General features: G+C 35.5%; 1 long non-coding RNA gene, 3 other non-coding genes and 2 pseudogenes across 4 annotated transcripts; 1 reads left to right on the forward strand and 5 right to left on the reverse strand.

Annotated features, from left to right (window-relative positions):
• Nucleotides 1-15297: 15297 nt before the first annotated feature.
• On the forward strand, nucleotides 15298-54752 carry LOC120187194. Its single transcript, XR_005522261.1, has 4 exons — nucleotides 15298-15308; nucleotides 32213-32223; nucleotides 37785-37946; nucleotides 54743-54752. It is a non-coding gene; the product is annotated as an uncharacterized LOC120187194 (long non-coding RNA).
• LOC120187199 lies at nucleotides 29355-29445 on the reverse strand. Its single transcript, XR_005522265.1, has one exon. It is a non-coding gene; the product is annotated as a small nucleolar RNA Z101 (small nucleolar RNA).
• Nucleotides 29657-29752, reverse strand: LOC120187200 (annotated as a pseudogene).
• Nucleotides 29829-29913, reverse strand: LOC120187197. The gene has a single exon (XR_005522263.1). It is a non-coding gene; the product is annotated as a small nucleolar RNA snoR14 (small nucleolar RNA).
• On the reverse strand, nucleotides 29989-30068 carry LOC120187201. The gene has a single exon (XR_005522266.1). It is a non-coding gene; the product is annotated as a small nucleolar RNA U61 (small nucleolar RNA).
• On the reverse strand, nucleotides 31056-39464 carry LOC120187192 (annotated as a pseudogene).
• Nucleotides 54753-72089: the final 17337 nt, after the last annotated feature.

The following is a 72089-nucleotide window of genomic DNA, read 5'->3' on the forward strand; positions in this document are numbered from 1 at the left end:
ATATCGTTCTAATTGTATTTTTATTGTTTTATTTGTTTATATATTTAAATATTTTTATTATTATATAGTTATAAATATATATAATACATAATTATTTATATATATTTTTAATAAGTTATTTTAATATTTATTTTTCAATATCGAAGAAAATGACAGTCTTAATACAACTGGATGTCCTATTCTGGTATTTTAAAATTAAAAATTATAAAAAATATTATTTAATTTAAATTAATATTTATCAATATCAAAGAAAAGAGCTGTCTTAAGGCACCTAGAAGTCCTTTTCCGATATTTTTAAATATTTTTTTATATAATTTTGAAATAATAGGATTATAAATTAAATATATTTTGAATTTTTAAATTTTAATAATAGAGACAATTTATAATTAAAAAGTACCAATTTTGGGCGTTGTAGGGGTGCTAATCCTTCCCTAAACGTAACCGACCACGAATCCCTTTTTATTATTAAAAAGAACGAATTTTTGGTTATAAACGCATATCAGTTTATTTTTTTATTGATGTTTTCTTAAAACTCTTTTAAAAAAATAATTTTTAGGTATTCGACCTACCTGACCCAAAAGGCCGATGGCGACTCTCAAATTATTTTCAAAACCATTTATTCATATCAATCTTCCCGCCAAATAAATATTTCGTGCCCGGACAAAAACCGGTTACGACAGCTTGGCGACTCTGCTGGGGACCCGGTCAAACTTTTAAAATCAATTATAAATTGTCTCTATTAATTATAAATTAAAATTTATATATTTAATTTATGATTTTTCCTGTTCAAATTTTTTCATATATATTTATTATTTTCATAGTATGTATATATTTTCTTATTAATATTTCATTTTTATTTGCAAGTATTTTATTACATTATTTATTTTTTTGTCAGAGGTTTGAACATTTATCCTCACACACAATACTTGCATTGCATAACATAAAACTCTATAATTGAGTTTGTCCCTTTTAAGTGGGAGTGAAAGCGTTGTCTTCGTGAGAATTTATTCTCCGTGTCAGACCTAGCAAGTAACTTTCGGGGTTCATATACTCTACGTCTTCGTGAGAATTTATTCTCCGTGTCAGGCATAGAAAAATGTATCCCCTCGAATTGAACTCGATCCATTTTAGTCTGTAATGGACTATGATTGAGGGTTAGCAACCCAAGGGGGCACTAACAAGGACAATTCGGGTACCTTTATTCTTAGATCTGAAACATTACATATAATAAACCCTAGAAACTCTTCCGATCTAAAGTCATGCCGAAATTTTGTCCAAAATAGGTGTACACACAGGAGAAATGAATTATAACTTTCCTGTTAATTTATTTATTTTCTTTACTGATTAAATTACATGTAAATTTAAATTATTTAAATTATGAAAAAGCATGTTTAAATAAAATATTTAGGTAAATGTTATTATTAAATTTCTTTATTATGTAAACTAATTCATTTCTTTTTGTGTGTTCTTTATCTTTTCTGTTTGCATAGCATCATACAGGATAAAAAGGAATTGATCCTCGTGTTAATTGTCTCATTGGAAAGCCTTCATCCATGGATAAAAAGTGTTCAAATCAAGTAATTCTAAACTCAGAAGTAAGACAGTGGGCTGAGGACTTACAAAGACAAGAAGGAGACAGTCTGCAGGATGATTATGTATCCGACTTGGCCAGTTATGCTCCAGTTTCGCTAAAAAGAAATGATATGCAAGATTTGCGAAGTATTTGGGAAAGTTGGGATTCAAACAAAAAATTGCAGTTTTATCAGACTTACGGAGACATCCCATATTTGTTATATGTCGAAGTTGATGATGAATTACTCAGAGCCCTAATTCAATTCTGGAATCCAGGGTACAATTGCTTCACTCTCAATAAAGAGGACTTGGTCCCTACTATTGAAGAATACACAACTTTGTTACATATCGAAGGTGCTTTGGAGAATCGAATCTATTCAAAGTCAATTAAAACTCAACCCTTTCGAGTTAAATTAGCAAAGATTGCCGGGTTACGAGAAGAATGGGTGGCATCCCGTACAAAACAAAAAGGCGAAAGCGAAGGCATTGCTTGGACCAACATTAAAGAACTTATTCAGAGTCATCCAGATACTATAGTACGATTCGATCTATTTGCTCTGGGTATGTATGGTATGGTCATCTTCCCAAAAGTATTGGGATATGTTGAAGTTGCAGTGGTAGATTTGTTTGAACAGCTATCGAAAAAGATTAATCCTGCTTCTGCAATTCTAGCAGAGACCTTCAGATCGTTAAATGCTTGTAGAAAGCTAGGAGGTGGACGATTCTCAGGGTGTACTCAGTTGTTATATGTTTGGATCCGTAGTCATTTCTGGAGGACAGAAAAGGTTTCATACCGACGCTTTAATACGGATTATTCACCATTAAAAGAATTTCTGGAGCAAGAATGGCCGAAAGAAATTAAGAAAGATATGTGGATTAATGCCTTTCGAAATCTGCAAAGTAATGACGTTGTTTGGCGAGCCCCGTGGCAAATCCAAAGGGAATTCTTTTACAAATGTGGTGATTACAATTGGATAATGCTGCTCGGATTATGGGGAGGAATTGGATATGCACCACTTCTGGTCATAAGACAGTATGAAGGTCGTCAATTTGTACCTGTCACTGCTGGATTACAGTCATCTGAGTTCGCATTCCACAGCAAAAATTATAAAAGAAATATCATGGAAGCCGTTACAGCTTGGAAAACAACTTTTTGTATCCGAGCTAAAGCAGCAAAAGAAATGTTAACTCCTGATTATGAAGAATGGAGATATGTCAGGAAAAATGAAAATATTCCTCTACCAGATCAAAATGAGGATATCTCTATGGAAGATCGCATTAAGGTGGTTCCATCAGAGATTGAAATCCTGAGAGCTGAGTTTGAAGCAGAAAAAGAAGGCTGGTCAAGAGAATTAGAGCAAATGAGACGAGATAAAGCTATGTTGGGTGTTGATATTGACTTTCATTCATCACAATGTGCAATGTTGAGAGAAAACAAAGAAAAAATTGATGGTGAATTTAGAGCATTGAAGAAAAATTACCAAGAGTTATATAAATCCCGGAAAGCATCAGGACCAAGCCAATCAACGGTACAGATGACCAGATAATTGAATATCGAGAAAAGTCGAGTTGAAGATCTGAAAGGAAAGAATAGCCGTCTACTCAAAAGCCTTGAGAAAGGAAAGCAAAAAATAGAAGATTTTGAGGTCGACAGAAGAGAGCGAATTATAAAACACAAGGCTGAACACCGCGAGATCATGAATGAAATGCAAAGAGAAAGGGATCGAGCCAAAGATTTAGAAGAAATGAAGAATGATATCTTTGATAAATTTGAAGGTGAGAAAAATATCATGTTCCAGGGATTTGAATCTGAAATGAACCAGCTGATTGCTGAACTTGAAGTCAGGGGCCAAAAGATTGAAGAATTCAATGTTGAAAAAGAAAAATGGGAGTTGGAAAGAAAGAATTTCAACACCAAAAATTGAGGTAGAGCAAGAAGTGGCTAGAAATTGGATGCAAAGATGCAGAAACAAGAATGTTCAAATCCAGAATATTAATCAAAGAACGCAAGAAGCACGAACAAAACTTGAAGAAGATCTGGATCAGTCTAGAAACAAAAACTCAGAGTTTAATGCTTACATTTTGCAACTTGAAGAATCATTATTTCAAGAAAAGGTTTGTCTAGGACCTAATGATCTCAAAGAAAGTAATGAGGAAAGTGCTTCACTGCGAAGACGCATTAGAGATCTTGAAAAAATTCTGCACAATTGTCAAGTCAGAATCACTGAGTTAGAGCAAACTCTTGAAGGAACGAATGAACAATGGCAAAAGTCAACTGATTTCTATGTTGAAAGAAGTGAAGAAAGAAGTAATATGGTGTTCGAGGCCATGGTACAAATGAGCGAAGTTGCTAGATATATTGGGGAACTAGCTGTTGAAGCCAAAATAATTGAGCATCATGTTGATCCAGTTTCTAAGTTTGGAAAGAAGGTGTCATGGTTAATGAAAGAAATTATAGAGCTTAATAGGAAAGCTACACCTTATCTGTAGTTATGAACTATTATAAAGAAACTTTTGTATGCCGATGAAAGTTGTTCTATGATAGTTAACTTTTTGGGATCAATACCTTTTTGCATACATGCATTTTGCATACATTCATTATTCATTTCATGATTTTCTTCATGTATAATTTTTATTATTAAGATAAAATTATGAATTAAAATCTGAAAAAAATAATATTAAAAGATTTTTCAATCGCAGTTATTCTGGCCAAAAGAGAAATACAACATCACTACGGTACTAGACAAGCTACTAAGAGAATTATGGAGGATAAAATACAACGTATTGAGGAACATCATAATAAAGAACAAGCAGAAATGAGAATGAAGCTGGAGAAAATTGAAGACAGTATTGCAAATTCACAAGACAGCATGATGCAGAAAATAGAAGACATGTTTAAAAGGCAGGCTATCATTGGAAAAATGCATGAAAATCCTGTATCTTTCGACCAAGAACCTATGTATTCTCTAGGTTTTCCACCAGAACCAATTTATCACTCTGGTACTACACCTATACAAATCAATGCTCGTACATCAGCATTTCAAGAAGCCAAACCATAGGAAAATCGATAAGAAGAGCCTACATCTTCAAGCAAAAATCCACTTATATCAGATGTGAAAATAGGGGATTTTAATGCTGAGCATCTAATCCCAGATTTGAATGAGCTGAATGAGAAACAAAAAGTAAATGAAGAATTTACCAGACAGATCAAGAGCTTAGAAGAACGAATGAAATCCGTGGAAATAACTGAATCATTCTATGGGTTTGACGCTAGTGAGTTGAGTTTGGTTCCAGACTTAATCCTCCCCATCAAGTTCAAAGCTCCTGAATTTGATAAATATGATGGTACTACATGCCCTTCATCCCACATTACTATGTTTTGTCGAAGAATGGCAGGATATGTGAAAGACGAGAAATTGTTAATTCACTGTTTTCAGGATAGTTTGACAGGACCGGCTTTAAAATGGTATACTCAATTGACCAAAGCCAACATTAGATCCTGGAAAGATTTGGCTAAAGCATTTTTAGAGCAGTATTTCCACGTAACAGACATGGTTCCTGATAGATGGACTCTCCAAAATTTGGAGAAAAAGAATAATGAAACATTCAGACAGTATGCCCAGAGATGGCGTGACACGGCAGCCCAAGTTCAACCACCTTTGTCAGAAAAAGAGGCCACAATAATATTTGTTCATACATTGAAAGCTCCTTATTTAAATCATCTAATGGGGAATGCAACCAGAAATTTTGCAGATTTGGTCATTTCTGGAGAACTCATTGAAAATGTCTTGAAAAGTGGCAAAATTGAATCAAATGAGGGGTCTAGTTCCAAAAGACCTATGTACCGGAAAAAAGAGAATGAAGTCAACAATGCAAATTCTTACAACAAGGATTCATCGAAAAGTGTTACAATAACCCAGCCAAGGGTTAAGAAAGAGGAAACAAACACTAATCGAACAGAATCCAGATGATCTCGAAAGGAAAATGAAAGGTTGTCTTTTACACCTTTACCAGTACCATATGCGGAGATCTATGATTCGCTGCTAAAAGAAGATGTCATACGGCCCTATCCTTTAGTTCCCATGCAACCACCATTCCCTCTTTGGTATGATACAAAGGCACACTGTGTTTACCATGAAGGAATTACGAGTCATTCTATTGAAAACTGTTTGGCATTCAAAAAGGTGGTTCAAAATTTGATCAACACTGGAAAGTTGGAATTTAATACACCATTTGCATCAAATCATCCATTGCCAAATCATGGAGATAAAAACGTGAATGCAATTCAAGAAGAGAACAGAAAGAAAGCAAAAACTAACCTTTCTGAAATTAAATCTCCTTTTGTTTGGGTATTCTAACAACTCTCTTTAGCCGGTATAATTCCACAACAATTCAGGCCAAAGCAGAATGAAGGCAAAAATTATTGTGAATATCATCAGGAGAATGGGCATAAAATTCAACTATGTCCTAAGTTTAGGGATTTGGTGCAAAAATTGATGAACAACAGAGAAATAGAATTCTTTGAAGAAGAACCAGGGAAAAAAGAAGATGATGTTTGCTCATCAGAGAATTCTAAACCTAATCAAAGAATAAATGATCCTGTGATCATTAATGTGAAATCATCTACGGCGATTCCTGCACCAATAAAGCCGAAAGTAGTTATCACCACTCCTCTACCATTTCCATACAAAGATACCTGCAGGGTACCTTGGAATTATACTACCAATGTTTCAATGGTAGGAGGATCTGTTTCTCTAGAAAAAACAGAAGAGAAAATACAGAGTTTGGATACAACATCGACGTCTGAAGCAGTGAGCGAAGTCGGTTTCTTTACAAGAAGTGGGAGATGTTACTCTCCCGAAACATCCAATGCTTCAGAACAAGTGAAAGCAAAAGGAAAAGCTATGGCAATACCTCAGAAGGTATTTGATGATGAATCCCCTCCAGCATTCAATGAGCCTGTGACAGAAAAACAAGCTCAAGAATTTTTGAAATTCCTGAAACATAGTGAGTATAGTGTGGTTGAACAATTACACAAACAACAAGCGAGAATTTCTATTCTTGATCTATTGATGAATTCAGAAGCACATAGAAATGCTTTGATGAAAATTCTCAATCAAACATTTATCCCTGAAGATATATCCCTCAATAAACTTGAAAGAATTGTGGGACATATAGCCGTTGACAATTACATAACGTTCACGGATGATGAAATACCAGAAGGTTTAGGCATCGGAGCTAAAGCTGGGAAAGGTTTAGGAAAGAATCTTCAAGGGATTTCAGTTCCTGTCAGTATAAAGATGAAGAAAGATCGTTTTGGGCTTGGATTTAAGCCCAATTTTCAGCAAAAGAACAAAGAGATGAAAAGAAGATGTGAAGACAGAAAGGCAAGGTCGAAAGGGAAAGAAATCCTTTGGGAACACATGTTTTTTCCCACAGTTGAAGACTACATTCAGATCAGGGGGAACAATTAATATAGAACAACAATTGGCTGAAGCCTTTAAAGAAGAAAAGTTGACGAAAGATCAAGACATAGTTGAAGAAGCTATGAATGGATTATTTATCAACATGATCATGAATGACAACAAGACTGGCAAATACTTGGATAGGATTCACCCATGTTTTCCTGGAGAAACACTCAACAATTGGACCACTGAAGATCTTCCTATAGTTTTTAATATTAACGCAGAGTAATATTCAGAACTAATCTTTATGTTTAGCTCAAAAATATGAAAACTTTTTTGTTATCTTGTAAAGGAAATTATGTTAAATATAAGAAATTTTCTTTAAAATTTTCAGATGGCAATCATTCTTTACATTTTCTTACATTTTTACATTTATTTATTTCATAAATTTACTATATTCTTTCGGAAATATGTCCGACTTAAATTTGCAGGGGTCACCATGTTAATAGCATGTTTATTCCTAAATTTAATCAAGAGATAAATTTAGAGCAACCTATATGTCTGGAAGAAATCAATGGGTGTGAGGATGAACTGGAATGTGATGTTCCTACTGAACTATTAAGATTGGTAGAAAAAGAAGACAAACAAATTCTACCCCACAAAGAAGAGATTGAGACTGTGAATTTGGGAACAGATGAAGAAATAAAAGAGGTGAAAATTGGTACTACTCTGACAATCCAGATAAAACAAGAATTGATAAATCTCCTTCAAGAGTTCAAGGATATCTTTGCCTGGTCTTATCAATATATGCCTAGTTTAAGCACAGATATAGTGATACACAAGCTTCCAATCAATCCAGAATATAAACCGGTCCAACAAAAGCTCAGACGAATGAGGCCAGAAATGTTGTTGCAAATCAAAGAAGAAGTAATGAAACAGATCAATGCAGGTTTCCTACAGGCATCTAAATACCCAGAATGGGTAGCCAACATTGTTCCCGTACCAAAGAAAAATGGGAAAGTTCGAATGTGTGTGGATTACAGAGATCTCAACAAAGCTAGTCCGAAAGATAGCTTTCCATTACCCCACATAGACACATTGGTGGACAATACTGCAGGGCACGCATGGTTTTCATTTATGGATGGCTTTTCAGGATATAATCAGATAAAAATGAATCCTGAAGACATGGAAAAAACAACATTTGTAACCATGTGGGGCACATTTTGTTATAAAGTGATGCCATTTGGATTGAAAAATGCAGGGGCAACGTATCAAAGAGCCATGGTAACTTTGTTTCATGACATGATGCACAAAGAGATTGAAGTATACGTGGATGACATGATTACCAAATCCCGAACTGAAGAAGAACATATTCAAAATTTGAGAAAGCTTTTCCAGAGATTGAGGAAATATCAATTAAAGCTCAACCCTGCCAAATGCACTTTTGGGGTAACTTCCGGGAAACTTTTGGGATTTGTGGTCAGCAAAAAAGGAATCGAGATTGATCCAGATAAAGTAAAAGAAATTCAAGATCTTCCACCACCCAATACAAAAAAAGAAGTTCGAGGCTTTTTGGGAAGATTAAATTATATATCTCGGTTCATTTCTCAATTAACTGACAAATGTGATCCAGTGTTCAAATTACTTCGAAAGAACAATCCTGAAGTCTGGAATGAAGAATGTCAAGAAACTTTGGATATTGTTAAGAAATATTTATCCAATGCCCCAATTTTAGTATCACCAATGCCTGATAGACCATTAATTCTCTACTTGACGGTCTTCGAAAATTCGATGGGATGTGTACTAGGACAGCATGATGAATCTGGAAGAAAAGAAAAAGCTATTTATTATCTGAGCAAGAAATTTACCGATTGTGAAATTCGATATCCACCAATACAAAAATTATGTTGTGCTTTGGTGTGGACTACTCGAAGACTCAGACAATATATGTTATACCATACTACTTGGTTGATATCCAAACTTGATCCTTTGAAATTCTTAATGGAATCACCAGCTTTGACAGGCAGAATGACTAGATGGCAGATGTTATTATCTGAGTTTGATATTGTATATGTCAACCAAAAAGCAATAAAAGGAAGTGTAATAGCTGATTTTCTGGCCAGTCGTGTATCAAATGATTATCAGCCTTTGAGTTTCAATTTTCCTGATGAAGATTTGTTATGTATATCCATGAATGAAAAAGTCAGAACAAATGACACATCTGCATCTTGGAAGCTTTACTTTGACGGAGCATCCAATGCTTTGGGACGAGGAATCGGGGCAGTGTTAATTTCTCCAGAAAATGTTTATTATCCCTTTACAAGTAGACTGGAGTTCTTTTGCACCAATAACATGGCAGAATATGAAGCTTGTGTCATGGGATTGAAAGCAGCTATAGAAAGAAAAATCAAATGTCTCAAAATATATAGAGATTCATCGTTAGTGGTGTATCAATTGCGAGGAGAATGGGAAACAAAAGATCCCAAATTGTTGGAATACCGAAATTTTACCCTCGAATTAGTGAAAGAATTTGAGAGAGTTACCTTCAATTATCTCCCTCGAGAAGAAAATCAAATGACAGATGCTTTGGCTACATTAGCTGCTATGTTTCAGGCAACCAAAAAAGTTGATATGATGCCAATCAAAATGCAAGTATATGAAATTCCTGCACATTGTTATAGTGTGGAAGAAGAAGTAGATGGTAAACCATGGTATCATGATATTCTGCAATATATCAAAAATCAAAGTTATCCACCAAATACATCGGAAATTGATAAAAGAACCTTGAGAAGAATGGCTGCTGGATATTTTCTTGATGGCGAGATTATGTATAGAAGAAGCAATGATCAAATGCTATTGAGATGTTTAAATACCAGCGAAGCTCGAAACGTCATTGAAGAAGTACACAGTGGAATATGTGGAACACATGCAAATGGTCTTTCCATGGCCAGAAAAATAATGAGATATGGATACTATTGGGCTACCATGCACACAGATTGCATTGATTATGCAAGGAAATGTCATAAATGCCAGATATATGCAGACAAGATTCATGTACCCCCATCTCCTTTACATGTAATGACAGCACCCTGGCCATTTTCTATGTGGGGAATAGATGTCATTGGAGCAATCACACCGAAAGCATCGAATGGACATTGTTTCATCCTTGTGGCAATTGATTATTTTACCAAATGGGTTGAAGCTGCTTCATATGCCAATATTAAGAGGTCCACAGTCTGCAAATTCATAAAGAAAGAGATAGTTTGCCGATATGGTCTACCAGAAAGGATCATTATAGATAATGCTCTGAACCTGAACAACAAAATGATGACCGAACTTTGTGCACAGTTTAAGATCAAACATGCAAACTCAGTGGCATATCGTCCAAAGATGAATGGGGCAGTTGAAGCAGCAAACAAGAACATCAAGAGAATCATTACAAAGACCACTGAAACTTACAAAGATTGGCACGAGAAGTTACCTTTTGCTCTATACGCATACCGAACTACTGTTCGAACATCTACTGGGGCAACGCCTTTTTCTTTAGTCTATGGGATGGAAGCAGTCTTACCAATTGAAGTTGAGATTCTATCGCTTCGAATATTGAGAGAAATAAAATTGGATGAATCTGAATGGATCCAAGCTAGATTTGATCAATTGAACCTTATTGAGGAGAAAAGATTGAAAGCTATTTGCCATGGACAGATGTATCAAAAACGGATGATGAAGTCTCATGACAAAAAAGTACATCCAAGAGAATTCCAAGAGGGTGATCTATTACTAAAAAAGATCTTGCCTATATATAAAGATTTTCGTGGGAAATGGATGCCTAATTGGGAAGGGCCATACGTTATAAAAAAGGCCTTTTCCGGAGGAGCATTGATCTTGGCAGAAATAGATGGAAAAATTCTGAGAAATCCAATAAACTCGGATTCTGTCAAGAAATATTATGTTTGAAGAAAAAAAGAAAAAGAAAGAAAAGGAAAAAGAAAAGAAAAAAAAGAAAAAAAAGAAAAAAAAAAGAGAAAAAAGAAGAAAAAGGGGGGGGGTCAAGGTGAAAACCCGCAAAGGGCATCTTGTAACCAAAGGAAGGATTTGAGTTGAAAACCTGAAATGGCGGCTCAAATGCAGGTTGATATTAGGCATCTGGCAATTGAACCCTCTTAAGATTTTGACAGTTTGGAAGAAACTTCACATCTACAAGCATTTCGACAACGTTTGAGATCTTCCAGACAAAAGCTTACATCATTTCTCTAAATTGTGTCAACTTGATTAATTTAGAAATACTTATGTTAATAATTTGTTAAGACATTTGAATTTTTATCATTCTTATGCTTGCCATAACTTTGAATACAATTCTATCTATTTCAAGTTCAATTTATTTGAGATTCAATTTATTTTCGAAAATTCAATTTACTCTTTTATTGAATTAACATAATTTTGAAATAAATTAAAGATTTCTGAATATCACTTTATGTTAATACCTTTTAAAAGCATGGAATATAAAGTAAGCAAATCATCACCATCTTAAAGCCATGAACATCAAGATTGTTACACGGGATGCTACCGACAACAAGGTCGAATTCGCCAAATCTACTCATCAATTGCTCCAACCGATCACCATTCAGTTCTTGCACATCTGTTTTCAAAGATATACTAAGACAGTAGAAGGCGATCTTTGCAGCACTGATTCCAGCAAAAAGAAACAAGACATTGATACCACCATGGAACATGTCTCTATACAGATTATTGTGTATGGTTTTTAGAGAAACCTAGAAGCATTTTCACCTCATCAGATCCAAGTGGAGCAACTTTATTCCTTCCAACCCATACTAGATTCCATTTTCAGCACTCATCAAGAACATACTTCTGGACACTCGAATGTGGCTCTTTGTCATAAGCTTCATGAGCCTTACAGATCCTTTCTATCAATTTGGCACTTCCTGTACATGTTTATAAACAGTTCAACTTTGTTATTGGATCCCAGGAATGCCATCATTTCTTTGTCAATGAAAAAGCATCAACACATGGAGGAAGCAGAATAAGAGAGAATCTGTTCTCAATTGGCAGAATTATGAATATAGCCCTTTTCAGTGTAGTAGCATGAAAATGCTTCGAATCTACAAATTCTGGCTCTACATCGAATAAGTACTGTGATATCCTAGTCCAAACATTAACTGGAACAAATGTAATGTGCTCATAGCATCTTCTGGAAGTGTTCTTTGAGTTATCTGATCTGGTTTGGTAAAAACCAATTATTGAATTTGGAAGAGGAATGTGCTCATAGCATCTTCTGGAAGTGTTCTTTGAGTTATCTGATCTGGTTTGGTAAAACCAGTTATTGAATTTGAAAGATGAATGTGCTCATAGCATCTTCTGGAAGTGTTCTTTGAGTTATCTGATCTGGTTTGGTAAAAACCAATCATTGAATTTGAAAGATGAATGTGCTCATAGCATCTTCTGGAAGTGTTCTTTGAGTTATCTGATCTGGTTTGGTAAAACCAGTTATTGAATTTGAAAGAGGAATGTGCTCATAGCATCTTCTGGAAGTGTTCTTTGAGTTATCTGATCTGGTTTGGTAAAACCAGTCATTGAATTTGAAAGATGAATTTTATAATAGCATCTTCTGGAAGTGTTCTTTGAGTTATCTGATCTGGTTTGGTATGAACCACAGAACCAGTTATTGAATTTGGAAGAGGAATGTGCTCATAGCATCTTCTGGAAGTGTTCTTTGAGTTATCTGATTTGGTTTGATATGAAACCACATAACCAATCATTGGATTTGAAAGATGAATTTGCTCATAGTAGAAATAAGGAGACTCAATAGCATCTTCTGGAAGTGTTCTTTGAGTTATCTGATCTGGTTTGGTAGGAACTACAGAACCAATCATTGGAATTAAAAGATGAACTGTATGATCGTCTTCATTAAGAAGCTTATTTTCAAGCTTCTTCTGTTTATTCCTTTCCCAAAAATCATAGCCCGAATTTTGCCTTTTCTTGTAATGGGGATCATCGCATAATGGCTTCCCATCTTTTACCGGAAGAAATGTGTCAGTAACCTTAGCCATTTGAGCAGTACATATAAAATTTGTCAATTTTGCAATTGATGAATCTGAACCACATCTCTCCATGGTTATTGAAGTTTCAGCCTCTGAGAATCCCATTTTTGTCAAGTATAACAGTTTATTCTCCTCATCAGAATCAGAATTCAAGATTTCACGGTATTAAAAGAACTATCGATATTTGTGAAATCATCTTGAAAGGTCATTTCATAATCAGATGAGTTGTTATCAGAATCAACATGTCACATGCAGGCAAGCTTTTCAGGAGCCTATACTATTGAGTTTTATTCTCAAGAGATTTTGTGACATTATATCTACATTTGTCAAAGATGATAGATTCTCTGATATGAAGAAGAAAGATTTATTGGGTTTCTACAACTGAAGAAATATTCAGTTCACCAATCTGAAATCAAATAACTTAACAGTCATGCATCATATTTAGGCATTTGCAAAAATAGGTGCATTTTCATTCATTCTCATCCATGTTGAATTTTGACAGGAATTTCAAAGATTTTAGCAAAGATTTAAATTCATCACTTGATGGATCAGTTTTTCCAGAGAAGTTCATAATGAGAAGAACTCATCTGAAGAAGGAAGAAGAAGTTCATAATGAGAAGAATTTGTTCAACTTTTTGCTCAAATCCATCACTTGATGGGTCAGCTTTTCCAGAGAAGTTCATAATGAGAAGAACTCATCTGAAGAAGGATGAAGAAGTTCATAATGAGAAGAATTTGTTCAACCTTTTGCTCAAATCTATCACTTGATGGATTAAAATTTCCAGGTAGAGTTCATAATGAGAAGAACTCATTACTTGAAGAAGGATGAAGAAGTTCATAACGAGAAGAATTTGTTCAACCTTTTGTTCAAATCTATCACTTGATGGACTATCTTTTCCAGTTTGAGTTCATAATGAGAAGAACTCATCTGAAGAAAGAAGAAGAAGTTCATAATGAGAAGAATTTGTTCAACTTTTTGCTCAAATCCATCACTTGATGGGTCAGTTTTCCCAGAGAAGTTCATAATGAGAAGAACTCATCAGGAGAAGAAGAAGTTCATAATAAGAAGAGCTTATTCAACCTTTTGAATGACTCTATCACAGAAAGAAAGAGGTCAACATCATCCCCAGCGGAAAGTTCATAATGAGAAGAACTCATCTGAAAGAAAAAGAAGAATTTATTCAACATCTCTATACTAATCAAGTGAAGTCAAATGAAAAAAACTTATTATCTTTTCGTCTTTGCTCTATTCTTATTAAGAATAAGCAAAGAGGGGCAGCTGAAGATATTCATTTTTTTTCATTTTAATGTTATTATTATTATTATAATTATTATTATTATAATTATTATTATTATTATTATTAATATATATTATTTATTAATATTACAAAACCCGGAGCCCAATAATCAGGCCCATATTACAAGCCCAAACCAGATGGAAACCCTAAAACATTTAGGGTTTCAGTTAGGGTTTTCTAACCCTAGCCCCGTGCGCCGCCGCCTCAATGGTTTCCAGCCGCCTCAGAAGTCTTCAGCCACCGCCGTTGGTTCCAGAAGGCCACATGTCCGCTGCCTACACTCCACCAATGCCACGAAGCCACCCCGAAGAAGCCTCCAGAAGCTCTGCTGCCACAACCCTGACCGTCCACGTCGCCTCTATGGTGAGTCACCAGCATAGCTTTGGTGACTCACCGAATTTTTCACCCTTCAGACCGGTCCGATGGCCACACCGGTGATGGCTATAAAGCCATCACCCCATCTGCGAACAAAAAAAAAGGACAGAGACGGAGAGAGAGACATAAACAGAGAACAAAGAAACAAAAACAAATAACAAATAACCCACAACCAGTAGTCAACAACAACGCAGCAACAAAAAAAAAGGAGAGAAGAGAGGAAAGAAACTTACTCTGTCATCGGAGAACCCCAACCGTCGCCGGATACAACGAAAACAGAAGGTACTTTTGTAGATTTGCTCCGATTGGGAGCTTTTTAAGGAAAAAGAACACCGGAAACGGTTTTAGATCGTCCCGATCTATATTTTGGTGTTTTTTTTTGTAATTTCCAGCCACCATTAACGGGCCGGCAGCGGTGGTCGGAGCCCGGCAACGGTGGCTGACCGGGACGGCTTTCTCTCAGTTTAGAGAGAAGCCAGAAAACTCTGCTCTCTCTCTGTTAGAGAGAGAACAGAAATGAAGAAATGAGAAGCTGGCCCGTAGGGCCAGCCGGTTTCGGGTATTAATACCCTCTCCCAAACGACGTCGTTTTGGGGAGGGTATTTATGTAATTTCATAAAGGGTAAACCCCGTCCGAAGCCATTCCAACTTGTAATTTTTACATTTTAGTCACTAAATCAAGTTTATAATCCTTTTAATTCGGTTCTTTAATTTCATTTTTATTTGTTTTAGTCCTTTATATTAAAATAATATATATAGGATAAATAACAGATTTAGTCCTATAATTTTAATAATTAATATTTTAATCTGAATAATATGTTTTAATTTATTTTAATCTAATATCCGAATTTTATATAGTTTTATTTTAGTCATTAAATTAATAAAATAAAAAATAGTATGTTTAATCCCTATAATTTTGATTAATTATAAATTAGTTTTTTAATCTTAATTTTATTATATTTTAGTCACTAATTTTAAATGTTTTCATTTATTTTACTGCTTTTAAATATATCGTTCTAATTGTATTTTTATTGTTTTATTTGTTTATATTTAAATACTTTTATTATTATATAGTTATAAATATATATAATAAATAATTATTTATATATATTTTTAATAAGTTATTTTAATAATTATTTTTCAATATCGAAGAAAAGGACAGTCTTAATACAACTGGATGTCCTATTCTGGTATTTTAAAATTAAAAATTATAAAAAATATTATTTAATTTAAATTAATATTTATCAATATCAAAGAAAAGAGCTGTCTTAAGGCACCTAGAAGTCCTTTTCCGATATTTTTAAATATTTTTTTATATAATTTTGAAATAATAGGATTATAAATTAAATATATTTTGAATTTTTAAATTTTAATAATAGAGACAATTTATAATTAAAAAGTACCAATTTTGGGCGTTGTAGGGGTGCTAATCCTTCCCTAAACGTAACCGACCACGAATCCCTTTTTATTATTAAAAAGAACGAATTTTTGGTTATAAACGCAAATCAGTTTATTTTTTTATTGATGTTTTCTTAAAACTCTTTTAAAAAAAATAATTTTTAGGTATTCGACCTACCTGACCCAAAAGGCCGATGGCGACTTTCAAATTATTTTCAAAACCATTTATTCATATCAATCTTCCCGCCAAATAAATATTTCGTGCCCGGACAAAAACCGGTTACGACAAGGTTCTTGGTGCATCTCCGCACTCTGATGCTAGAGCCTTAACAATATTGCTTCAAGTGAATGAGGTGGAAGGATTACAAATCAAGAAAAATGAGAAATGGGTGCCAGTTAAACCCATCCCGGCGCATTGATCGTCAATATCGGCGACATGATAGAGGTAATATAACAACAATTGAAGCTACATAGACTTAGACATGATTGATTGTATATAATAGTTATAATTATAAATGCAGATTATGAGCAATGGAGAATATAAAAGCATAGACCAGAGCTGTGGTTAATCAGGAGAAATAGAGGCTGTCAATTGCAGCGTTTCACAGCCCGGAAAATGGTACTCAGATTGGTCCATTGCCAGAAATTGTGAAGAGAAACAAAGCACTGTACAAGACTATGCTACTTGAGGAATTACTGACACTGAAGTTAAGCAGGAAAGTAAATGGGAAACTTCTGTTGGATCAAGTGAAGCTCTAGTTCAAAATCTTTGTTTACTTTATCGGTTCTAAACTGATACAAAGAAAGAATTTGGTATAAAAATAAATGCATTAATTTGCCTTCCTATGAGTGTGTGGACCATCCTTGTTATCATATGACATTAATGCAGGGTCCATTATAGATTTCCAAAGATTTGATCCCAGGATGCGTCGAAAAGCTTAGAAAATAATAATAATATGAATACGTAAATTTTTTTTAATTCCTATAAAAGGAAAAAACAACTAAAGGTGCTTTAAGAAATTACCTAACCCATTAACGTGAATATGATGTCCATAGTATATACACAGAAATCCAAATTTCCTCTGATATGAACTTTTGAGAGCTTTACACCAATATAAACAAAGGTGCAAGGAACAGTACAAACGGTTTGTTTTTTTTTTGCCCCAATAGGGCGGCCTGAAAAAAATTTGGGGAATTAGGGTACCTTAATTTTTAATTTGGGATTTACAACATTTGTTACAGTGTATGATGAACTCGTCACCTAGAGGTGTCGAGTTCATTGAGATATATAATATTAATGGAAACGGATGAGTGAGCCCTATGTGGACCATTAATTTATTGTATTTAGGTGATGAGTCTATTAAAATATTATTATTTTTTTAAGTATTGCAAAAAAAATTAATATAAAAATTAAATTAAAAAAAAAACTAGTTGTTGGACAACAGTTACTTGGGCAACGGACACAATGAAACTCGTCACGCCGAGGTGACGAGTTCCTCATGGTTTTTGAAGATGGCCGTTGGAATTAGGGCTATAAATAGGGGTTATGGGGTTTAGGTTTTTAACCATCCTAGCAAAATCCAAACTTCATAAAGAAATCTTGAAAAATGGCTTCCCGAGATTACATGTTACGCCTCGATGATGTTCATATTTCGTCAATCAAACTCCGTCCGGAAGAATAATGGAGCATTCATTAGCGTGGGGTGACATCGAGAGATTCGCATAAGCGGATGATGATATAACTTCAGCAATCCGATCTATATCCAACCATATTTTTTCGTGGCTTTAATGTGTACTCGGCGTTGATTTCGGCTCTGATTGAACATTGGAGACCCGAGATTGTTGAAAACATTTTGATGTTTTGATATAACAAACTAAGTTTAAATGAATTTTAAGATTTTACAAATATTTTTCTAAGTATATTTGATTCAATTAATCGAATATCAAATTATTACTCCAAGTCTTTCAAGATCAATTTTAAACCTTACTAAATGTGTAAAATTGTGTTTTATACTTAAACTATTTTTTAAACAATTTTCACAAAGTATTTTGAACCGAAATCAAGCCTAAAATCAATTTATCAAAGTGATGCACCGATGCACCGATCCATGCATCGATGCACCATGAATTAAATTGAACACCGAATGCATTTCATGCATTGATGCACATACCATGCACCGATGCACTAAGGATTTTATGAAAACATCGAATGCATTTGATGCATCGATGCACCAGCCATGCATCGATGCACTCTGGCTATTTTGAAACATCAAATGCACTTGATGCATCGATGCAGTCTTAGTGCACCGATGCACTAAGGGTTCAACGGTCAAAATATTTGAATTTTACATTGATGCACCGATGCACCAGGGGTATGCATCGATGCACTGACGCTCCCAATTGAATTTATTAATTGTTTTCACACTTAAATGGCTCTATTGACTCCACTAAGCATCCCCAACGTTCAGAATCATTTGAAGGTGTATTTAAACAAGCTTAGAAGCCATTGATCAATAACAAAAAAACAACAAGCAACTAATCAAGAGAGAATCAAAGAGAAAGCATCAAACCTCAAGTTTGAGCATTTCAAGCCTATTTTTCATTCCATATTTATTTTGCTTTCAAGAACACTACTTGTACTCAATTGTATTCATTCTTGAGTGTTATTTTCTTTGTTCTAGAATTCTGCAAACAATCTACCTTGTGAGGATTTCCTTGTAAGTTTGCAAATTTGTAATCTTCTCTTTGGGAGAGAGTGTTCTCAAGAATTTGGGGTATAATTCTTGAGGGATTTGTAAGGTTACTCTTTGTCCTCAAAAGAAAGACAAATTAGTGAATTTGTGGAAAATCTTTAGTGTGGATAGCTAAGGTAGTCGACGTAGACTATTGTTGAGAAAGTCGAACCACTCTAAATCGCTGCACAATTACTTTCAATTTTCTGCAAAAGCTTCCACAAAAATTTCAATTGCCAATTCACCCCCTTCTTGGTCGATTACGTCGATCGATTAACTCAACAATTGGTATCAGAGTCTCACTCATTTGAAGGTTTAACCACCTCTTGAGTCGATTCGGGAAGAGTTAAATCGATAAAGATGGCGTCCACTTCCGGTTCATTCTCCATGGAAGAGTCCAGACCAATTGACGTGCCTCCACACTTCAACGGGACAAATTATCATCGTCGGAAGAGGTTTATTATGATATTTATCCAAGCATTTGATATGAAGAACGGAAGAAAGCTCAACAAAACACAAAGGTTATGCACATGTTATGTTGTGCAATTGATCCTAATGTATATGAAGAAGTTTTTTCTTGTTCAAGTGCCAAGGAAATGTGGGATAAGCTTGAGGAGATCTATGGAGACAAGGAAGAAGAAGAACCAATAAAGGTGATGTCTCTATTAGCTCTCTCAGAGCCAAATGTATCTTCTAACTCAAATAAATTAAATTAAAAATCTTTTAATGAGTTACAAGATGCTTATGATGAATTATTTTCGGTGTTTGAGATCATGAACTCCAAATATAGGAATTTGATTTCTAAACTTATAGCTAAAAATGATCTTCTTTTGAAAGCTAAAACAGACTTGGAAAAACAAAATGAAATGTTGAAAAATGAGTTAGAGCTTTCAAAACTAAAATCTGAAAACTTTGAAAAATAAAATTTCAAATTAAACAAACTTCTTCTAGAAACGAAAATGGATTTTGAAAATCAAAATGAACTCTTGAAGAAGGATTTAGAACTTTCAAAAATGAAATTTGAAAATATTGAAAAAGAAAATTTTAATTTGAAAGTTAAGCTTGAATGCTTAACAAAAGAAAAAGAGATCATTTTAAATAATTCATCTAGTTCAATAATGACAATATGTTCACATTGTCATTATCATGGTCATAAGGAACATATTTGTCCTTTAAAGAAAGGAAAAAGGTTTAAAATTAGACAAGTATGGGTTCCAAAAGGAACAAGGGGCATTGAAACTAACATTCACGGATCCAAAGCAATTTGGATACCAAAATCTACTTAAATGTCTCTTGTAGGTGTGTGGGAGCAATGGTGATGAAGATGATGATATTCAAGATGCTCTTGCCACACATGAAAAAGAAATGGGTAACTCTAAACTTAATGTAATTATTCTATTTGGTTGCTCATTTAGTTTATGCATGCATGAGGTTTTAAATATTGAATAATTATGTTTTATCTCATGTATGTTGAAAAATATTGTATGATTAACATAGTAATTTTTGGAAATGTTTTATAAACTCTAATTCATCATATTAATTTTTGGTCAAAATTGTTTTTAAAATATAATTGATATCTCTTTAACAATTGATATCGATTTTTCAAAAACTTTATGCATGTGCTCTTAATCTCAATAATCAACATTGCATAATGTTTTGTATGTGAATGGATTAAAGCATAATCCGAATAGGTGAATTTGAAAAAAGATACAATGTCTTATTTTTGAATTAAGTGTTTGCAAAATTTATTGACATTGCATCTACTTTGATTATGCTTGTTGGTCATAGAATAGGAAACATTTATATGGTGCATTTAGATTTCATTGATATGACTAATTTATGCCTACTTGCTAAGGATGAGCATTATAGTTGGTTATGGCATATGAGACTATGACATGCTAGTATGAGTGTTTTGCAACGGCTAATTCAAGGAAATTTAGTTCGAGGCTTGCCTAAGCTTAAATTTGATAATGATAAAATCTGTGATGCTTGTACTAAAGGAAAATAGAAGCGAGTTTCTTTTAAATCCATTAACTATGTATCAACTAGTAGAGTATTACAATTGATCCATATAGATCTTTTGGGGCCAACTAGGACTACTAGCTTGGGTGGAAAATAATATGCATTTGTCTTGGTAGATGACTATTCAAGATATACTTGGGTTCTATTCTTAAGTACTAAAGATGAAGCATTAGAAAAATTCATCACGTTTTCAAAAGTAATCCAAAACGAAAAAGGTTACTATATAACTAGTGTTAGGAGTGATCATAGAACTGAATTTGAAAATCTTGGATTTACTGATTTTTGTAATTCTAATGGTATTAGCCATAATTTTTCAGCACCTAGAACCCCTCAACAAAATGGAGTTGTTGAGAGGAAAAATCAAACTTTAGAAGAAATGGCTAGAACCATGCTTTGTGAAAATAATTTGCCAAAATATTTTAGGGCGAAAGCGACAAATACTGTTTGTTATGTTATTAATCAAGTAATGATTAGGCATATTTTAAAGAAAACTCCATATGAACTTTTCAAAAATAAAAAGCCTAACATTAGTTATTTTCATCCTTTTGGATGTAAGTGTTTTGTTTTAAACAACGGTAAAGACAATCTTGGCAAATTTGATGCTAAAAGTGATGAAGGAATTTTTCTGGGTTATTCCTTAAATTCTAAAGCTTATCGAGTATTTAATAATAGAACTTTAGTTGTAGAAGAGTCTATACATGTTGTTTTCGATGATAATCTCATTCCGAGGAAGGATTCTTATGTGAATGATGATGTAGGCATTATAAATGACGTTAGACATGACGTTGGAGAACCATCATCAAAGGAAAAAACAAAAGATGAGGAAACTCATGATCCTCTCGAGAATCCAACCATTGAAGAAATGGAAGTATCTTATACAAGAGAGTACAACTATGTCAAGGATGGTGAGATTATAGGTGATCCATCCAAAGGGGTAATAACTTGATCTTCTCTTAGAAATATTTGTAATCATGTTGCATTTATCTCATACATAGAGCCTAAGAATATTAAAGAAGTATTAAATGATGAACATTGGATTATGGCTATGCAAGAAGAGTTAAATCAATTTGAGAGAAGTAAAGTATAGACATTAGTTGAAATGCCTAGTAATAAATCTACTGTATGTACTAGATGGGTATTTAGGAATAAGCTTGATGAGAGTGGTAATATAGTAAGAAACAAGGCTAGACTTATTGCTCAAGGCTATACTCAAGAAGAAGGCATAGACTATGATGAAACATACGCTCCCGTAGCTAGGATGGAAGCAATTAGAATATTATTAGCATTTGCATGTTTTCATGAATTTAAATTATATCAAATGGATGTTAAAAGTGCATTTTTAAATGGTTTTATAAAGGAAGAAGTGTATGTGGAACAACCTCCTGGTTTTAAAGATTTAAAATTTCCAAATCATGTTCTTAAATTGACAAAAGCGCTTTATGGTTTAAAACAAGCTCCTAGAGCTTGGTATGAAAGATTGTCAAACTTTTTAATTGAAAAAGGTTTTTCAAAAGGGAAGGTTGACACTACATTGTTTTTAAAGCATAAAGGTAAAGATTTATTAATAGTTCAAATTTATGTTTATGATATAATATTTGATTCTACTAATGACGTTCTTTGCCAAGAATTTTATAAGCTAATGCAAAGTGAATTCGAGATGAGCATGATGAGGGAGCTCTCATTTTTCTTGGGACTCCAAATCAAGCAAAGAAAAGATGGCATCTTCATCAATCAAGCTAAGTACGCCAAAGATATGCTCAAGAAGTTTGGACTGGAAAATGGGAAGCCACATAACACTCCAATGAGCTCATCGACAAAGCTTGACATAGATGAAGGAAGTAAATGTGTGGATGTTAAATTATATAGGTCAATGATTGGTTCTTTGCTTTATCTAACTGCAAGTAGATCGGACATTATGTTTAGTGTTTGCTTATGTGCTAGATTTCAATCATGTCCTAAGGAATCACATTTACTAGCTGTTAAGAGGATCTTTAGATACCTTAAGGACATTCCTAGTTTAGGACTTTGGTATCCTAGAGACTCTAGCTTTAGCTTGCATACCTTCTCTGATGCGGATTATAGAGGATGCAAATTAGATAGGAAAAGCACCTCCGGTACTTGCCAATTCCTTGGAAATATGTTGATTTCTTGGTTTTTCAAAGAAACAAAATTGTGTTGCATTATCTACCACTGAAGCAGAATACATTTCAGTCGGTAGTTGTTGTGCACAAGTTTTATAGATGAAACAACAACTTTTTGATTATGGAATTGAAGTAGGTATCATTCCTATCAAGTGTAACAATACTAGTGCTATTTGTCTCACTAAAAATCTCATCCAACACTCTAGAACTAACCATATTGAAATTAGACATCACTTCATTAGAGACCATGTCACTAAGGAAGATGTAGCTCTAGAATTTGTTGATATTTTGCACCAATTAGCGGATATCTTTATAAAACCTTTAGACAAAGAAAGATTTTGGACACTTAGGAGAGAATTAGGTTTAACTTACCTATCTTCACTTAGTGTTTAAAATAATTTTAGCACTTTTAAATATAAATAAAAAATGCGTATAATAATAATTTTTTGTTGCATTCTTTGCTATTAGTTAGGGGGAGTTTATGTTGCTTGATGAAAATTAATTTTATGTTCAAATGAAATTTAAGGATTAATTTGATTGATTGAACATGATTAATTTTCATTATATGAGTTGCCAATACCACTAGAGCTAATTAATTTAGCATTTTAAGTGTTTGAAATAGATTTTTGACATTTTTGTGCTTCATGCATCGATACACTTAACAGTGCATCGATACATCCCTTTGAATGTGCATCGATTCATCATGTTTATGCACCGATGCATGCCTTGAATGTGCATCGATGCACGGGGTCATGCATCGATGCATCCGTCGGGTTTTGGGTTTAAAAGGCTTATTTTTCTCATTTGTTTCAAACCCTAAAATTATGTCCTCATCAATCGTACGCCCCTCTCACTCCTCTAAATCCTCTTTTTGCTCAAAATCAACGTAATTTTGTCAGAATCTTCAAGCTTTTCAACTCCTAATCATGCTTTAATCATCAAATCGTGCAAAACAACATCACATTCCTCTCAAATCTGAAATTTTCAAGGTAATATTTCAAAAACTTCTATTTTATTGATTTTTGATCTTAGGACTAGTTTTAATTAGTTCTAGGATGAATATTATGTTGAGAATTGATTGTTTGATGATTACAAACTAGTTTTTACAACTAATTTCATCAAAAACTCACATATTTTCAATGTATTTGTGAATTTTCGAAATAAAAATAAATAAATCGAAAATCTGAAATCAATTTTAAATTTGATGTTTTTTATTTAATTATGTTGTTTTCATGAAAAACTATACATATTATAATTTTCAAACACTGTTTTCTAAATAGTTTTTCAAAATTATGCCCATTAGGATTGGTTTAGAGAACCTTGAGATATTGAGGACTCAATTGAGTTTTGGTATTGATTATTTTTGCATACATGTGTTTCAATTTGCAGGTTATATTCTCTTTTTCCGATTCCTAAACCATGTCTAATCCCAAACGCCCTAGGACTTCGTCGAGTCTCGTTCAAACCAACCTCATAATCCCAATTTCCTCCTCCGTCTCCCGATCCCTCTATAGACGAGTAGACCTTGTTTTGTTTTAGATTATCTTTGAACTTTTATTGTTAAAACATTTTGAATACTTTGGGGATTATTGTTTTTATTTGGATTATTTGAATTTGTTTTAAGATATAATTTGGATGCTTTGTGGTTTTTAAACTTGATATATATATTGGTTTGATTTGAATTTTCACTTTGAGATTAATATTTATTAATTTTTACATCAATTTCATATTAGTTGCATTATGACCAATTATGACATTTCACATTTGATTATGAATATTGATTATGAAACTAATGGCTAACGTTTCTCTTAATTGTGATCTTAGCAGCTTAAGTTATATTACTAATCAATTGGCTAAAAAAAAAATTACAACCTTGTTTAAATTTTTGAGTCTTTTTGATTTAACAAAAAGGGGGAGAAATGTTAAGTGTTACAATGTTTTAAAGGGTAGAAGTGTTATTGTAAGGGGGAGTAGTAATTTCAAAATTAATTTCAAACTTGATTTTTCAAAGAAAATCTTAAAATTATCCAAGTGTTTTGTTATATCAAAAAGGGGGAGATTGTTGAAAACATTTTGATGTTTCGATATAACAAACTAAGTTTAAATGAATTTTAAGATTTTACAAATATTTTTCTAAGTATATTCGATTCAATTAATCGAATATCAAATTTTTACTCCAAGCCTTTCAAGATCAATTTTAAACCTTACTAAATGTGTAAAATTGTGTTTTATACTTAAACTATTTTTAAGCAATTTTCACAAAGTATTTTGAACCGAAATCAAGCCTAAAATCAATTTATCAAAGTGATGCACCGATGCACCAATCCATGCATCGATGCACCATGAATTAAATTGAACATCGAATGCATTTCATGCATCGATGCACATACCATGCACCGATGCATTGAGGAGTTTATGAAAACATTGAATGCATCGATGCACCAGCCATGCATCGATGCACTCTGGCTAGCTTAAAACATCGAATGCACTTGATGCATCGGTGCAGTCTTAGTGCACCGATGCACTAAGGGTTCAACGATCAAAATATTTGAATTTTACACTGATGCACCATGGGTATGCATCGATACATTGACGCTCCCAACTGAATTTATTAATTGTTTTCACACTTAAACGGCTCTATTGACTCCACTAAGCATCCCCAACGTTCAGAATCATTTGAAGGTGTATTTAAACAAGCTTAGAAGCCATTGATCAATAACAAAAAACAACAAGCAACTAGAATCAAGAGAGAATCAAAGAGAAAGCATCAAACCTCAAGTTTGAGCATTTCAAGCCTATTTTTCATTCAATATTTATTTTGCTTTCAAGAACATTACTTGTACTCAATTGTATTCATTCTTGAGTGTTCTTTTCTTTGTTCTAGAATTGTGCAAACAATCTACCTTGTGAGGATTTCCTTGTAAGTTTGCAAATTTGCAATCTTCTCTTTGGGAGAGAGTGTTCTCAAGAATTTGGGGTATAATTCTTGAGTGATTTGTAAGGTTACTCTTTGTCCTCAAAAGAAAGACAAATTAGTGAATTTGTGGAAAATCCTTAGTGTGGATAGCTAAGGTAGTGGACGTAGACTATTGTTGAGAAAGTCGAACCACTCTAAATCGCTGCGCAATTACTTTCAATTTTCTGCAAAAGCTTCCACAAAAATTTCAATTGCCAATTCACACCTTATTGGTCGATTCCGTCGATAACTCAACAGAGATGTCACACTTTCTATTTCCTGAGTGGTGAAGCGATGATTATTTTGGCAACCTCATCGCTTTGCTCGATGAAGTTTTAGGAATACAACCACCATCCGTGATCATGAACGACTATTGGATACGAATGACGTGGTTGAAGTCTGAATTTCAAGTGACAAACGACTATACCGAGGAGGAGGTTATTTTTAAATCGGAGGGATATTATTACCGGATAAATCCGATAATTTGGTGCACACTTAGTATCCGCAATATTAAATAATTTCCATGGGTGTCGTAATACCAGTTGGGGCTCAATGATTTTAGCCTTTTGTATCGGGAGCTTTGCAAGGCTGCAATCGTCCAGCGAGGTGGAAAAGTCAATGTAGCAGGTTGTCTAATATTGCTACAATCTTGGGGTTGGTATCGGTTGTCTTTTTTTATGTCGATTACAACAGCCCTGGTTGAGTTTTCTCTAGCTGCAAGGTAAATTTTCAACTTCGCTTTTAACAGTTTTTTAAATATATTTTTCTTATGTTTTTAATCGTTTTTCTAGCTGGTGTCATAAAATAACGGAGATGAAGTTATCGGGTGCGACAAAAAACGATATACGAATGAGAATCAACATCGCTGGTTGACATGCGATAAATATTAGTTCTTAATTTATTTTTTTTTTGAAATTGTTTAACTTTATATATACTAACTTTTATAATTAATATGTACAGTTTTGTTGGCTTCCGTATTGCGATAACGAGATCTACCCATTATTGTCACTGGATTTTTTAAGGGTTTCGATTTATAGTGCGTCGTGACGCCTATAATACATTTTTCGATTGTTGAGATTAACGCCACTGACAGAGTGTTGCGACAGTTTGCATCTCATCAACTGATTCCTACTCAAATATGTAATATGGACGGCCTCCATATAATTGATTTGCGTGGAAAACGTAACGATGATTGGCCAACGAAGCAAGCTTTCTACATTGAGAAGTAGAATTAGCGTCAGTTATTGGTCCCCATGCGTTACGAGATTACGTCGATGGACCTATATTTCGACCATTCTCCTTATCTCTAAAATTATTAAAATAATAAGAAACCATATCTCACGACACTGGATGAAAGGGGAGAATGGGAACAACACAAGGCCAGATTCACCAAGTCAAAGAAATCTTCTTCTGCTACTTCAACATCTGCAGTTGAAGATTATTTTTATGCATCTTAGGCTAGTTTATGTTTTTATACTTCATATCATAGTTCAACCGAAACTCAGTCGACTTGGGTTGGACTTCATGGAAGGCAATCCAACGCACTCAAGCATATTCGACAAAACATGTGGGTCAGAGTGAATGGGATCATATCATATATGGTCAACAAGGTTGTCAGGTCGATTCAATAACGTAAATGATGGCGTCAAATACCATAAGCCCATTCTCGTATTTCTAAGGTGGATCTCAGAGTGTGATAAGTACACCCTTTATTCAACAATCCAATATGGAGATGATGACGATGACAATGATCAAGGCCGACGACCCACACGCCATTATCATTTGATCACTCTTAGATATCGTTAAGAACTTAAGAAATATAAATAAATTTTATTAGTTTGTAAACACTTTTATTTTAATAAAATTATTAATTTACATTATAATTAAGTTACCTTTTTTAATTTAATCCGACCAATTTCCCTTGTAACCATTGCCCAAATAACCGTTGACAAACTACTACAAAATGACTATTTTTTCAATTCGAATGAACTCGTCGCCTCAAGATGACGAATTATTATATATTATATTTTTAATTTTAAAATTTAATTATTTTACAGTACTTAAAAAATAATAATTTTTTAACTTGTCATCTAAGAGTGACAAATCTCGATAAATATAATAAATTAATGATATATGTGGGGCTAAATCATCAAGATCCACTAAAAATATCTCAAAAAACTCATCTCAAAGTGACAAGTTTATCATACACTTAAACAAATGTCATAAATCTCAAATTAAAAGCCAATGTGCCAAAAACCCTTATTTTTTTTCAAGCTACCCTATTGGTGCAAAAAACCCCAGTATAAAAAACCCCTTACATCCAAGAACCTAATGAACAGGGATGGACCAAAATGGTGCAATTGTCAACCCTCTAAAATTTTCAAATTCCAATATAAGTTCACCTCCTAAAATTTTATACATTACCCTTTCTAACATAAAATATCGCATACATCCTCACTCATAATCGTTCAATTGAGAGACCAAACAAGAGGTTGAAGTCAATGTCATCTCCATAGCCGAATACCCCCATATTCCTATAATTAACATGAGCAAGCTAGATCATGATAATGAACAGAAAGGTCTCCATTTGGCTTGCAAAGACTGGGTTTTCTTCCACGTACCTAATCTAAGAACACTTAACAATTAACAGTAACTTTAGTTATACCTAAATGAACTTGGTAGTCCATTTTAGTTGAAGGGTAAAACAGTTAATCTTGGGATAGCAGATGAAGTAACTGAGAAAATGATGGGCACAAAAAAGTTCTTCAACCTTGGGAAGAGAAGGTGACTTGTACACAGACACCAAATCACATTGAAGGCTATGGCCAAGCTTCTGTTGGAATTAACACTCTTGCTTCAAGTGAATGAAGTTGAAGGCTTACAATTCAAAAGAAACCAGAAATGGGTACCTGTTAAACGCATCCCAGGGGCATTTTTCATCAATATTGGAGACATGCTTTACGTTATATGTCGAACATAGAATATATAGCTGTACTTAATCGAAAGAAAGGGCGGCGGTCGATTGCAGCAATCCAAAATGAAAAAAATGGGTACCCAGATAGGTCTTTTGGCGGAACTCGTCATCGTTAAGTTCTCATTTATTGGCTTTTGATTTACCCAAAATCTATATTAAGGATCCTTCAAACTCCGACTAAATGTTATTCCTCAATTACAATCACATCTTTATTCGTCCATGCGTTTGTTCGGCTGTTTAAGTCCTCATTCAATGTTACGAGGTAGGGTTGGAGAATAATGATGCTCCATTGGAGTATCCAATTAAGAACTCAGATCTAAGATATAGAATCTGAACACAAATTGACAGCATAATGACAAATCCAAAACGCTATTCAAAAGAAGAGTCAAAGCACCAAAGGTTTTAAAAAAGTAATACGAGAGAAAGGGCATCAGTTCTCCAAGGTGATAGCATCAATATAAATTTTCAGACGCAAATTACCCATTAAATATAGGAATTCATCCGTTGCCCTAAAGGATATACATGAAAGCAAAATGGTTGAATTTAAATTTAAAAAAAACAAATAAGAAACTTCGAACAAATAAGAGCGAAACCATACTTTAAGAATATAATAATAAATAAAATATGCAAAAAAACTTGGGTGATACTGATAATGGATTCCAAAGAACTAACCACGAGATCTGATTCATTTACAAACAAAAATCGTTTCAAAACACACTGAAATAGTGGGCATCAGTTCTCCAAGGTGTTTTAGCATCAAAAAAATACTAATTCAGACGCAAATTACCCATTGCAAAAAGAGATTCATCACAAGCCCAGGATATAGTTTCAGTAAAACGAAATTCAACAAAAAAATTTGATAATAAAACAATTCTTGAAGAGAGGAGAAATTAAAAGCGATCAGAACCTGTCGGAACTTCAATGTAACATCAAATTAAATCAGTGGATTGACAGACCATTGAATTTCTATCATCATATCGCTTTTAATCCTTTCTCCCTAAAAAAACCCAAGAACTTTAATTTTTAACAAATCTAAAAAAAAAATATGACAAAATTAAGCTCAGAACTTCTTAGAGGGATTGTGTGACCGTCACTGGATGCTCCTCTGGTACACATAACAATGTTCATCAACGCTACTTTCAAACGGAAGATGAAAAACTCAGTTCAATTTTCAAGAGGCGGCTTTTTCCAAATCTCAGGAGTGAATGAAGCTGAGCAGCGAAAAGGGTATTTATAGTGAAGGGTGAAACCCTAGTAGCCACTTATCAATAATTTTAAGTATTTCTCTTTTCGGGGAAAATAAGGTCAAATTCTGTCTTTAATCCCTTTCCTATGAGTAAATTTTAAATTTAATTCTTATATTCTAATTTTATTTTTAGTTATGTACTTTTAGAATTTTAAAGTTTCAATCTTGATTTAAATATTATCAGAATAATATAACTAAATTTTAAAATCAGTCAAATTTTCAAATAAAAACTAAATTCATAAATTACACATAATATAAGATTAATAATAAAATTTGACTTAACAAATTTAATAATTATTATTTAAATTAGATTAAAAAATTTAAATTTAAAAAGTAAAAAAATTATGTTAAATTAAAATGATTAAATATATATCTCGCTCATGAGGATTATAAGAAAAACAAAATCAAACAATACGAAACCAATAAGAAATCGGTATCCCAAGGAAAAGAAAAAAAACTCGTATTATAAATAAGTTAAACTACATATATACACTTATAAAATCCAAATCGAGAGAAATCTAGCACAGATTAATCAAATTCAAGGTTCAATACTCATAAAACGTATGAAACGAGAGAGAAATTAGCATGAGAATTAAATGTTCAAAAAAAATGGTCACAAAATCACCTCTAATGGAAGATGTTTCACTTATATATATACACACGTATAATCTGGCTATGTTCAAAAGCATGAGACATGAGAGAATTAAAACACTTTGATGTCTGAACAATGGTTTCAGTGGTTTGTACTTTGTTGACAATAAAACAATTAGCATTAGGTAAAAAAGATCACTCCCAGAAGAGCTCACCTGTATCATAGACAGATTTGAACCTGCCAGAGAGAAAATGACAGAGCTTTTATACTCCAGGAACCATTCAACACATTCAACCCGTACAAGGTAATGAAGAATGAAAATGGAAGATCATTTAGCCAAAAGAAAACTAAGAAGAGACTTAAGTTATGCAATGCAAATGCAGAGAGCAAGAAGCAATGGAATATAGGACCCATCGCGTGTTGATTCCCCATGCCATTTGGACCAAACACCAGATTTTAATCTAAAACCTACTCCTATCTGTGGTCCATTCTCCAGTTTTAAGTCTGGAGCCAAGGCATCTGTCATGGTGGGAGGAGAAGGGCGAGAAAACGAGGAAGAATTAGGGTGAGAACACGAGGAAGAATTGGGGGAAGAAATGCGTATGTTAGGGATTGAGAAAAATAAATTAGGGATTGATGCACGTGAGGAAGGGGTTAATGATTTACCTGAAGTGGAGCAGGCCCAAGAAGAATGAGAGCAGCCCGAGTCCACTAATCCAGTATCTGCAAAAGAAGACAAATTATTAGGAGTTGTTATATTTTGTTAGAAAGGACAGCCAGCTGGCAATCCTTCTGTTATCATTGTAACTAAATAAATTGGTTGAGTTGATATTTTTCAGTATGTTATGAATGAATAAGCAATTTCTTCTCTAAAATCCTCTCTGTTTCCTATTACCTATTTCTCAATTTCTCTTCTCAATCGTCCAATCTATAACAATTGGTATCGAGAGCCTCGGTTTTGGAAAGTAAATCAGTAGCATGACAAAGAAGAATCAGAGTATGGAAGCTGATTTATCGGGGTTGCAAAAACAAATGGAGGAACTAACAACTTTGGTGAAACAAGGCCAAGATGAGTCTAATCCACCTAAATGGTGGGAGACTCAGGAAAACAGGATTGTTGCTCTAGAGGCAAGAATGTCCACTAATCAAGGCTATGTGGAGGAGCTGTTGAAGATTTTAACTGGCAGAAATGGTGAGCAAGAGCAGTCTGCAGGTGATCAGGTAAACACTCCTAATAACTCTAAAAATGGGGAGAAAAATCCTGTTTTGGTGACTGTAGTGAAGGATAAGTCGAGATTCACTTATAAAACTGATGAATCAGGGATTTCGAAAGATAGGCCTGATGCTTGTTTAGCCCTTAAGAACAGTTCTAGGCTTGAGAATCAAATAGGTGAAAACAATAACAATAGACCTATTATGCTGGGACTGGAAGCTGAAAACAGGGGGCCGGGGGGTTCTTTTAACAGTGTAGGGACTATGTGGCATAGACCCAAAATTGAGTTGCCATTTTTTGAAGGTATAAATCCTAGGGGGTGGCTTCAAAAGTGTCTTAAGTATTTTTCCTTATGTAATGTTCCTATAGATCAGAGGGTGGAAGTGGCTACAATTTATCTTACAGGAAAAGCAGAAATATGGTTTGATGGCTATATTATGCAGAAGCATCATGTAACATGGCATGAGTTTGAAGCTGATTTGTGTCAAATTTAGTGATAGGTCTTTTTCTGACATTGTGGAGGAATTCACTAAGCTTACTCAGAAAGGATCTGTTGAAGACTATCAAGAAAGGTTTAAGGAGTTACAACCACACATGCTATTACAAAATCTTACTTTGAGTGAGGATTTCTTTGTGTCACTTTTTATAAGTGGACTTAGAGAAGACATCAAACATAGAGTAAAAGCCTTAGATCCTAAAAATTTATTTGAGGCATGCAAACAAGCTAAGCTCAATGAGTTATCTGTGGAATTTGAAAACAAAAAGTTGAGACCTTCCTTTAAGGTCCCACCCTACCCAAACCCCATTAATACTTCGAAGACAAATTCAATGCCAATACCTATTAAATCCATACCAATTTCCAATCCTAAACAGAATCTCATTGATTACAGAAGGCAAAATAACCTTTGTTTTAAGCGTGGAGAAAAATTTCAACCAGGCCAACAGTGTAAGACAAGAAACTTAAATATGATGATTGAAGAGGAGAATATTATTCCTACAGATTCTGTCCCTACTGACTCAGACCAGCAGATAGTGCAAGAAGAGGAAGGTTTAGAAATATCTATGAATGCTATTACTGGGTGTATTAGCCATAATACTTTGAGGATTCAAGGAACAATTCAAGGCAGACCTTTGAACATTCTGATTGACAGTGGAAGTACACACAGATTTTTGACACCATAATGGGTTGATGCTGGAATTCAAGTTCTAACTCCCAACCCTTTAGCTATTACAGTAGCTAATGGCCAACAGCTCTATAGTTCAGCTAGATGCAATACGGTGGAGTGGCAGATGCAAGGACATTCATTCATACATGACTTTAGACTCCATAAATTGGGAGGAAGTGATATGGTTTTAGGGGTTGATTGGATGAAATTATTTAGCCCAATTTTGATGGACTTCAATAAGATGACAATGAGTTTTGAACATCAAGGTGAAAATATTGTTATACAAGGACAGCAACTCTCACTGCTTTTACAGCAAATTTCATGTGCTACTTTATTGAAAATGACAGCATCTGATGCAGCTATTTTGGGGCATGTGGTTCTGCTGAGTATGATTGAGACTCCTAAGTCGATTCCTGCAGCTCTCAAACCTCTTTTAAAGAGGTATCATTCTGTTTTTGCTGAACCTACAAGGTTACCTCCTACAAGGACTCATGATCATGCTATTCCTCTCAAACCTGGTTCTAGTCCTATTAATCTAAGACCCTACAGATTTCCTCATAACCAGAAGACTAAAGTAGAACAACAGATTGCTAAAATGTTAGCCTCCTCTATTATTCAACCTAGCAAGAGTCCCTTTGCTTCTACATGCCTTTTAATTAAAAAAAAGGATGGCACTTGGAAGTTTGTGTTGATTACAGACAATTAAACAATCTTACAGTGAAGGAAAGTTTCCTATTCCTGTGGTGGAGGATCTATTAGATGAGCTATATGGTGCAGTTTATTTTTCCAAGATTGACTTAAGGTCAGGCTATTGGCAAATCAGAATTAAAGAGGAGGATATCTACAAAACAGCATTTAGAACTCATCAAGGGCATTATGAATTCAAGATAATGCCTTTTGGTCTTACTAATGCCCCTGCTACATTTCAAGCATTAATGAATGATTTGTTTAAATCATTTCTTAGAAAGTTTGTTTTGGTGTTCTTTGATGATATATTAGTCTACAGTAATTCTATGGAAGAACATATTACTCATTTGCAATTGGTTTTGGAGGTTTTGAAAGCCAATCAATTATTTGCAAAACTGTCCAAGTGTTTTTTTGGACAGACCCGAGTACTTGGGACATATTATTTCAGCAGCAGGAGTAGCAACAGATCGTACTAAGATAGAAGCTATGAAGAATTGGCCTCTTCCTAAATCTTTAAAGTCCCTGCGTAGATTTTTGGGTCTAACTGGTTACTATAGGAGGTTTATTAAAAACTATAGTTCTATAAGTAAGCCCTTAACTCAAATGCTTACTAAGGACAGTTTTCACTGGTCTTCTGCAGCTTTGAATGCTTTTGAAAACCTAAAACAGGCTATATGTGTTGCTCCTGTTTTAGCTTTACCTGATTTCACTAAGAGTTTCTATTTAGAAATTGATGCTAGTTCAGGAGGTATTGGTGTTGTGCTATCTCAAGAGGGCAGACCTATTGCTTATCTAAGTAAGGCTCTCAGTCCTAGACATGTTGCCCTCTCCATTTATGAAAGGGAGTATCTTGCTATTTTATTAGCAGTTTCGAAGTGGAGACATTATCTAGAGAGTAAGCCATTTATTATTAAAACTGATCATGAGCCTCTAAAGTATCTATTAGAGCAGAAACTGACCACCACTATTCAAAAGAAAGGGCTGACTAAATTACTGGGGCTTGATTACTCTATTCAATAAAGAAAGGATAAGTCAAATATGGTGGCAGATGCTTTGTTTAGGCAATGGGAAGATCATGGTCAACTGATGGCTATGGGGACTACTTTTATCATTCCTAGTTGGGTGACAGAAGTGGAAGGCAGTTATAAGGATAACAAATTGGTTGTTGATTGGATCAATATATTAATGGTGAATGCTACTGCTGATCCTAATTGGAAATTTTCCAAAGGAATACTAAGATTTAAAGGCAGAGTTTACATTGGTCCTATTGGGTCTCTTAGGCTTCAAATTCTGCAAGCATTACATGATTCCCCTCATGGGGGCCATTCAGGAATTCAAGCTACTTACCAGAGGATAAGATCATATTTTTATTGGCCTGGGCTTAAAACTATGGTAGCTACATATGTCAGATGTTGTACAGTCTGTCAACAAACTAAGGTAAAGCATGTGCCTAAACCAGGCTTGCTACAGCCCTTACCTATTCCTCAACAAGCTTAGGAGGTGGTTACTATGGATTTTATTGATGGCTTACCTACTTCATTCAAGAAAAATTGTACATTGGTTGTGGTGGATAAATTTACAAAATACAGCCATTTTATGGCCTTGTCCCACCCCTACACTGTAGTTGCGGTAGCTAAGTTGTATTTGGATAATGTCTACAAGTTACATGGTCAGCCTAAACTAGCTATTTCAGATAGATATAAAACATTCACTAGTCTCTTTTGGAGAGAACTAATGAAGCAGCTTGGCACTACTACACTATTCAGCACTGCTTACCATCCTGAGAGTGATGGTCAGACAGAAAGGGTGAATCAATGCCTTGAGCAGTATCTTCAACCAAAGCAATGGGCTAAATGGTTGCCACATGCTGAGTGGTGGTACAATACTTCCTATCATACAACCCTAAACCTAACACCCTTTCAAGCTCTATATGGCTATAAGCCTCCTACAATGGTTTGGCAGACAGAAACAGCAGTACAATCTGTGGGAGAACTAATGAGGAGTAAGGAAGAAGTCATGCAGATTGTAAAACAACAATTAGAAAATGTTGCAAACAGAATGAAACAGCAGGCAGATAAAAAGCATTCTGAAAGAATTTTTGCAATAGGGATTGGGTTTACCTGAAACTGCAACCGTATCGTCAAACATCCCTTGCCCTGAGGAAGAATCTAAAGTTAGCAGCCAAGTTTTACGGGCCTTACAAAATTTTAGAAAGAATTGGGGAAGTGGTATATAAACTTGACTTACCAAAAACGTCTCGTTTACACCCTGTCTTCTATGTCAGTCTGTTGAAGAAGCATATTGGCACTACAGCAACAGCTTTGACAGAGCCTCCTGTGGAAGATGAAGAGGGTCAGTTTCACACAGAACCAAGTAAAATATTGGGAAGACGAATTATAAATCGTAATAACCGACCAGTTACTCAGTTGTTGGTAAGATGGACTAACCTCGACGATTCGAACGATACTTGGGAGGATTACTCTGTTCTCCGAGGCCAGTTTCCTTCTTTCGATCCTTGGGGACAAGGATCCTCTCGAGGGGTGGGTATTGTCATGGTGGGAGGAGAAGGGCGAGAAAACGAGGAAGAATTAGGGCGAGAACACGAGGAAGAATTGGGGGAAGAAATGCGTATGTTAGGGATTGAGCAAAAGAAATTAGGGATTGATGCACGTAAGGGGTTAATGATTTACCTGAAGTGGAGCAGGCCGATATAGATCAAACATTGTTGGAGCAGGCCCAAGAAGAATGAGAGCAGCCCGAGTCCACTAATCCAGTATCTGCAAAAGAAGACAAATTATTAGGAGTTGTTATATTTTGTTAGAAAGGACAGCCAGCTGGCAATCCTTCTGTTATCATTGTAACTAAATAAATTGGCTGAGTTGATATTTTTCAGTATGTTATGAATGAACAAGCATTTTCTTCTCTAAAATCCTCTATGTTTCCTATTACCTATTTTTCAATTTCTCTTCTCAATCGTCCAATCTATAACAGCATCATGCAAAAGTATGCAAAAGTCTGAAGAAGAAAACGCCTTTGGGTAATTCCTTTCCTATCCGATTTCAATGAAAAATACTACTCACGGAACAATCATCGTGCACACGCCAAATGGTTTCACCCAACAGATTCGCCACAGAAAGAACTGTAATCTGAGGGAAGTAGTTCTTCTCTGCCACTGGAAGTGTATTTGTAATGATCACTTCTTGGAAAATGCCACTTGATAACCTCTCTCTTGCAGGAGGGCTGCCATGAAAAGCAATACATATATTAGCAAAATGATATCGATTAAAAGGTTGATACAAACGACACTTTTAACATAGTTCAGACAGTTAATTTTAGACCTGAAAACTGCATGAGTACAGCATGCATAAACTTCCTTTGCTCCCTCTTGGTGTAGCAGTTCTGCCACCTTTGCCATCGTTCCTAGCACACACAGAAAGTGTTATTAAACATAAATCGAATTTATAACACAGCCAATGGTCGAAGAGGAACGTTTTCAAGGCATCAAATCAAAACCACAATGAAACTATCATTTCCAAAGATGGGGTAATAGAACTTTGCAGAAAAAAGACGTAATAGACAAACTTTTTTGCCACCATTTAACCATTGTATACATCATGATAAGAAAAATTAATGTGCATATTTGTGATTCAGAAGAGGTTTATGTTTACACTCTTCACATTGTCTTCATTCACCAGCAGTGTCAATCATATCATCCACCATAACAGCAACTTTTCCCTTTACATCACCAATAAGGTTCATTACCTGCAAAATAGAAGCATTCATGGACTCTTAAGACAATAATAATGCAATAGTCATATAACTAAAGCAAGAAATAAAGCACAAACTGAGGATTTTGAAGACCAATTGGCAGCAGACATCAGCCTACTGCCAGGTCTGCAATGTCGATATCAATAACAATAAATATAATTGCACAATCAATTTGAAAAGAAAAAGATAATAAGAGCAGAGATGTGGAGAACACATTACCTCTGCAACATTGTGTCCGTGACGCCTTTATCCACAATGGCCAAAGGTGCATCTGACAGTTTTTTTGCAAAAGCACGTGCTCTTGCTACTCCTCCAACATCAGGTGAAACCACTACCAAGACAGTGGAAGAAATTCTCTTGCTGGCAAGATAATCAAGAATCACAGGCTACAGTCCAGACAGTTAAAGGATATACAAATTAGCAATTGCTTAGCCATCGACAGTGAACAACCATAAGGTTAGAGTTTTATAGCTGAATACCTGGCAGTAAACATGATCCACTGGAATATCAAAGTAGCCCATGGACTGCCCAGAATGAAGGTTACAAGAAAGAACACGATTTGCACCAGCTTCAGTGATAAGATTTGCAACAAGTTTGGCTGCTATTGATTCTCGCCATTGGGTCTGAAAACAAGATTACAGACGGAAAATTAAATTTAGTATCACAAAAATACAATACGATCCAAAACCTTCAGAAGTTATAACTTGGGGGGGGGACTGCAAAGCAAGGGCATTGATTCAGTCAACATGATTCTAACACAATATAGCACAATCTGTTCTGATTATGATAAAAAGGAAAAACACAATGTCATCGAACTAGGCGACTTCGGGTGGTCAGATTTTTAATCAATTTAATTTGCAGCTGGTATCTTAGTTGATACTACAAATTTCATCCCCTGCAGTTTATTATGAAATAGTTACATTTTAACTTACCTTTCTATCAGCTCGGGCATAACCAAAATAAGGAATCACCACAGTGATATTTTTGGCCGACGCTCTCCGGCATGCATCTACAATTATGAGAAGCTCCATCAGATTCTCATTTGCAGGAGGGCATGTTGGTTGCACTATATATACATCACATCCTCTTAACACTTTCTTGCAGCTGAACATAAATTTCCCCATCAGCAAATCGCTTAATGCTGATCTTCCACAGTTCCAGGCCCATGTACCATGCCATTTCCTGCAACAATAGAGCAGGCAAACATAAGTTTCAAGAAATATGAATGTATACTTACATAAGTTCAGATAAGATACAGCAAGTAATCCTAATCCTTAAAGCATTAAAAGTGCGTGAAGCTTGATAAGGTACAACAGCAGTAAAATGAATCTGTAAAATAGACTGTTTATATGACAAATTGGGGGAATGTCATTCAAGCAGGCATATTATGTATAGCATATTGACCGGTTCAAATTAGAAGGGTTATTAGAGATGGTGGACAGCCTGCCTAGCAATCTTATCATTTTGACATGGTAATTAAAAGTAACACCAGTCAAGCACAAAAAAATTGGAAGTAACACCTGGAAAAAATCTCTACCACAGAAGGCAATAAGTAATCAAGACGTAAAACAATGACCTGAGAAAGTGCAGGATTGGCAGTGCCGTAAAACAATTTGATCTTAGCACTATTTCTGTTAACAGTTGTCTCCAGTCGAGCCGATTCAAAGACCTTGGGCAGTGTCCTTTCATTTAGGATAGGAATAACTGGCTTCCCATTCACAATATTCAGTGGTTGATCCATGTCACATTTCTAGTATTTTCATCCATTAAAAAAAAGCATCCATATCAGTAAAACATTACCACTGCTAACGAAACGAAAGAGGGCTTATAGATTTGTCCCTTTTCCAGTCGCCCAGAAAGGCAAAACTTGCCTTTTGTTGAGAAAACTTTCTTTTACTGGCAAATAGTAGTGGACGAATCAAAACGAAGCCAAAATTTTCAAGGAAAATAAGAAAAGTTGCACCGTCGATTTCACCATATACCCACACGTGCGGCACATTACATAAAAATAATACCAACAAAACCAATTATTCAACCCAAACAGAGAAGAAAACCGAATTATATAATAAGAAAAGGAAAGCCAGCATCTAAAAAACCAAAAGTAAACTAAAACTCACTTCAGCATCTTAAAGACACCAAAAACGAAATCAAAATTTATATATAAATAATAAATTTGGCTTACGAAATTGTTCGAAGCGCAAGCACGAGACCCATCGTAACTGACGCTTTTGAGGCCAAGAGAGAAACGGGCGAAGAGTGAAGACGAAGACGACGACGGATTAGACGAAGACGAAGGAAATGGTTAATGAGTAAAGAAAGAAGCGGTGACATTTTTAAGTGACATTTTTAAAAGAGAAAATATTGTTAGTGATCAAAAATGTCTTATAATATAAAATTTTAATCAATTTTTTTTGGATTTGTTAAAATGACCAACTAAATCGCAATGCGAACGATAATTCGCAACGCGATCTCCGGTATCGCAAATCAGTTTCTAGATTCGCAACGCGATTCTGACTATCGCATTGCGATTTCTCAAATTCGCGTTGCGATTTTCCTAATTCGCAATGCGAATACGTAAATCGCAACGCGAATTTGAAAAATCGCAATGCGATTACGTAAATCGCAATGCGAATCTCTAAATCGCAACGAGATTCTGACTATTGCAATACTGAATTTCAAATTCGCAACTCGATTTCTGAATTCGTAACAGGTTTTAATTTCGCAACACAAATGTTTTGGGTATATAACTACGCAGCAGCAGCAACTCATAACCTAAATCCCTAAATCGCAACTCATTACATCTCCATCTATCACTCTCTCCGGCGACATCCGTTCCTATATCCAACGACATCCTTCCCCATCCGGCAACAGGTTTTAGTTTCGCAGCTTGTTTGTTTAGTAAATTAATTTACAATAATAAAATCATCTAATGTTGATCATGTTTGGATAGATTTGTGTTTTGGAGGGTAATGGGAGAATGTTCATGGTGTTTTACAATATATGCCTTTACCCATGAATCTTCAACTAAAACTATCATTAAAAAAGTTAACTTATGAAACTCTAATGTTACATGTTGTAAATAAATTGAATTTAGAGCCCCTAAGTGGATTTAGGTTATCTTATCAGAGAAATGGTAAAGTTTATTTGTTAACCGACAATGAAGATGTTGAACGATTCATTGCTTACATTAGTGTTTCAAGTGATGATGTTATATTGTATGTTGTTGAACCTAGAAGTAGTGAAGTTGGTTCAGTAGCGGGTAGTAATCAACTAAGTTTTTCAACCCCAGTTTATGGTGCTCAAAATTTAATGGTTCCACCACAATTTCATCACCAAGCAAATATTGTTTCACCACATTTCCAATACCAAACACAATCTCAAAACCCACAACCTTTCCCTAATCCAAATCCCAATCAACTTTCAGCACCAAATTCCAATTTTCGTATTGACCAGTTAGACGATGATGAGCCAACAGAAAAAATTGTGAGTACTAGTCAGTATTCGAAATTTGATCTTGGTCAATACCCGGACTTTGATCTTGGTCAATACTCGGATTTTGATGATTTTTCAGAAGAAGAAACAGACCTTGCGTGTAATGATTTTGATATTGGTCAATACCCGAATTTTGATGATGAAACAGCCGTTGCCGAGGAAGATGTTGTTGATGATAATGAGGAGGAAGTTACGACTGTAAATGAACATGTTGAACATCCATTTTGTAATTCATATAACACTGAAGAAGAAAGAGAAGAAGAAGAAATCCCCAAAGAAAAGTCCCCGAAGAAAATGCCACGGGAGTATAACTGGAATATGCCAGAATTACTTCAGATACCGGAAGAAGAGTTGGTAAAGATAGCAGTTGATTGTTACACAAAAATTATTCGTATCAAGAAAGATGATTGTTTTGATACAAAGGAAGACTTTAAGATAGCTTTGTATACGAAATGTGTGGAAGATGGCTATCAACTAAAAGTTAACAAATCAAGCAAAGATCGTTTCGAAACAAGGTGTATGATTGACAAAAACTGTATGTGGCGTATGATTGCAAAGAGGATAAAAGATTGCGAAATGTTTCAAGTTAGGACTTTTATTGATAAACATACATGTTCAAGAACCCAAATTTTTCCTCATCATAGACAGGCAAACAAAAAGGTGTTGGGTGGTTTTCTGGCTGAGTTAATATTTTTGAATGGTAAGGTATATCGGGGACATGAAATTATGATTGACATGAATGCTCGGTTCAAGATTAGTATCTCATATTCTCAAGCTTGGAGAGCCAAATGTTATGCCTTGGAATTGTTGAGGGGGTCGCCAAAAGCATCGTTTGCCCAACTGCCGGCTTATTGTCACAATTTAAAGCTGAAAAATCAGGGGTCGGTAACTCATATCAAAACAGATAGAGATGGACGCTTTGAGTTGCTGTTTATCGCCATTGGTGATGCGGTTAGTAAATCAATATAATTTTGTTGACTCATTTTTGTTAGTTACATGTATTTCACATTTAAATGATTATATTTCTTGTGTATTTGATTTTGTAGATTCGTTCATTTATTAATTGCATGCGCCCAGTTATTATAGTTGACGGAGCACATTTAAAAGGTCGATACCTTGGAGTAAACTTATTAGCAGTAGCCATGGATGCTAACAATGGGATACTGCCAATAGCTTACGGGGTTGGCAAATCTGAAACCTCTGATTCATGGACATGGTTTATGGGGCATCTTAGGGATTGCATAGGTCCTATTAGCAATCTGACAATCATATCCGATAGGGAAAACTCAATTGACAACGATGTTAGAAGGTGTTTCCAGATGCTTTTCATGGACTTTGTGGTGTTCATTTGTATAGAAATCTAAAATCAAGGTCTGCTGGTATAAAAAATCACAAATAGACATACTGGAAGGCTGTAAAAGCTTATCGGGAAGTGGATTTTAATAAGCATATAAACTGTTTAAGACGTGTTTTGCCTCAGTGTGCTCAAACACTAGAAGATGTCGGGTTTGAAAGATGGTCAAGAGTACATCAACTTGGAGCAAGATATGGTTTCATGACGTCTAATAGTGCAGAATCAATCAACGCTCTAAGTCGTCATTCCCGGAAATTACTCATTACTATGTTAATGGAGTTTTTTCGAGCTTCTATTCAACAGTGGTACTACAAGAAAAGAAACCATGCAGATTTCTTTAAATTCGTAACTTATCATATATTTTACTAAGTATTATTTATTTAAATTTACAGGAACATTGGAACATCGTGTTACACCATGGACAGAAAAAAAGATAACGAAACGTGTTGTGAAGTCAACGTCATGGAGAGTTGAACCATGTTCAAACACTTTGTTTGAAGTACTGGATAATAACTTAAATGGTCTTGTCGATCTAAATGCAAAGACGTGTAGTTGTATGAAATGGCAAACATCTGGTTATCCGTGTGGCCATGTTATAAAAGTTTCTCTTCATCTAAACCAAGATGATTCAAGCGCATACGCTATGGATTGCTACACTACAGAAGTATATCGACAGACTTATGGCGAGATTGTCTACCCTATTCCACATCCTTCTGAGTGGGACATACCAGGTGACTTACAAACAGTTTTGCCACCAGCCATGGACATAAGGCTACCTGGCCGACCAAAAAGTCACGATCGTATACCGTCTAAGGGTGAAGAGAAGAAGAGATCGACATATAGTCGGTGCAAGGAAAGTGGTCATACAAGGTTGACATGTGGATCACCAGTGCCATCACAATCATCTTTTCCTCTACCAAAATATGGATCCTCATCAAAATCTCAATCACAACCGGCTTTATCTTTTGGGACTGTTAACTTAGATGATTTTTAAATGCAAACGTTGTATTATGTGTATATTATGTGTGAACTTTTAACATTTTCAGTTAGGCATGTATTAGTAACTTGAGTTTGAACATTGCTATGATATGTTCAGTTGTTATCACTTATTAGACATTCATTTGACTATCGCAACGCGGAAATCGCAACGCGAATATGACTATCGCAACACGGAAATGACTATCGCAATGCGGAATTGACTATCGCAACGCGGAAATGACTATCGTAACGAGAGAATCGCAATGCGAAATGAAAATCGCAATGCGAAATGAAAATCGCAACGAGTGAATCGCAATGCGAAAATAAAAATCGCAACGCGAAATTAGTTTCACGTTGCGATTTTCATTTTCGCATTGCGATTCTCTCGTTGCGATAGTCATTTCCGCGTTGCGATAGTCTGTTTTGCATTCAACATAATGCAGATTGAAATCAATAAATCAACTATTACATTTCAATCAATTAAACAAGCACAAATATTATGTACACATCAATTAAACAAATCAACATTTACAAATCATCTTTTACAAATCAATTAAACAATCAAAAAATAATAATGAAATCAACTTTTACACCCATACATCCATTTCACGCAGCTCACTTCAGGATTAACCTGCAGAAACCAAACATTGAATCAACAACACTTTCTACGCATCTAAAACCTACAAACAACAAATTATTGAATTCTAGCTACTTAACCAAACATTTTCAAACCAAAAAGAGTAAATATGTTTAACAACACTTGCATTTGACTTACAAATTATTTATGGACACTTTCATAATGCGGATGCAGGTAGGCAGCGTCTCGCATATATCGCTCTAGCCATAAAATGCCGAAACCACAAGCCTACTGCACCTCTATCTCTATCGGTGGAAGGTAAAAAATGTGTACTTCCTGTCGTCAAACGCTCCAAGCACATGCATACGAGAGGACCACAATCACCTATGGCTTCCTTCGTTTGTTGTGGCGTGGTCTCGTCTCTGATAACTGTAACATTAAACTTCTTTGGCTTCTTGTTTCCAGACATAGTCCAATAATCAATTATATCCAAGAATTTAGCCAAATGAGAGCTCCATCCCTTAATCATATCTCTCAAATCAGACAATGATATGTAATTTATCATGCTGTCATATACTATTGTCTTTAGGGATGGGAGCTGAAGCTCGACGAGAAGCCAATGAGTACGGTCCAAAACAGGGATAAACACCTGCATCGAAATGTAATAATTCAAATTGCGCACTTATTTATGAACACCTTTAAAATATTTAAACAAATATACTAACCTTATCGACCTCCCACCATGCATGATAAAGTTTAGCTTGTCCATTAGCCAACACATATGATTCCTGTCGTTGATTCTTCAAGTGAACTACGTGAAAAGACGTCGGCATAATTGTATATCGCGTTTTTTTAATATTTTTCTTCAATTTTCTTACAATTAGAAGACGTGTCACCCATGCATCAATATGCTGTTTTACAAAAAAAGACATATATTAGTGAATTACATAAATTTTAAAAAAATTAATCAAACTGAAATATAAGTGTAACACCCCCAACCCGTATCCAACCCGGATACGAGTCAGAGATATTACATTGACTTTTAAAACACAACTCTTACAATTAATAGCAAAATACTTGAACTTATATTAAGAAAAATACAATAATATACATATATTTATACAAGTTTATCAAAATACTCAGAGCATACACAACTTAACCCTTTAGTTACATGCCAACATCCCTTTTCATAACAAAATGACCTATGGATTAAGTTGCTTCTGATCTGATAGTTGCAGGAGTAATGTTGTCCAGCTGCTTAACCTCGATCGTCTACTTTATCGGATCCTACGTGTGAAACACTCACACGCTAAGTCATCGACTTAGTGTGGCAATATAATAATAATATCGATAAATATAAAGTAATTGCCAAAATAAGATGGGTTGCAATGATCAGATGTATGTAAACAATGCAATAACCAGAACCATGTTTCTTACACATATACTTATCAAATTCACATTCATAAGTTCGCCTTAGTAAGTTCATTAGCCCATGGTACCATACAGAGAACCTAAGGTATGTGAGTATTGTGAGGTTGTGTACTATGTTGTTACCACAGCTCATATAATTGCACCTAAGTGCCACGTAGAATTGCACCGGAGTGCCGCGTAGAATTGCACCGTAATGCCATATAATAATGTCCATAAGGACCACATATCATTCCTTAAGAATCATATACATATACCAAGGATCAAGTATGTGTCTCACCAGACCTCACACATGTTCCAAAGAATACATATATGTCCCGAAGGACCACATATCATTCCTTAAAAATCATATACATATGCCAAGGATCAAGTATGTGTCTCACCAGACCTCACACATGTTCCAAAGAATACATATATGTCCCGAAGGACCACATAGACCCTCTACCCTTGGCATGCCAACTATACCTATAGTTCTCATTTACATAACATGGGCTTTCACAATTTATCTTATTTGTATCACGTAGACATATTATTTTCATACCTTTATCACATAACTCATATAACTTTTTCATGCATATTCATGTCCCATAATGCATATGGTATGGATTCATGTCATATATCATAATATGAAATACTATCATGTATCAAAATATTGAATTTAGACTTATCGTAAGTCTAGAACTGAATAAAATACATATTCATGCTATGCATATGCACTCACCTAGATTTCTTTGTCTTTCCCTCGATTGATCCTACTTGTCGATGGTTCCGGAACTCGATTAGGCTCAATATCTAAATAAGCAAAATTTTCAAGATGATTATAGATGCCTAAGTCTTGAAATTAACCTCTAATAGCCTACCAATTTAAGGGATTAATAGTTTAGTCTCTCTTCTTTCTTCTTTTTTTTCATTATAGGGGAATCGATTCCCCCTGGGGGTATCGATTCCCCTCTATCATTCTGGAAATTCATATTCGTTTGAGGGGGGATCGATTCCCCTGGAATGGGTACCGATTCCCCTGGCCCAGAAATCCCATTTTGAGCTCGAAAATCACCTTATTTCAGCTCAAACCTTCCTATTTCACTTCCTTTAATACTCCTAACTTTAATACACATACTTAAACTTATTTCTATTCCATAATCACTTCTTTAACTCCAAATCTAGTCATTCCTATGTAATTGCAAAAATTATACTAGTTTTGCAACATGTTCAAATTCCTATTCTAACACTTCCTATCCCTTAATTAACTTGATGACAAGTCAAATCTCACTTCCAATTCTTATTATGAACTCTAATCTAAGATTTCACTTTTCTACTTCCTTTCTTTAATTCTTTATATACTTCCCATCTTGAGGTTTTAAAACAATTTAAACTTCTTTTAAGCTTAACTATTGCCTAATGGTCATGAATCAACCATAAATTCATCAAGAAATTCACTAACAAGAGAATCTTACCTTAGCTTGGGTCTCACGTATGAAGAATAAAGAAAGAAGAAGAGGACTCTGGAAGCTTGTTTTTAATTTCCTATACTTCCACGTGGTTAATATAATACTAACCCCAATAATTATATTGCTATAAAAAGACCATTTTGTCTTTCTAATATTCCTTCTTTATAATTTAATCCTACACAAAATAACTCAAATAAGTCATTGAACTTTTCCATCATTCTACTTTAAATCACCAAATGCTAAAACTTTACAAATTAATCACTAACCCGGCATGGAGGATGTTACAAATCTCCCTCCCTTAAGAAAATTCGTCCTCGAATTTTCAATAAGAAAAGAGATGGGGATACTGATTCCTCATATCCTCTTTATGCTCCCATGTTGCTTCCTCTACTTTGTGATTCTTCCATAAAACTTTAACCAATGGGATAGTCTTGTTCCTCAATTGCTTAACCTCATGAGCTAAAATTTGAATCGGTTCTTCCTCATAAGTCAAATCCGGTTGTAACTCGATCTCTTCTAGGTTTACGATATGGGAGGGATCCGATCGATATCTTCGAAGCATTGAGACATGGAATACATTGTGAATCTTTTCCATTTCTGGTGGTAAAGTCAATTGGTATGCTACGGGTCCCACTTTTGTTACAATCTCATATGGTCCAATAAACCGGGGACTTAACTTTCTTTTCCGACCAAACCTCAACACATTCTTCCATGGAGATACCTTTAAAAACACTTTATCCCCAACTTCAAATTCAATCTCCTTTCTTTTAAGATCAGAATAGGACTTTTGCCGATCAGAGGCCACTTTGAGGTTATGTTGAATTTCTCGAACTATCTGTTCTACATCTTGAATTAAATCTGGACCAAGAACACTTCGATCTTTGAGTTCATACCAATTTAATGGAGTACGATATTTTCTTCCATATAATGCTTCATATGGGGCCATCTTTATACTAGACTGATAACTATTGTTGTAAGCGAACTCTGCCAGCGGTAAATACTTTTCCCATGATCCTTTGAATTCCATTACGCATGCTCTCAACATATCTTCCAATATCTGAATAGTTCTCTCTGATTGCCCAACAGTCTGAGGATGAAAAGTCATACTAAAGTTTAAACGAGTCGCCAACGCTCCATGCAAAGATTTCCAGAATCTAGAAGTGAATCGAGGGTCTCGATCAGAGACTATGGAAACAGGCAATCCATGCAATCTAATAACTTCTCTAATATACAGCTCTGCATACTTTTCCATAGAGAAATCTGTTCTAACCGGAAGGAAATGCGCTGACTTAGTTAATCGATCAACAATTACCCAGATTGATTCTCTTTTGTTCGGAGTCAAGGGTAACCCCGAAACAAAATCCATCGTAACATTTTCCCATTTCCATTAAGGAATGAAAAGCGGTTGCAATAATCCTGACGGAACTTGATGCTCAGCTTTTACTTGTTGACATATCAAACACTTAGCCACAAATTCGGTGATGCTTCGTTTCATCCCTGACCACCAAAATCGATCCTTCAAATCCATATACATCTTGGTTCCACCCGGGTGCATCGTTAACGGACTGCAATGAGCCTCTGTTAATATTTCTTTCTTCAAGTCGTCATTGTCGGGTATTACAATTCTTCCTTTACAATATAGATTTCCATCTGACTTAACCTCAAAGTCTTTAATCTCTTTGCTCTTTACTTGCTCAATTCTTTTCAAACACATTTCATCTTTACTTTGCAATTCTCCTATTCGTTCTAACCATGCTGGTTTAAGTGTTAACTCTGCACAAAGACCACCGTCTCCCGTTAAAGATAATCTTGCGTCCATAGCTCGTAAAGCTGTAAACGTCTTTCTACTCAAAGCATCTGCTACCACGTTAGCCTTTCTGGGATGATAGTCAATTATCACATCATAATCTTTTAAGAACTCTACCCATCTACGTTGCCTCAAATTCAACTCTTTTTGAGTCATCAGGTACTTCAGGCTCTTATGATCCGTGTATAAGTAACAACGCTCCCCATAAAGATAATGACGCCAAATCTTGAGAACGAATACTACAGTAGCCATTTCTAAATCATGAGTGGGGTAATTCTTTTCATGTGGTTTCAACTGCCTCGATGCATACACTACCACCTTCCCTTCTTGCATTAATACACACCCCAACCCGTTATGGGATGCGTCACTGTATACTACAAAATTCTTGCCAGATTCTGGTTGAACCAATATCGGAGTTTCTGTCAGAATTCTCTTTAAAGCTTCAAAACTTTCTTGACATTCAGAAGTCCAAACAAACGGTACATTCTTTCTCATCATCTTTATTAAAGGCAACACTATTATCGAAAAATTCTTAATGAATCTTCGATAATAACCGGCAAGTCCAAGGAAACTCCGAACTTCAGATACATTTTTTGGAACTTCCCAGTCCATTATAGCTTTAACCTTCTAAGGGTCCACTCTAATCCCAACTGCCGAGATCACATGCCCCAAGAAAATTACTTTGTTTAGCCAGAATTCACATTTGGACAATTTCGCATAGAGATTTTTATCCCTGAGAATTTGCAAAACTAGCCTCAGATATGCGATGTGCTCTTCAATGGACTTCGAGTAAACCAGTATGTCATCAATAAAGACAACAACAAACTGGTCCAAATAGGGCTGAAAAATCCTGTTCACGAGATCCATGAAAGCAACTGGTGCATTCGTTACTCCGAATGACATTACGATGAATTCATAATGACCATATCTCGTTCTGAAAGCCGTCTTCGGAATATCTTTCTCCTGAATCTTCAATTGATGATAACCCGAATGTAGATCAATCTTCAAAAATACCGAAGCTCCTTTTAGTTGATCAAACAAGTCATCAATGCACGGAAGGAGATACTTGTTCTTAATGGTCACCTTATTAAGCTGTCGATAATCAATACAGAGACGCATTGGTCCATCCTTCTTCTTAACAAATAACACCGGAGCTCCCCAAGGTGATACACTTGGTCGAATAAATCCCTTTCCTAACAACTCTTGCAATTGATTCTTTAACTCTTGCAATTCTTTCGGAGCCATCTGATAAGGTGCCATTGCAATTGGAGCGGTTCCTGGCATTACTTCAATTTGAAATTTTACCTCTCTATCTGGAGGTAATCCTGGCAACTCAGCCGGGAAAACTTCAGGGAATTCTTGAACTATTGGAATCTCTTCTAGCCCTTTCTCTATCACTCTTAAATCTATCACATTTGCAAGAAATCCTTGACATCCTTGTAGCAATAGCTTCTTAGTTGACATTACTGACATTACATTTGCTAAGGGATTAAACTTTTAACTGCTCACACTTATCTCTGTTCCTCCTGGACTTTTCAGGGTTACCTTTTTCAATCTGCAATTAATATCTCCATAGTAACGGAACAACCAATCCATTCCCAGAATCACTTCAAACTCGTCAAAGGGTAATTCCATCAGATTAGCAGGGAATTCAATTCCCTGAACCTTTATGGGACACCCCTTACAGACTTTATTCACCCGAGCACAATGGCCTAAAGGATTTGTTACTATAATCTCATTACTCGTAGCTTCTAAGGGAATCCTCAATTCCTTTAATAACTTACTTGTAATATAAGAATAATTAGAACCCGGATCAATCAGTACCAATACTAATTTATCGTACAGCTGAAAAGTACCTGCTATAATATCAGGGTCATCAAGGTCTTCACTTGTCTTTAGATGGTACACCCGTGCGGTTGACCGAACTTCAGGTTGAGCAGAGAATTCAGACGGGTTCCTTCCTCTGCCTCTTTCTCGTCCTCTTTGTGAGGAAGAACTAACTCTTTCAGATGATGCAGGCTCACCAACCATCAATGGATAATCCCGGATAAAATGTTCGGCATCTTCGCATCGATAACAAGTCCCAGCAGCCATCCAACAAGCCCCAAAATGGTTTTTCCCACAATGTTGACACTGTCTCGCTTGACTCGGAGTAGATCTCCCAACACCAGATCCCACTGACTGCGTCTATCTAGGTCTTGCCTGACTTGCTCCCCTAGCAGACGATGCAACTGATTCTGATCTAGCTTGTGATCGAAATCCTGAGTCTCTTCCCCTTTTTGATGGTGCTGAGCTAGAATAAGAACCCGTTCTCTTTGATGTTTGAACTCTAAAATCCCCAAATCTCTCATTCTGAGCTCTTTCAAGAGCCTTGGCATGATTGATCACCTCTTTGAACGAGGACAAATTCAATACTATCAGCATCTCTTTCAATCTAGGGCGCAAACCCTCCACAAATCATTCACAAGCCTCTTTTTCAGTAGGCACAAGCTCGGATGCAAACCTACTCAACTTGTTGAACTCACATTCATACTCATATACAGAGCGGTTCATCTGTTTCAAATTCAAAAACTCCTGCTTCATCTGTCGAATAAATTGATCTCCAATGTACTTGTTTTTAAATTCATCTAAGAATAAAGACCAAGTCAATTGGTCACTGGTTATCCTCATGGTGACGTTCGTCCACCATATTCTCGCCTGACCCCTCAACAACGAGACAGCTCTATCTAACTTCTCCACTTCAGAACATTGGAGACCATCCAACATGATTTTTAAGTCATTTAACCAAAGATCCACCGCAACCGGACCTTCTTCGGTTTCTCCCTTAAATTCGGGAGCTCCTAAACCTCTCAACTCTTTTGCTACATTCATCCTTTGAGTTGGTGGAGCAGGAGGTTGAAGACGCATTAGAATAGCGTCTAACGTTCTGAAGAACATATCTTGATCTTGCACAGGCACTCCTTGAGATGCTTGTTCTTCACCTTGCCTGGCCAGGGCAGGTGAATTACTGCTTTCAGCATGCCTATCTTCTCCCGTTTCACTTCGGGAGCTATTATGTTCGGACATCTAATAAGAATAAACACATTGTTCTATTAGCAAAACAGCATACTCATACTATACCAGATCAGAAGTTCTCACTATTTGTTGGCATGTATTCCATTTAAAGACTCTATAGACTCTGGTTTATGCCTAGAATCGGCTAAACCATAGCTCTGATACCATTAAATGTAACACCCCCAACCCGTATCCAACCCGGATACGAGTCAGAGATATTACATTGACTTTTAAAACACAACTCTTACAATTAATAGCAAAATACTTGAACTTATATTAAGAAAAATACAATAATATACATATATTTATACAAGTTTATCAAAATACTCAGAGCATACACAACTTAACCCTTCAGTTACATGCCAACATCCCTTTTCATAACAAAATGACCTACTGATTAAGTTGCTTCTGATCTGATAGTTGCAGGAGTAATGTTGTCCAGCTGCTTAACCTCGATCGTCTACTTTATCGGATCCTACGTGTGAAACACTCACACGCTAAGTCATCGACTTAGTGAGGCAATATAATAATAATATCGATAAATATAAAGTAATTGCCAAAATAAGATGGGTTGCAATGATAAGATGTATGTAAACAATGCAATAACCAGAACCATGTTTCTTACACATATACTTATCAAATTCACATTCATAAGTTCGCCTTAGTAAGTTCATTAGCCCATGGTACCATACAGAGAACCTAAGGTATGTGAGTATTGTGAGGTTGTGCACTATGCTGTTACCACAGCTCATATAATTGCACCTAAGTGCCACGTAGAATTGCACCGGAGTGCCACGTAGAATTGCACCGTAGTGCCATATAATAATGTCCATAAGGACCACATATCATTCTTTAAGAATCATATACATATGCCAAGGATCAAGTATGTGTCTCACCAGACCTCACACATGTTCCAAAGAATACATATATGTCCCGAAGGACCACATATCATTCCTTAAAAATCATATACATATGCCAAGGATCAAGTATGTGTCTCACCAGACCTCACACATGTTCCAAAGAATACATATATGTCCCGAAGGACCACATAGACCCTCTACCCTTGGCATGCCAACTATACCTATAGTTCTCATTTACATAACATGGGCTTTCACAATTTATCTTATTTGTATCACGTAGACATATTATTTTCATACCTTTATCACATAACTCATATAACTTTTTCTTGCATATTCATGTCCCATAATGCATATGGTATGGATTCATGTCATATATCATAATATGAAATACTATCATGTATCAAAATATTGAATCTAGACTTATCATAAGTCTAGAACTGAATAAAATACATATTCATGCTATGCATATGAACTCACCTAGATTTCTTTGTCTTTCCCTCGATTGATCCTACTTGTCGATGGTTCCGGAACTCGATTAGGCTCAATATCTACATAAGCAAAATTTTCAAGATGATTATCAGATGCCTAAGTCTTGAAATTAACCTCTAATAGCCTACCAATTTAAGGGATTAATAGTTTAGTCTCTCTTCTTTCTTCTTTTTTTTCATTATGGGGGAATCGGTTCCCCCTGGGGTATCGATTCCCCTCTAGCATTCTGGAAATTCATATTCGTTTGAGGGGGGGTTGATTCTCCTTGAATGGGTACCGATTCCCCTAGCCCAGAAATCCCATTTTGAGCTCGAAAATCACCTTATTTCAGCTCAAACCTTCCTATTTCACTTCCTTTAATACTCCTAACTTTAATACACATACTTAAACTTATTTCTATTCCATAATCACTTCTTTAACTCCAAATCTAGTCATTCTTATGTAATTGCAAAAATTATACTAGTTTTGCAACATGTTCAAATTCCTATTCTAACACTTCCTATCCCTTAATTAACTTGATGACAAGTCAAATCTCACTTCCAATTCTTATTATGAACTCTAATCTAAGATTTCATTTTTCTACTTCCTTTCTTTAATTCTTCATATACTTCCCATCTTGAGGTTTTAAAACAATTTAAACTTCTTTTAAGCTTAACTATTACCTAATGGTCATGAATCAACCATAAATTCATCAAGAAATTCACTAACAAGAGAATCTTACCTTAGCTTGGGTCTCACGTATGAAGAAGAAAGAAAGAAGAAGAGGACTCTAGAAGCTTGTTTTTAATTTCCTATACTTCCACGTGGTTAATATAATACTAACCCCAATAATTATATTGCTATAAAAAGACCATTTTGTCCTTCTAATCTTCCTTCTTTATAATTCAATCCTACACAAAATAACTCAAATAAGTCATTGAACTTTTCCATCATTCTACTTTAAATCACCAAATGCTGAAACTTTACAAATTAATCACTAACCCGGCATGGAGGATGTTACAATAAGAAATATAAGACTTACCCCCTCATCGAAATAGCCATTGTCTTCAACCCCTAATAATTAACCCCACGAAGACCGTTCAATCAATAAATGCATATCATTGTTGAGTTTGTATATGTCAGTGTAACACCCTTGGCTCCGCTCATGTAGATAAAAATCAACTGCGGTCTTAGCCTAAAGGGTATTATCCAGAATTGTTTCTGGTAGTTGTTTCCTCTCCACTTCATCTGTCGGAATGGTACTGGCCGGTAACTTATACGAAAGCCAACAGTCATCCATCATGTCCCGCACGTGAGGGGGCTTCTCAATAATTCGATATATTACGCCGTGTGAATCGGGCTCTAGAATGTTGGGAGGGACCTCTTCAACGATGACAGTGGCCTCTTGAACGGTGGGAGGGGACTCTTGAGGGATGATAGGGGCCTCTTGAACGATAGGGGAGGCCTCTTGAACGATGGCAGGTGAGTCGGGCTTTTTCTTACGGATTCTTCGCACTATTGGGGTGAACGGAGACGTAATGGCACGTGCTCGCCATCTGATGCGTGAACTCCATCTTGCAAGAAAAACCCGACGTAGAGCATCCACCTTAGCGGGCCGCTAAAAATAAATTAATACATAAATCAGTAAATAAACATACATGATATTAAACAGTGAGAACAAAGACAAATATATTTCAAACTTGCACGGTATTCACCCAAGTCATTATTATATCATTGTTCACAAAATGCATCAAATAACATTCCAGAAGTAAGCACTTATATAAACATTTAAAATGACAACATATAGGTTTAGTGCAGGTTCAATGACAACATAAAGAGTAGTAGTTTATTCTTGAAACTAAAATTTTCAACACTGTGAAGTTAGTATTTGTCTTTTGGTTGAAGTAATACAATTCATTCAAGTTTCAATTGGCAGAAGAATAATAGAAACTGAAACTTAAAATCGCAACGCGAAAATGACTATCGCAACGCGAAAATGACTATCGCAATGAGAGAATCGCAATGCGAAATGAAAATCGCAACAACAAAATCGCAACGCGAAAATGACTATCGCAATGCGAATTTGACTATCGCAACGAGATAATCGCAATGCGATTTTCATTTCGCATTGTGATTCTTTCGTTGCGATAGTCAAATTCGCATTGCAATAGTCATTTTCGCATTGCGATAGTCATTTTCGCATTGCGATAGTCATTTTCGCATTGCGATTCTCTCGTTGCGATAGTCATTTTCGCGTTGCGATAGTCATTTTCGCGTTGCGATAGTAAACTATTCTTCTTCTGCAAATTGAAACTTGAATGGATTGCATTACTTCAACCAAAAGACAACCAAAAACAAATACTAACTTCACAGGGTTAATGAATAAACAGTTAAATAGTATTGTCAGCAACCGAATGAATTTACTAAGCAATCTAAGTGAAATTACGAGTAAATTTATCATCAAGTTAAATATGAAAAATACTAAACTTACCTCGTTGCGTAGAGTATGAACCTCGTTCTGCAATAATGCTACAATCTCACGTAGAGCTGCTACCTCACCACGTAAAGTAGACACCTCAACACGCCATGCACCACTGTTATCGCGTAAAGTACCGACCTCCTCACGCAAGGCATTGACCTCATTACGTAACTCCCCTAACTCATCCCGTGGAGGTGGAGGTGGAGGTGGAGAACAGGGAGATAAACGTCGTGGCATCTTTGTCGGTCGCCTATCATGAGGTGATGGTGGAGAAGAGGCTCGATGATGTGACAGAATAGGTGATGACTCTCGTTGTGGAGGTGTATATTCGGGTCGATCAGGTGATGGCTCTGGGTGAGGTGATGGCTCTCGAAGTGGTGGTTGCACATCATCTGTGCCATAAAAAAAAGCTTACTAGCTTGCCACCAATCAGTGGCAAGCTCAGCTTCCGTGGGCGTCAGCCTCTGTAATGGAGTGTTGGCCTCCTAACAATATAAAAGCTCAAACAAAGTTAAACGTGTACTAGTAATAACTTGTTTATAAACATATGGTAGTATTTGTGTTAACTTACATTATTTATTGTAGTATACGGTAGTAAATCTTCCCATTGCTGCAAGGACCGTTTCCTCTTCCAGGAAATAGCCCTAGGAATATCATTAGAAGTTTTTAATGCATATGTCTGCATGGCGGGAAAGGCCTCAAATATCCAAATCTACAAACAATATAATAACAAACATTAGTAATTGTTAAAGAATTAATTATAATTTTGGAAACATTATATAAAAATTATTACCTTAAAGGCCCAAATAAAGCCTGACAAAGTGTATTTGGAACCATCGCCACGCAAACTTTTCCGATCATTAAAGGCAGACGACAACTTATTCCATGTAGCTCTTCATAGATACGAACCCCACGGAAACAAGTTCCATGCATTTAGGTCCTCTACCAATTTAATTAGATCATTAGGAATAGGTTGTCGGGCCTCTCTGCCTAAAAAGCCGGCTTGCAAAAGTATTAGAATGCATACTCGGACAACATCGACGTCATCCATCCGAGTAAAACCATCTTTCTTATTCAATAATCTCGTCAAGTCTTCCACGTGTAAATTCGACTTCTCCGTTGACTGCTCAGGAAAAACCCGGGAAAACCATGATAGGCGGGTAATATGTCTAGTGTACCGATCTACATCATCGTGTCCGAAGCGTAGACCGGTGATTAAGCAAAACTCCTCCCGCCCAAAACACGTATACGCCGGTGGAAAATCAAACCATATCACTTCATCACGACGTTGTATAGTCTCTGGTAGATCGCTAGTCATAGTTTGAAGAAACAGATGGGTCAACATAGCATCTCCACCCGGATGTTGTACTTTCAGCCATGGCCCGAATCAAGTATCCTCAAATATTTTTCTTTGTGCAGGTGAAAGCTTCGACGCAATTGTTTTGGCCAGGCTTACTTTATTTCTTAAGGTCAATTGAGCCGAATAAAAGTTATGCAAAAACAATAAACATACTAATTTAGATATACCAAAAACTACACTGTGAAGATATGAACAATAAACATAAAGAGTAGTAGTTTATTCTTCAAACTTAAATTTGCAACACTGTGAATTTAGTATTTGTTTTTTGGTTGAAGTAATGCAATTCATTCAAGTTTCAATTTGCAGAAGAAGAATAGTTTCTGAAACTTTAAATCGCAACAGGAAAATGAAAATCGCAACACGAAAATGACTATCGCAACGCGAATTTGACTATCGCAACGCAAGAATCGCAACGCGAAATGAAAATCGCATTGCGATTCTCTCGTTGCGATAGTCAAATTCGCATTGCGATAGTCATTTTCGCGTTGCGATTCACTCGTTGCGATAGTCATTCTCGGTTTCAAATACTAAAATTGAAAGAAACTTGAATGGATTGCATTACTTCAACCAAAAGATAAAACAAAGACAAATACTAACTTCACATGGTTAAAGACTAAACAATTTAGCAGTATTGGCAGCAATCGAATGAATATAATAAGCAATCTAAGTGAAATGGTTAATCTATTATTGAAAACACCAGTAAACTTATCATCGATTTCAATATGAAAAACCTAATAATAATGTAAAAATTTCATAATTAAAATAATTAAAAAAAGAGAAAATCGCCTCAGTGACCAAAAAAAAGTTATAATATACGATTTTAACCAACTTTTTTTGGATTTGCCAAAATGACCAACAAAATCGCAACGCGAAATAAAAATCGCAACGCGATCCCCAGAATCGCAAATCAGTTTCCAGAATCGCAAATCAGTTTCCAAAATCGCAACGCGATTCTTGAAAATCGCGATGCGATAGTAGAAATTCGCATTGCGATTTTCCATAATCGCAACGCGAATATGAAAATCGCAACGCGAACACATAAATCGCAACGCGTATCCGTAAATCGCAACGTGTATCCGTAAATTGCAACGCGTATGGGTAAATCGCAATGCGTATCCGTATATCGCAACGCGTATCCGTAAATCGCAACGATAATACATAAAATCGCAACGCGTATCCGTAAATCGCAACGCGATATTTAAAGCGCCATTATAATCGCTACGCGTATTTTATTTTCAAATTACAAAAAGAATATTAAGACAAAATCCCGTAATCGCAACTCATAACCTAAAACCTAAAATCACAACTCAGTCCCATCTCCATCTCTCACTCTCTACGGCGAAGAAATCCGTCCCCATCTCCGAAGATTTCCGTCCCCATCTCCGGCGAAATCCCTCACAACCATTCACGGTCAGAAATCCCTCACAATATTCAGAAATGGAAAATCAACCTCCGAGGGTTAGTTTTTTTAATTATTTTTATTTTGAAATGTTTGCATTATTGTAGGTTTTTCATATTGAAACTGATGATAAGTTTACTGGTCATTTCAATAATAGATTAACCATTTCACTTAGATTTCATTTCGCGTTACGATTCTGTCGTTGCGATTTTCATTTCGCGTTGCTATTCTCTCGTTGCGATTTTCAAGTTAGTATTTGTCTTTGTCTTTGTTCTGTCTTTTGGTTGAAGTAATGCAATCCATTCAAGTTTCAATTTGCAGAAGAGTCGCAACGAGATAAATGAAAATCGCAACGAGAGAATGACTGTCGCAACGAGAGAATCGCAACGCGAAATGAAAATCGCAACGAGAGAATCGCAACGCGAAACCAAAATCGCATTGCGATTTTCATTTCGCGTTGCGATTCTCTCGTTGCGATTTTCATTTCGCGTTGCGATTGTCATCTCGCGTTGCGATTCTCTCGTTGCGATTTTCATTTCAACCAAAAGACAAAACAGTGTTGCAAATTTTAGTTTCAAGAATAAACTACTACTTTTTATGTTTATTGTTTTTGGTATATCTTCACAGTGTAGTTTTTGGTATATCTAACTTGGTATGTTTATTGTTTTTGTAGAAATTTTTTTCGGCTCAATTGACCTTGAGAAATAAAGTCAGCCTGGCCACTACAATTGCAAAGAAGCTTTCACCTGCTCAAAGACAATTGTTTGAGGAAACCTGCTTCGGGCCATGGCTGAGAGTACAGCATCCGGGTGGAGATGCTAATTTGACCCATTTGTGGCTTCAGACCATGACATCAAATCTACCCGACAGTATACAACGTGGTGAGGAAGAGATATGGTTTCATTTTCCACCAGCGTATACTTGCTTTGGGCGGAAGGAGTTCTGCTTAATCACTGGTCTACGATTCGGACACGATGATGTAGGCCGGTACACTCGTCATATCGCCCGCCCATCATGGTTATCCCGGGTTTTTCCGGATGAGTCAATGGAGAAGCCGAACCTACATGTCGACGACCTGAAGAAATTATTTAATAAGAAAGCTGGTTTCACTCGGATGGAAGACGTCGATGTTGTCCGAGTATGCCTTCTACTACTTGTGTATGCCGGCTTTTTAGGCAGAGAGGCCAGACAACCTATTCATCGGGAGCTAATAATATTGGTAGAGGACCTGAATGCATGGAATCTGTTTCCGTGGGGTTCGTATATATGGAAAGCTACCTGGACTAAGTTGTCGTCTGCCTTTGATGACCGCAAAAGTTTGCGGGGCGATGGGTCCAAATACACTTTGTCAGGCTTTGTTTGGGCCTTTAAGGTAAGAATTTCTATATAATGTTTCTAAAATTATAATTAATTATTTAACAATTACTAATTTTGTTATTATATTGTTTGTAGATTTGGATATTCGAGGCTTTCCCCAGCATGCGTACATATGCAATAAAAACGTCAAATGATATTCCCAGGGCTATTTCCTGGAAGAGGAAAACTCTGTTGGATTGGGAAGACTTAATACCATATGCCACAATAAATAATGTAAGTTAACACACATACTTTCATATAATATATAAACAAGTTATTAATAGTAGACGTTTAACTTTGTTTGAGTTTTTATATTTTAGGAGGCCAACATTCCATTACAAAGACTGACACCCACGGAGGAAGAGCTTGCCACTGATTGGTGGCAAGCTAGTCAGAATTTTTTTGATGGCACGGATGATGAGCAGCATCCACTTCCTCCAATTCGAGAGCCATCACCTCACCTAGAGCCATCACCCGATCGACCCGACTATACACCTCTAGAACGAGAGCCATCACCTATCCCGTCACATCATCGAGCCTCTTCTCCACCATCACCTCATGATAGGCGACCGGCAAAGATGCCACGACTCCTATCTCCCTGTTCTCCACCTCCACCTCAACGGGATGAGTCAAGGGAGTTACGTGATGAGGTCAATGCCTTGCGTGAGGAGATCGGTACTCTACGCGATAACGATGGTGCATGGCGTGTGGAGGTGTCAACTTTACGTGGTGAGGTTGCCGCTCTACGTGAGATGATAGTATCGTTGCAGAATGAGGTTCATACTCTACGCAACGAGGTAAGTTTAAGATTTTCCATATTTAACTTAATGATAAATTTACTCGTAATTTCACTTAGATTAGCCATTTCACTTAGATTGCTTAGTAAATTTATTCGGTTGCTGCCAATTCTGCTAAACTGTGTATTCTTTAACACTGTGAAATAGTATTTGTCTTTGTTTTGTCTTTTGGTTGAAAGTAAATTTGTTCGGTTGCTGCCAATTCTGCTAAACTGTGTATTCTTTAACACTGTGAAATATATTTGTCTTTGTTTTGTCTTTTGGTTGAAAGTAAATTTGTTCGGTTGCTGCCAATTCTGCTAAACTGTGTATTCTTTAACACTGTGAAATATATTTGTCTTTGTTTTGTCTTTTGGTTGAAAGTAAATTTGTTCGGTTGCTGCCAATTCTGCTAAACTGTGTATTCTTTAACACTGTGAAATAGTATTTGTCTTTGTTTTGTCTTTTGGTTGAAAGTAAATTTGTTCGGTTGCTGCCAATTCTGCTAAACTGTGTATTCTTTAACACTGTGAAATAGTATTTGTCTTTGTTTTGTCTTTTGGTTGAAAGTAAATTTGTTCGGTTGCTGCCAATTCTGCTAAACTGTGTATTCTTTAACATTGTGAAATAGTATTTGTCTTTGTTTTGTCTTTTGGTTGAAAGTAAATTTATCCATTCAAGTTTCAATTTGCAGAAGAAGAAATAGTTTACTTTCGCAACACGAAACTTAAAATCGCAACGCGAAACCAAAATCGCAACGCGAAATGAAAATCGCAACGACAGAATCGCAACGCGAAACCAAAATCGCAACGACAAGATCGCAACGCGAAACCAAAATCGCATTGCGATTTTCATTTCGCGTTGCGATTCTTTCGTTGCGATTTTCATTTCGCATTGCGATTCTGTCGTTGCGATTTTAATTTCGCGTTGCGATTTTGGTTTCGCGTTGCGATTTTAAGTTTCGTGTTGCGAAAGTAAACTATTTCTTCTTCTGCAAATTGAAACTTGAATGGATTGCATTACTTCAACCAATAGACAAAACAAAGACAAATACTAACTTCAGGGTATTAGTTTGAAACATATTTTTCTTTGTTATCTGATGCATTTTGTGAACTATGATAGAATAATGACTTGGGTGAATACAATGCAAGTTTGAAACATATTTGTCTTTGTTTTCACTGTTTAAATATCATGTCTGTTTATTTACTGATTTTTGTATTTAATTATTTAGCGGCCCGATAGAGTGGATGCTTTACGTCGGGTTATGCTTGCACGACGGAGTTCACGCATCAGACAGCGTGCACGTGCTATTAAGTCTCCGTACACCCCAATAGTGCGAAGACACCGCAAGAAGAAGCCCGACTCGCCTGTCATCCCTCAAGAGTCCACTCCTATCGTTGAAGAGGCCCCCCATATCATTCCTCGAGAGTCCCCTCCCACCGTTCAAGAGGCCACTGTCATCATTGAAGAGGTCCCTCCCACCATTCAAGAGCCCGATTCACATGGCGTCATATGTAGGCTTCTTGAGAAACCCTCTGACGTGCCGGACATGATGGATTCAAGTTGGCTCTCGTATGAGTTGCCGGCCAGTACCATACCGGTATCTGAAGAGGAGAGGGAACAACTACCGGACACAATTTTGGATAACACCCTTTGGGCTAAGACCGCAGTTGATTTTTATCTACATGAGCGGAGCAAGGGGTGTTTCACTGACATATGCAAGCTCACCGATGATATCTTTTTGTTGCTTGAACGGCCTTGGTGGGGCGTATTATTAGGGGTCGAAGACAATGGCTATTTCGATGGGGGGGTAAGTCTTATATTTTTCTTATATTTCAATTTGATTAATTTTTTTTTAAATTTATGTAAGTCACTAATATATGTCTTTTTTTGTAAAACAGCATATCGATGCGTGGGTGACACGTCTTCTAATAATAAGAAAACTTAAGAAAAATAAAAATATACGATATACAATAATGCCGACGTCTTTTCACGCCGTTCACTTGAAGAATGCACGAGATGAATCATTTGATTTGGGCAATGGACAAGCTAAACTTTATCCTGCATGGTGGGAGGTCGATAAGGTTAGTATTTATTTTAGATTGAGTTTAAAGGTTTTATGAAATAAGTGCGCAAATGAATGAATTATTACTTATGATTGCAGGTGTTTATCCCTGTTTTGGAACGTAAACATTGGATTCTCGTCGAGCTTCAGCTCCCATCCCTTAAGACAATAGTGTATGACAGCATGATAAATTACATATCATTGGCTGATTTAAGAGATGTTATTAAGGGATGGAGCTCTCATTTGGCTAAATTCTTGGATGCGATCAATTATTGGACTCGTTCTGGAAACAAGAAGCCAAAGAAGCTCAATATTACAGTTATTAGAGACGAGACCGCGCCACAACAAACGAGCGGAGCCAGAGGAGATTGTGGTCCTCTCGTATGCTTGGCGTTGGAGCGTTTGACGACGGGAAGCATCAAGTATCTACCTCCCACCGATAGAGATAAAGCTGCAGTAGGCTTGTGGTTTCGGCATTATATGGCTAAATCGATATATACGAGACGCTGCCTACCTGCATCCGCGTTATAAAAATGTCCATAAACAATTGGTAAGTTTATATACTTTTGGTTTGAAAATGTTTGGTTAAGTAACTAGAATTCAATAATTTGCTGTTTGTAGGTTTTAGATGTGTAGAAAGTGTTGTTTGAACAAATGTTTGGTTTCTGCAGGTTAATCTCAGAAGTGAACTGCGTGAAAATGATGTCGAGCTGCAAAAGTTGATTCAATAGTTTAATTGATTGTTTTTGATTGTTTAATTGATTTGTAAAAGTTGATTCAATAGTAGATGATCGGAAATAAGAATTATTGCTTATTTTTTGATTGTTTAATTGATTTGTAAAAGATGATTTGTAAAAGTTGATTTGTGTAATTGATGCGAACATAATTCTTATTTGTGCTTGTTTAATTGATTGAAATGTAATGGTTGATTTTGTTGATTTCAATCTGCATTATGTTGAAGGCAAAAATGACTATCGCAATGCGAAATGAAAATCGCAATGCGAAATGAAAATCGCAACGAGAGAATCGCAATGCGAAATGAAAATCGCAATGCGGAAATGAAAATCGCAATGCGTTTATAATTTCGCATTGCGATTATCTCGTTGCGATTTTCATTTCGCATTGCGATTTTCATTTCGCATTGCGATTCTTTCGTTGCGATTTTCATTTCGCATTGCGATTTTCATTTCGCATTGCGATTTTCATTTCGCATTGCGATTTTAATTTCGCATTGCGATTCTGTCGTTGCGATTTTCATTTCGCATTGCGATTTTCATTTCGCATTGCGATTCTCTCGTTGCGATTTTCATTTCGCATTGCGATTTTCATTTCGCATTGCGATTCTCTCGTTGCGATTTTCATTTCCGCATTGCGATTTTCATGTTGGGATTTTCATTTCGCGTTGCGATTGTATTTTCCGTGTTGCGATAGTCAAATGCATGCCTAATAGTGATAACAACTGAATAACAAGAGTTGGTTAAGTCAAAATGGTTGGCCTGAGTCATTAATTCAACTGAAAATGTTAAAAGTTCACACATAAAATCCACATAATACAACGTTTGCATTTAAAAATCACCTAAGTTAACAGTCTCAAAAGGTGAAGCCAATCGTGATTGGGATTTTAAAGATGATTGCCTTTTGCTTGACACCATATGAGCTTTGGATTTTGATGAGGATCCATATTTTGGTAGAGGAAAAGATGATTTTGATGGCACTGGTGATCCACATGTCAACCTTGTATGACCACTTTCCTTGCACCGACTACATATCGATCTCTTCTTCTCTTCACCCTTAGACGGTATACGATCGTGACTTTTTGGTCGGCCAGGTAGCCTTCTGTCCATGGCTGGTGGCAAAACTGTTTGTAAGTCATCTGGTATGTCCCACTCAGAAGGATGTGGAATAGGGTAGACAATCTCGGCATAAGTCTGTCGATAAACTTCTGTAGTGTAGCAATCCATAGCGTATGCGCTTGAATCATCTTGGTTTAAATGAAGAGCAACTTTTATAACATGGCCACACGGATAACCAGATGTTTGCCATTTCATACAACTACACGTCTTTGCATTTAGATCGACTAGCCCATTTAAGTTATTATCCAGTACTTGAAACAAAGTGTTTGAACATGGTTCAACTCTCCATGACGTTGACTTCACAACACGTTTCGTTATCTTTTTTTCAGTCCATGGTGTAACACGATGTTCCAATGTTCCTGTAAATTTAAATAAACAATACTTAGTAAATATATAAATATGATAAGTTACGAATTCAAAGAAATAATACCTGCATGGTTTCTTTTCTTGTAGTACCACTGTTGAATAGAGGCTCGAAAAAACTCCATTAACATAGTAATGGGTAATTTCCGGGAATGACGACTTAGAGCGTTGATTGATTCTGCACTATTAGACGTCATGAAACCATATCTTGCTCCAAGTTGATGTACTCTTGACCATCTTTCAAACCCGACATCTTCTAGTGTTTGAGCACACTGAGGCAAAACACGTCTTAAACAATTTATATGCTTATTGAAATCCACTTCCCGATAAGCTTTTACAGCCTTCCAGTATGTCCATTTGTGCTTTTTTATACCAGCAGACCTTGATTTTAGATTTCTATACAAATGAACACCACAAAGTCCATGAAAAGCATCTGGGAAACACCTTCTAACAGCGTTGTCAATTGAGTTTGCCCTATCGGATATGATTGTCAGATTGCTAATAGGACCTATGCAATCCCTAAGATGCCCCATAAACCATGTCCATGAATCAGAGGTTTCAGATTTGCCAACCCCGTAAGCTATTGGCAATATCCCATTGTTAGCATCCATGGCTACTGCTAATAAGTTTACTCCAAGGTATCGACCTTTCAAATGTGCTCCGTCAACTATAATAACTGGGCGCATGCAAGTAATAAACGAACGAATCTACAAAATAATATACACAAGAAATATAATCATTTAAATGTGAAATGCATGTAACTAACAAAAATGAGTCAACAAAATTATATTGATTTACTAACCGTAGCACCAATGGCGATAAACAGCAACTCAAAGCGTCCATCTCTATCTGTTTTTATATGAGTTACCGACCCAGGATTTTTCAGCTTTAAATTGTGACAATAAGCCGGCAGTTGGGCAAACGATGCTTCTGGCGACCCCCTCAACAATTCCAAGGCATAACATTTGGCTCTCCAAGCTTGAGAATATGATATACTAATCTTGAACCGAGCATTCATGTCAGTCATAATTTCATGTCCCCGATATACCCTGCCATTCAAAAACATTAACTCAGCCAGAAAACCACCCAACACCTTTTTGTTTGCCTGTCTATGGTGAGGAAAAACTTGGGTTCTTGAACATGTATGTTTATCAATAAAAGTCCTAACTTGAAACATTTTGCAATCTTTTATTCTCTTTGCAATCATACGCCACGTACAGTTTTTGTCAATCATACACCTTGTTTCGAAACGATCTTTGCTTGATTTGTTAACTTTTAGTTGATAGCCATCTTCCACACATTTCGTATATAAAGCTATCTTCAAGTCTTCCTTTGTATCAAAACAATCATCTTTCTTGATACGAATAACTTTTGTGTAACAATCAACTGCTTTCTTTATCAACTCTTCTTCCGGTATCTGAAGTAATTCTGGCATATTCCAGTTATACGCCCGTGGCATTTTCTTTTCTTCGGGGACTTTTTCTTCTTCTTTTCTTCTTCAGGATTATATGAATTACAGAATGGATGTTCAACATGTTCATTCACAGTCGTAACTTCCTCCTCATTATCATCAACATTACATTCTTCGGCAACGGCTGTTTCATCATCAAAATTCGGGTATTGACCAATATCAATATCATTACACGCATGGTCTGTTTCTTCTTCAGAAACATCATCAAAATCCGTGTATTGACCAATATCAAAGTCCGGATATTGACCAAGACCAAATTTCGAATACTGACTAGTACTCACAATTTTTTCTGTTGGCTCATCATCGTCTAACTGGTCAATACGAAAACCGGAATTTGGTGCTGAAAGTTGATTGGGATTTGGATTAGAGAAAGGTTGTGGGTTTTGAGAAAAACTTAGTTGATTACTACCCGCTACTGACCCAACAATACTACTTCTAGGTTCAACAACATACAATGTAACATCATCTTGTGAAACACTAATGTAAGCAATGAATCGTTCAACATCTTCATTGTCGGTTAACAAATAAACTTTACCATTTCTCTGATAAGATAGCCTAAATCCACTTAGGGGCTCTAAATTCAATTTATTTGAAACACGTAGCATTAGAGTTTCATAAGTTAACTTTTGTAAAGACAATTTTAGTTGAAGATTCATGGGTAAAGGCATATATTGTAAAACACCATGAACATTATCCCATGACCCTCCAAAACACAAATCTATCCAAACATGATCAACATTAGATGATTTCATGGTTGTAAATTAATTTACTAAACAGACGAGCTGCGAAACTAAAACCTGTTGCCGGATTGGGAAGGATGTCGTTGGATATAGGAACGGATGTCGCCGGAGAGAGTGATAGATGGAGATGGAATGAGTTGCGATTTAGGGATTTAGTTTATGATTTCAGTGTTATATACCCAAAATTTCAGTGTTGTGATTTACAGATTCTCGTTGCGATTTACGGATTATCGTTGCGATTTACAGATTCTCGTTGCGATTTACGGATTATCGTTGCGATTTACGGATACGCGTTGCGATTTACGGATTATCGTTGCGATTTACGGATACGCGTTGCGATTTACGGATACGCATTGCGATTTACGGATACGCGTTGCGATTTACGGATACACGTTGCGGTTTACGGATACGCGTTGCGATTTACGGATACGCGTTGCGATATACGGATACGCATTGCGATTTACCCATACGCGTTGCGATTTACGGATACACGTTGCGATTTACGGATACGCGTTGCGATTTATGTGTTCGCGTTGCGATTATGGAAAATCGCAATGCGAATATGTACTATCGCATCGCGATTTTCAAGAATCGCGTTGCGATTTTGGAAACTGATTTGCGATTCTGGGGATCGCGTTGCGATTTTTATTTCGCGTTGCGAATTTGTTGGTCATTTTGGCAAATCCAAAAAAAGTTGGTTAAAATCGTATATTATAACTTTTTTTTGGTCACTGAGGCGATTTTCTCTTAAAAAAAACTAACCCTCGGTGGTTGATTTGGTTGATTTTTCATTTCTGACTGTGAATGATTTCTTCGGAGATGGAGACTGGTATCGTCGTGGGGACTGATTTCGTCGGAGATGGGGACGGATGTCGCCTTAGAGAGTGAGAGATGGAGATGAGACTGAGTTGTGATTTAGGGTTTTAGGTTATGAGTTGCGATTACGGGATATACTGTGGACGGTTCAGTGTTCCGTTATATTAATATATTCGTGTTTGGAATTTGAAAAAAAAATACGCTTTAATACGAATGGCGCTATATAAATCGCATTGCGATAGTCAGATTCGCATTGCGATTGCATTGCGATTTACGTAATCGCATTGCGATTTACGTAATCGCATTGCGATTTACGTAATCGCGTTGCGATTTTCCAAATTCGCGTTGCGATTTACGTATTCGCATTGCGAATTAGAAAAATCGCAACGCGAATTTGGGAAATCGCAATGCGATAGTCAGAATCGCGTTGCGAATCTGGAAACTGATTTGAGATACCGGAGATCGCATTGCGATTTAGTTGGTCATTTTGACAAATCTAAAAAAAATTTGTTAAAATCGTATATTATAAAGAATTTTTTGTCATTAAAATTATTTTCTCTTTTTAAAAATATAGACGGCGGAGAAAGTATCGCGGCTGCCCTCTTCTTTTTCTATTCCTCCCCAGTCCCCACGTTTTGGATTCCCACGCGAGCTACACGCCTTTTATCTATCCTACTTGTAACAAAACTGAGCTTTGTATTAAATGGGTAAACTGCACTCATCGGTCATCATACTATTACCTTCCTTTTATTTTGACCACTGTAGTATTTTAATCCTTAAAATATATACATTTCACTAATTTAAGTTTAATTTCAAATATGGATAAATTACAAGCTTACTCATTAAAATTTACCTCTCTCCTATTTCACTCATCATACTTTTAATTTTTTCAATTTGGTCACTGAACTTTAGACATTGAATTTTCTTTGCTAATTCTAAGACGATGTGGATTATTTTATTATTTTTCTCATATGATGTGTCTTATTTTATTAATATTTTTAATATCAAATATGATTAAAATAAAAATAAAAATAAATTAAAAAAATTATAATTATACCCTTTAGTTATACCTAAATTCTCAATTTGTATCACAGACCTTAAACCCCAAATTACAACCCCACCCACCATCACCCTTGACAAGTTCACCCTTCCACTGATGATCACCCTCCCAACGGTGACTGGTCAAGCTCACCTTTGCCCCTCACTCTCTTGTTCATCTCTCACGACCCTCAACCAAACCAATCAACACAACCATAAAATTAACTTTTTGTTACTTTTAGTTCAAAACAAAACCCGAAGCACAATAAAAATTCCAAAAATTTCAACATAGAAATCGATGATTCAACACCAAATGGGAAAAAGAAATTACATGGACTTAATCAATGATTCAACACTAAAAATTCCAAAAAAAAAAAGGAATTAACCATTTAGCAAAGAAATCAAAAAGGAATTAATCATAGCGATCGAATGACAGATCCGAACGGTTAGAAATGACGGTGTGACAGAGGGACCAACATATCTCCATTTGAGTCCCACCTAACAGTGATTGATGGAGAACGAAAGCAGGAAGCCGAATGATTTCAGTATTGATTCATCAACATCGGGACGTTTTTTCGACGAAACTAAGGGTGGATTCATGCTCATGAGGTAAAAAACATTTAGGCGGGAAAGTTTGGAGCTCAATGGCCACCAGAGATCACTGTGGCAACCACTGGTGACGTTAACCCAATGTTGTCTTTGAAACTTGAAAGTGGGGGTTGGAATTTTAATGTTAGGTTTCAGATGTATATTTTAATATTTTTAAATTTATTTTTATTATAATCTTAAATGATATTAAAATATTAATAATGATATCACATATTATATGGAAAAATAAAAAAAATAGTCCCTGTGTTCAATGAGTGATAAAAAAAAGTTTAATGTCTAAAGTTCAGTGAGCAAATTGAAAAAATTAAAAGTAAGATGAGTGAAATAGGAGAGACAGTAAAGTTTAATGAGTAAGTGTGTAATTTACCCTTCAAATATTTAAATAACTTTAACATTTAATATTTAAACCTATTATCTAAGAGAGAAAGGTCAATGTTTAATTGTTAGGCCAAATCAAACAATTATTATATTTTAAACAAAAAAAATATTTAAATTTAAATTAATTATTTAAAAAAATAATTGAAGTTGAAGTGAAATTAAAATAAAAGTTTGCGGTAAAGTTCAATGTTAGATTGTTTTACTTTTACAAAGAAATAGGTTTTAGTTAAATAAAATTGCAAGGAGTAATAAAGATAATATATTTAAACGGTGTAAAAGAAAAAAATTAAAATATTTTCTTGATTCACCTTAAAAAAATCTAACAATCATCAATAATTTATTTATTTCTATTGAAAAATAGATGAAATATTAATGTAAATGTGAATATTGAAAAATCATTCTTCATATTATTTTATGAACGATTTTGAATGATAGACAAGATTATTCTTGATTAGAAGGTACATCGTGACGAATGCAAAACAAAATATTAAATTATTATAATGATAGACAAGGTAATATTATATCATAAAAATAGATAAAATCAAACATTTTAAGAATATACAAAAACGAGTGGATATTTATTTAAATTTAAATAAAAAAATATTAAGTGAAGAAAAAATAACAACAAAATTTAAAAATCACTTTGAAAAGAAAATTAGGACAATAAAATCCCACTTTAAATAAGCTTATCCCATTGTCTATTAATAAAAATATAAAATTTTAAAAATATTATTTAAATTAAAAAAATATCTCAATGATTGTACCTTGGTCCAGTCTTACTATTTTAAAATTTAAAGACAAATTTAAAGTGTGATCATAGTTTAGAGACCTACTATGCAATTGTTTTATAATGACCACTTAAAGTAAAAAATTACAAAAGAATACCTAAATTTAACTTCCGGTTTCCTTTTAATCACCAATCTTAATCGAACAAAAGCATGAAAAGGAAATTCTTCACTCAAAGGAAAAAATTAGCTGAAAATTTGGACTGAAATTTTGTGCTCCACATAATTTCGCGTTCTATATAACACTAGTTCTATGGATTTTGAGCGTAAAATGCAAGTGTTTATAGGCACGTTTGAGGGGTATTTTCGAATAATTAATCTAAAATTTTTCATAATTTATAAGATTAGAGGCGGAGTATTGGAATTTATCTTTCAATTGATGCCAATATCGACACATACGAGATATTGGAAGTATGTTAAAAGTCACGTTCAAAATCGTTCCAAAGCTTGGTTTTGTGCATGAATAACAAGCTAAAATGGCTTGATAGGCTTGTTTGGGGAGTATTTTTAGGAAGTTAATTTGATATTTTTTTGCTATTTATAAGATTAAAGATGCAGTATCGGTACTAATGTTTCAGTGGAGGCTAGTATCGACAAATACACGACATTCTCAACTCCATTGATTAAAAAATAATTTGTTTTTTAAGGTCTTAAGAATTGAACCCATAAAATTCTAAAAAATTAATCTATTTTGAAGGTTTTGATATTTTTTAGGTCACGAGTTCAATTTTCATTACCTTAAATAACATATTAATTTTTTAAATCAATAGAGTTAACGAAAGAATCAAAATAGAATAATGTTGATAGTTTGAGGACGGGTACATAATATTTTAAAATTTACAAACTAATTTAAAATGGCGTTACAATTTGGGAAATTATAGTGTTCAAAGTATATTTCAAACTCGAGACAAAAGCATTAATAGTTTAATCGTCCTTCAACCTATACGTTAGACTAAACCTTAAAATACAATCTCGAAAGGATTCATGTGACCCCTATACTACTTTCAGGAGAGTTACTCTAGGCTTTAGGATGCATTATTGGTCAAGAAGTGCCCTATAAAATTATGTGAAAGTCCTCTAAAATCGTAAATAAAATTGGGAGAAAAGAAATAGTATCAATTTTGAGTACTTATGTGGAGGGTGATCACAAAGACTTTGCACTTAAAGCTCATCAAAAGCTCTCATAATGTCTACATAAACATCGTTCTAGGACAAAGGATCCATGAGGTCCCTAGTTCCATCATACATCTCTTTTTTTAGCTTAACACTGACTTTTTTGTATATGATAAAATGAAATTCTTCATTTCACTAGTGCCTGCTTGATTGCTGTGAACATTGCACTGAAACGATTAATATGTTGATTTCTAAATCAAACCCTTTGTTAGTATGCTAATATATTGCAGGTTTAGGTTCTTCGATATATAGATAAATCGATCCGGCATGATTAAATTGGGTTCAGGTTCAGGTTCCGAATCAAACTAGCTTTAATTCATTGTTGCTGTCAATAAACTGAGCTTGGATGTCACCTTGA

This window comes from Hibiscus syriacus, unplaced genomic scaffold (assembly GCF_006381635.1).
Source record: "Hibiscus syriacus cultivar Baekdansim isolate YM2019G1 unplaced genomic scaffold, ASM638163v2 tig00113722_pilon, whole genome shotgun sequence".
Taxonomy (NCBI): domain Eukaryota; kingdom Viridiplantae; phylum Streptophyta; class Magnoliopsida; order Malvales; family Malvaceae; genus Hibiscus; species Hibiscus syriacus.